Source organism: Dermacentor albipictus, chromosome 6 (assembly GCF_038994185.2).
Source record: "Dermacentor albipictus isolate Rhodes 1998 colony chromosome 6, USDA_Dalb.pri_finalv2, whole genome shotgun sequence".
Taxonomy (NCBI): domain Eukaryota; kingdom Metazoa; phylum Arthropoda; class Arachnida; order Ixodida; family Ixodidae; genus Dermacentor; species Dermacentor albipictus.
The window spans coordinates 58,302,395-58,374,483 of NC_091826.1; the positions used below are offsets into that span (position 1 = coordinate 58,302,395).

General features: G+C 45.8%; 1 protein-coding gene and 1 pseudogene across 2 annotated transcripts; both read left to right on the plus strand.

Annotated features, from left to right (window-relative positions):
* The first annotated feature begins 12,499 nt into the window (after nt 1-12,499).
* LOC135896134 (lysosomal cobalamin transporter ABCD4-like) lies at nt 12,500-35,382 on the plus strand. Of its 2 annotated transcripts, none has more exons than XM_065424490.1 (3): nt 12,500-14,085; nt 19,272-19,593; nt 25,319-35,382. In XM_065424490.1, the coding sequence occupies exons 1-3, from the start codon at nt 12,894-12,896 to the stop codon at nt 25,701-25,703; spliced, it is 1,899 nt and encodes a 632-aa protein (XP_065280562.1). In that variant the 5' UTR covers nt 12,500-12,893; the 3' UTR covers nt 25,704-35,382. The 2 variants fall into 2 exon arrangements, with proteins under 2 accessions (XP_065280562.1, XP_065280563.1); XM_065424491.1 differs by having other exon boundaries at nt 12,502-14,079.
* Nucleotides 35,383-66,227: 30,845 nt separating this feature from the next.
* Nucleotides 66,228-66,407, plus strand: LOC135896139 (U2 spliceosomal RNA; annotated as a pseudogene).
* Nucleotides 66,408-72,089: the final 5,682 nt, after the last annotated feature.

Sequence of the window (72,089 nt, forward strand, 5' to 3'; positions counted from 1 at the left end):
AAATGGAGCAATGGTGTGCTTTCAACGTTTACAGAAAGAGTACGCACACTGGTCGGTACCTGAACTTCATGTCTGCTCATCCTGACACTTACAAGGGGTCAGTAGCTTCCTCTCTGTTGGGCCGTGCGAGCCGCATCAGCACGAAGCCTGAAGATCTGAATTCCGGAGTTCAGACAATCCGGAAGGATCTTTCGAAAAACGGTTGACCCCCCCCCCCCCCACCTGCTTTCATGAATGCTTTGGAACACCGTTTGTCCCAACCTTTCCAGCCTGCCAGTGCCCGTCGGAAGAAACGTGCTCCTATTCCTTACGTGCCCGGGATAAGCGATATCTTATCATGAATGCTGCGCAAGTATGGCATTGAGGAGGCTCACGTTCATGTGCGCAAACTGAGACGCGCAGGGCCAGCGTAGCAGCAGTAACCAGTGGGCTACCGGAATAGGCGGCGCACCCACTAGTTCTACGAATGTTCCGCAAATAAAGATGTTTTCAATCAATCGTCAAAACTGAGCTATCGAAGCAGTTTTCTTCATCCTGGCCATTTAATTAAACGTCACGTCAGGACCGCCAGTAAAAGAGGCACGAACGCGGCGACTTTGATGAGCCTAACCAATGCTGAAAGTGCTCGACATCGGCTCGAACTGTGTGCGGCTGGCAAGGGCTGACGTTCACGCAGCCAATGACGCAACAACACTCGCCCGTCCGCACAGAACGTGACTTCTCGCAACAGCTACTTTTCACGCCAAACACAGCTCACGATCGCAGACTCCTCGACGATGTCATCTGCCATTAATTCCCGGCGTGCTTTGCGTATGCCATCCTTTACGTCACAACACAATGTTGCCAGTAACCGAATAGGATGCAGGTGGCGAGGCAAGTGTTTCAAGGCAGGTGGTTCGAAGCAATTATTGAGATTTTTTGTCAAAGTATCTCCGCAACTCTCAAGCCTGCTATTTTGAAGGAATGACGGAATTTTCCAGAGAAATGCACTAAGCGAATTGCATTGAGAATAGTTGACCTCAAAAAATCCCTGGAGTTGTATTTTAAACATGTCGCCGTTAATGAGCGAAATGATAGCTGTATATGGCGTCCTGTCTGCCTGCTTTCGCTGCAGCCATCCGGGTGCACTGATCTATGGCAACTATGTTAACATCTGTTGACCTCGAAAAATCTCCGGAGTTGCCCTTCAACATGTTGCGGTTCGTGAGTGAAACGACAAATGTATATGGCATCCTGTTTTCCTTCTTTAGCTGCTGTCATCCTGCTTTGACTTACGGAAATTTTATTGATATCCGCTGACCTCAAAAAATTGCCAGAACTGGCCTTCAAACATGACATATTTCATGAGCGAAATTATAGCTGTATATACAGCGTCCTGTATTCCTCCTTCCTTTCTTTTCCGCCATATAAATCTTGGCACATGAAATGATAGGTGCTGCATCCTTTCTTGCTGCTTTTGCTGCTGCCATCCTGGAGCACTGTTCTACGGCAACAACGAAGTCATGCCTTCGACGCACTGTATCACGCTTGTTTCTAACTTCGGAAAAATCCAGGCGCGCAACCTCGAAAGGCACCTTCGGGTAAACTGGAATTGTCATTTGCGTTCCACGCAGTTGATATTTGGCTTTTGCTAGCACACATTCATGACACGTTTTTACGTATTCGCGGACGTAATTTTTCATGTTTTTCGCATTCAAAACGCTGTTGCGATTTGAATTGATTGAATTGAATTTAATTGATTGATTGATTGATTTGAATTGTTGTTATTTGATTTGGAAGGCACCTTCCAGAAGCCATCATGGCCTCCCGACTCTGGGCTGTTATGATAGAGTTGCAAGATCTTTCAGCGACACGTTTCCGGAAAGTAAAAACTTGCCTGCACCTAACTTGATACCTTCCGTGCCTTTCCAGACATTTACAGCATGCACTTTCTCGCTCGGTAACATTATTATGTGCAGTCTAGACAAGACCTCTGCATCAGGCAGCTTGTCGGCATGGAGGTCAGTGAGAAAGCACAAAGTCGTATTTCGCTCACTCATCTTCTTATTCGTCATTTCAAGTTGCGCATGACTAAGTAGATGAGGGCCTGGTTATATGTGAATAAATTAAAGTGCCTAGCTCCCTCCAAAGTACATACCTTAAATCCTTGACTGCTTCGAGTGATTCTTTCACAGTTGTTGCATACTTTTCCTTACGTTTGCCGAAAGTATGCGAATAACATCCTAAAACATTTTACTGCTGCCCAGAGAGCCATGAATTTTCTTGTTGGTAGGTATCCATGCCTGCTAAAGAGAGAGAAGCTCGAACAGTTTCTCAAAATATAGCAATAATAAAACCGTATGCGACGATTTCGCCTTGACGAATTCATGGTAAGCCTGCTCACAGATTTCTCTCCATAGAAACGGAATACGTTTCGGTGTTAGTTAGGTTAGGCATCTAGTTTTCGCGGAGAAATGCTTGATGAAGGCCCTGAAATGTCGAACCAAGCCGAGACACACTCTAAGTGAATGCAAATCATGGGGTTCTTCCAAAGTTGACATTCTTTTCACTGACTCTTACTTAGTGCTCTTTGTTTGCCTATCTGTCTAGCGAGGCAGAAAGTTGGGCCAGCTGGTTTAGATTCATGGTGGAAAAAGCGAAATTTTAACCCATACGAAAAGAAGAAAAGATAAGGACGAGCGTCTTTTCTTTTCTTCGTATGTGTTAAACTTGCGTTTTTTTCACCATGAATTTGTCCAGGAAGACGACCGATCTTTTGAAGACGTAACTTTTGTTGGGGTTTATTTTGGGTCCAATACTCCTGATAGGTGTCCTTCGTGATTTTCTCTGGTGCGCGACTAAAGGATCATGTCATCAATATATGCATTGCCGCGATAGCCAACCAAATGATCCAGGATATCAGTCATAATGTTCTGGAACCACATGGTAGTGGTGGAGTTGTTAGCAGCAGGCGGATTATCCTGCCATGCTTAGCCGGCAATTGTTCCGCCTGGGCATCTCATAAATATTCAGCAAGAATGTGCCACCAGACTCTGCCCAACTCCATGTCTCGAAGAAAAGCAAGCAGCAGTCGTACCATTCTTTTCCTGACTATTAGAGGCCCTTCAGGAAATACTACATCTTCATAGTTCGCGTATGAAAAAAACCTTTTTCTTTGCAGACGGTGAAGCATGCAACGTCTTTCTTTCCTCGTCAAAGTGCGGATATAATTAAAGTGTTCCACGTTACCGATCGTACCACATAAAGCACAAATCGGGGTAACAGATCGCACAGTCTTAAACAACCAAGCGCGTGGGTAGGCGGAGTTGGTTCTAATGCGATACAGCAGGGTAGCGTCCTCGGGAATAAACCATTGGACCACACATACTTGATCTGGAGTTTTGTGGAAGGCCCTACAATGATTGCGGATTGCGTCAAAAGTGTTTTCCCAATTATTTGGAGCTCCCAATCTTGGGGATAATAGCGCTTCAGGCGTAAGAGCGTCAGCTTTCTCATTACCTTCAATTCCAACATTTGATGAGATCCACTGAAATTTCACTTTGAATCCTCTGCTCCTAAGGTCTCTAAGGAGCGCCAGAGATTGCCTGGTAAATCTTTCCCGAGGCTTGCCGCGATATTATTGTTGTAGCACTGACTTTGAGTTCGTGAGAAACACGACGTCTTGTGCAGAATAAACGCTTAGTTTTCGCAGAGTGGTGGTTATTGCAGCACTTTCCACGGTTCTTGACGAAACTAAGCAGTCGAGTCGACCAGGCCATGACGTGTCAAGAGAAGGTATACAGAATGCCGCTGCGGAGCTCTGTGTATATGTACTCACGCCGACCCGTATGAGTACACTTGCAATTGGCTTCTGTACGCTGTGCTTGTGTGGTCCGGCAACAGATTTCGCTTTGGCACTTGAAATGGTGCGTTTCGCTGGTAGTTGGGTACTCGGTCTGACGCTGCAGATAACGTCTTCAAAATACCATGGCAGGTCCAGGCGACTCCGTTTAGGTCATTCAAAACCAAGTAGTCGGAAGGTGTTCGGGAGCGCCACGTGAAAGTGGGAGCACGTTCTTACTCGCAGTCACCCGAGCGAGAGACTCAGCTTTGTTTGTGACCTTGTTTGAAGCCGCCTAGGGAACACTGTTCTCCAAACGAAAGCCCTTTCTATGTACCGCCTCCAATTTCTCGAATTGGCTCTTTAATGGCGATATCAACGGAAGCTAATAGAATATGTGGCTTGTTATCACTGCAGCTTTCAGCTTCCGCGTGCACGTGGGATGGTTACTCAACGTGCACAAGCCATGCAGTGAAGTGCGTTGAGCCTTTCAACGGATATAGCTGCAACACATTCAACCACACGTCGCCAGTATCGTTTGTTGTCATAGCGGTGCCTAGAAATGATGACCTGTTGTTTCAGTAAAGAACAAATGGTATCACGAACGCTGTGCGTCGTTTACGGTGTTATTTCACGGTACCTGCCAGTAGCCTTTGCCCAACTCGATTCTGAAAAACCATTGGCGGCCAACTGTTTCATCAATTATTACGTCAGTGCTAGGCACCGGAAATGAAAACAAAAACGTACATCTGCTTTGTTTATCAGTCGACGACCGGTGCTACAGTGGCTAGAATAGGGGAAGTGTGCGCAAGGCGCCGCCTCTCGCGTGGGCTTCTCGGATGTTCCGCTCAGGTGGCGCTCGCATTCGCTTACACGTCGCTCGGAGGCAGCGGTCTGCTGCAGGCACTGTGGCATTCCAGCCGCGGCACTGAGGCAGCTTGGTGTTCTACATTCCTTTTTTTAGATTAGCGAAGCCATATCTGAGGCAGCTACGATCGCATGGCCTCCGCACTTCGCTTTGCGCTGTTGCAAAAGCCGGTCCAAAATGCATTTACAGCTGCCTATTCCATACATGCGTCTGGTGGCGTTGGTTCTACAGCGGAGGCCACGCGATCGCAGTTTCACATGTTTACTAGACTAAACACAGAGCGTATTAGTGCCGAGATCTGCGTTTATCCATTCGACAAGCGACGCTGATCTGTTGAACGGCGCCATGTTTGACCTATATCCGAAACTAATTTATCACGACCGCGGCATTAGCTTCTAAATAATACTGCGAAAATGACCTTATAGCAACTGCCTCCGTGCCCTCCTGCCGATCTTGCTCCTCATTAACCCGTGAGGTCTGAGTTAGTTAATCGGTTCACCTTGTGAGATCACCTGCATTACTGGAGATTCAAAATTGCTGGCATGCTGGTGTTGACTACTGATTCCTAACAAACAGGCACCATATAGCACTGTGTATGAAAATAAAGAATAACTGAGATCCACACAAGCTTCTTAATTTTTATCAGTTTTATTCAGCAAGTTAAGATTAGGCAAAGTGAGCATCCGCATTGTTATGTCGGTTATGTAGTGCGGCGCATCTTCAGATGTTTCTTTTTTTCTCGCGTTGATATTCTTTCTTTGTTCAAAGACTTGATGTAAAAGTGAAGTCGTGTCAAGATAAAAAATTTCACTATATTGCTTGACAGTGCTTCTTTGTGGGCATCACAACCAATGGAAGGCACGTGTTGCATACAATGCAAAATATCGCTGACGCTATCTCTTTGTACTTTCTTCCAACTGAACCACATTGTGAAGCTATCCTCCAAAGCTTCCGCGAATGAAAAAAGTTGTCTTGAGAGATATAGAAGCCCTCCTTTATCACAAAACTGGGTGAAAGATGAGAGAGCTTCATCTGAATTCTCAACCGATGTCAGCAGCTGCTCAAAGCAGTCCCGACATTTCGTTGTTAGTATTTTCCGTCGGGCCACATAGCCAGCCAAATAAAATACCAGCCTTGCATCACTATGCTTCCCCGGATAAGGATGATCAGTGCACAAGGATGATGTTTCAAGCACGCTGGAGGTTCGTAAATTCTTCCTGCACCAATCAAGTTGTCCACTTGGTCGGCTGCCTCAGCTGGTCCGACAAATGACACGATTGCGCCACCTGAGCAGTTGCCTGTGTCTAGAGCTTTTACTAAATTATTGAAGCTCAGACAGTTAACGGCAGTAAGGAACTGTGCTGAGTTTGGATGATCATTACATCCCGAAAACTGGCGAATTATGCCAAACAACTTCTCCATGGGATCCTGCTCAGGCGGGAAGTCAGCAAATATAACGGTGAGCTACCTTTAACGGTCCTTCGCTGAGAATGTGCTTTCCCCACCGGCTGGACGGAAGACGGACATTCTTATAGTGATGTGCGTCTTCATTGTCGGAAGGCACAGGTAGATCAAGGTGATCAACATCGTTTTGCGAAGGTGGTTGCAGCGGCCCATCCTTTCGACGCCTTTTTGATGGCACTGGGGAATGCAAGCTTGACCTCTCTTTAGGCTTTCTTTTCTTCGGAACTGCCTTGGAGAGGTACTTTGGTACATTTGGAAATATCGTCGGTACGGCGCCCGGCAGAAGAAGTGGCCTGCTTCGGTCCAAGAGCACTGTTTGGCCGTCAATTGAGTGTTCAAAGTGTCGTGAGATGAACTGCTGATCGAAAGGCAGCTCCCATACGGCTGCGTTGCATTCAAGCGGCTTGTCTGCTCTCGGTATGTTCCTTTGCCACTTCTGAAACACGGCGTCTTCCTTCGGGACTCCGAACAATGAAAACTTGTTCTTGCATGACTTATAACCAATCGTGCATCCGGGCACAAAACAATGGCTTTGACGGCGGCTCATTGTGCGTCATTCGAACAAACTTCTACGAAAATCTTAGCAAGCAGACTGAAAAAACTCCGACAACACGTGTAGGAAACTCGCAGTCACCCGCTGTAAAAGCGGTCAACTCGACGACGACGTGTAAACGGGATCGAGCGCCATCTGGCGGTGGCATCGCTAGGCAGTGTCAGCGACTCCCATAGTGGCCGCTCGGGGATAATCACACTTCCCCTTTCTAGCCACTGTACCGGTGCACAGCGTACGTTTCCATCTTCCTTAGGTACAATCGTAATCGAGGATGCGAATGACGATGTTGATGGCGTGTTGTTTCCGGCTGTGAGCATCTGCTGAAGTTACCGTTGTAACCGGTTCTTTTTGTCGTGCAAAAAACTATCTGGCTTAATTCTTGCAGATCACCGTAGTGTCACGCAGCTTAAGTGGTACTCCTGTAACGGACATTACTGGTTGGTGTAAGCATCAAGGCACATGAGGTCCGCACATACATTTTAAATCTCACCTGCACTCTTGATGACTCATATGTTTTGAGTATATATACACACTGCGAACTCAATCATGTTGGGGATTAAGTGTAATATATGCCATCTTTCTAGGACACGTTGATCCTTAATTGTTTGATATCAGGTCTTGAGAGCATGAAAGAGAATTCCACATCACTCATCACAAGGGTGTGAATTGAGTGTGTTGTGTGAATTACGTGCTTTGAAGTTCTATAGTAACCGCTGTCCAACCTTGCCAAATTGTTTGTTTTACCATCGTTGCTGTGGACCTCAACAATTTTGTCTCGGTGTGCCTTTTCCTTCTCTACCAACCCATGAATTAATGCGGCTAACCAATTAATGCATCCGTAACAACTGGAACATTGATATCACTACCAGGCATTCCCCTTTACTTTTGCGTGAAGTACGCAGGTCTTCAGCAGGTAAAGCTGGATTCACACGGCGCAATAAATATCGCGGATGAGCTTATTTTCTTTGTTCCTGCGTGTGACGCAATTGAGTGTGCGCCAGATTGGTAGGTGGCGCCATGTTGTGGAGTAACTTACAAGCTCAAAACTCTTGGCATGGCCCCCGAGATAAAAAGTCATGCGCTCGGAGGCAACGCTATCGACTTGCGCGTGCTCAACGACAGGCGGCGCTAGTAGTCCGTTAGCTCGATCGGAAACGTTCGGGCAAATTGCAGCAAGATATTACCATCGCCAAATATACTGATGCCAGCGTTTTAGTTCGCTCAGAGACATTCAACGAATTTCGTATGCTGCCTGCGAAACACTGTCTTCAGGCCCTTGCGGCATTTTCAAAAAAATTGGAAGGACGTAGTGTGCGTTGTCACGTGGTCAACTGCTGTGTCCCAAAGCAATGTTCACGGGCTGTGAGAGACGCCGAGGTGGGTTCTAAACGAATGCTTTGTCATACTGAACAGATTCAGTGTAAACAGGATCGGGAAAACGGCCGGATGAGCACTCAGTCCAGCACGTCGTCCTAACTCATTATTAAAACGGTTGCAGCCTTTGGGGTGTATATCTGCCACACAGCAATATTTGACAACTGCCTTGCTTGCGTTTCCTTTCTTGAAAACACCGCGCCGGCTACTTTCCTGTCGGGAATGTTATGCCATGCTGATAACGCGCATGTCGTTCATTATTGGGAAGTACCGGGCTCGCCGCGTTAAGGAAAGGAAATGCGGACAAGACAGAAGACGATTATCGTTGTGTGGAAAAAGGTGTAATTTTGCTTAAGGGCACATTCACACCGGCGACTGACAGTGGTCGCGCGACCAAGTTGGTCGCAAAGCGACCAGTCGCAAATGGTCGAAAACGGTCGCCTTTCTTGAAAAGCGACCATTTTGGGCCAGTCGCTCTTTGCGCGATTTTTCAGTCGCGCGACCGTGGTCGCAAAACTGATAAACCAATCAGCGGCGCACCGGAAGTGATCTTTCGTGTGTCTACATCCGACCTCCTCCGGCGCCGCATTCAAATTCCGCGTAGATTCCGAGAGTTCTCGCTGAGAACGATAATCTCCGGGATTGCGACTTGCGGGTCGCGCTCAGCCGGGCTCGCCGGTGTGAACAACAGTCGCCTTCGGTCGCTTTTTGATTGCGAGTCGCAAATGGTCGCGCGACCTCCTCAAGTCGCCGGTGTGAATGTGCCCTAAGAGAGATGACGCGTCACCTATCCATTTCGGAGCCAGAGAGAAACTGCTGCGCGCGCGCTCGGCTGCGACAGAGAGCAATGACATCCCTACTGACGCAGCCAATCACGCGCATCTCTTTCTCTTTTCTTTTTCGCGCATGCGCATGGGATTGCGCCGGAGGAGTTTTCAGCGTACAGGCGACAGACGGACGGACGAATCAGCTATAGCCACCTACACCTTCGCTGTAAAAAAGTTAGTCCCGATTCTAAAGTTATTTACTCAGGCTCTTTAGCGTCAATTTAAGTGAGTGCCAACGGGACGTAATTGTCGACATTATTTTGAGACAAATGAATCGATCCCGAACCGCAAGAAGACAAACTGCAGATCCCACGTGGAGCTTCATTTAATACGAAAAATTAAAAAAATGATTACATGCAATCTTAGTACTACAAGTTTCATCACGCCCTCGCCATCTTGCTGATATAATCTCATACCACGCCACATATACAACAATCTAATTGAGTACGTATGTTCCATACAAGGCGTCCTTTTCTTTTCTTTATTTTTTACCCCTATACGACATTTTTAATAATCACCTGTGGAAGATGTCGCAATCGTAGCCATCAAGCTAGATTACATGAAGCTGTGGACATTGCCCGCACGAAAAATTGAAATGCATATTCGACTACCTAAGAATAGTTCCCTAATTAACTTTTTAATTACTTTTAGGGGCATATTGCAATTTACTAATTGTAGCCGCGATGGGCTTGGAAAACAGATCGATTTGGAACGACTTATTCTAAGGATCTCGCTGGTTTCGAATTCAGCGTGAAACTTGCAGTAAAAATTCACTATTAATTGTTCCACTTAGTTTTTTATCAAGCCACCGTTTAATGCATTGGAGCCCAAAAGTAACTGGAACACCCATCAATCGCATGCACACTTCGGTTTGAATGTCTTGAAGCTTCATGGTGTCATCCTCCAAATTTGTTCCAAGTGGATACGCCTTGCCAAGCCTCCGGCTACAATGCGCATATTGCAATATGCGCGATAAAATAAGTATTGAAAAAGGTAATTGGTGTGTTTTATTTGATAATAAGTTAATTATGCATTCTATTTCCCGCGCAATTATTTCCTGCTTCTTTGAGTAATCCAACACAATTGAGGACTACAATTACGCTATCTACGGCAGGCGATTGTTAAAATTATGCATGGTCTAAAAAAAATGTGAGAACACTGGCAGGTATGTGTTCGTATGTGATGTCGTACGACATCATATGGTACGATATGAGGCGTATGTGCGATGTGAGATTTCTTAATAGGACAATATGCAATTGCCCAATTGATAGTGCAGTTTGCCGTGGTAGGGTACTTGCAGTCGCAATCTCTAGGTGCGCGCCTGACGTCATGGTCTTGTGATTCAGTTGAAAAACTCGTTGCAATTAAGTACCATCTTCGGAATGCTTCGAAATCGGTCAATTCAAGCTGTGCGTCCAGAAAACCCGTCAGTGGAAATCTACACCCTAAATCAAGGCTTCCAGCGCAGTTGAAAGTGCTATGGAACTTTTTGACATATACTATGCTCTAGGAATAGTAAATATGCGCAGCACGAAAAATAACTAGACTGTTCCTACCTGAGCTGAGTATGAAGTGAGGGAACAAGCTATATGAGCTGGATTATTTATTGTCGCCAATACCCCTGCAGTGAATGCAGATACCAGCAAGAACCGCAATTAGGCATTCTTCATGCGAAAGAACGAGGCGGAATCACGAATCGAATTCCGTTGCAACGAAATTGGCTTTATTTATTTGTTTGGAATATCGCTGGCCGAAGAGGTGTACTTCAGATTCACTCTGTACAAAAACACAAGTAATACACCACCCAAATAAAAGACGGGGAATGTGGGAGATGGAAATTCAAGACGATGAGCAAAACGTGAACAAGGTGAATGCGGGAGCCAACGTTTCGACAAGTGGACTTGTCTTCTTCAAGGCTTCAAGGCTTCAAGGCCTTGAAGAAGACAAGTCCACTTGTCGAAACGCTGGCTCCAGCATTCACCTTGTTCACGTTTTGCTTACCACCCAAATAAGTATCATAATTAATACACCGTCTCTATCTTGCAGATAAAAATAATACGCTTGATATGTAATAAGCCTTACGATTCCCCTACTCAGCCACTGTTCACAACACTTAATCCACTTAGAATTCAGAATCTCTTTCAGCACCGTTTGGCGCTGACGTATCGCGAGGAGCTCAAGCACGCAGAAATATAGCTCGCCTACAGAAACACGTTGCAGCCTATGACGCAAGGGCACCTGAAAAATGGAACATTCCGCACTCAAGAACGAATGACGGTCAGCAAATGCTCTGACATGCACTTGCGACTTTGCTAAACAACCTAGCCTAACAAAACATTGATGTTCTGTCCCTATTGAGCTTGCAAAACAACTTCCAGTCATACTAACTTCGTTATTGTTTATTGCTTTTGTTCATATGCTATGCTGTATATGACCTATTTCTTTTATTTTTCTGAGTACTGAACATAGCACTAGGTTCAGCACTGTACATATACTATGTACAGTACTGAACCTACACTCTAAGAACAGTTTACACCCTTTGGCTTGCCCCTTCTGCCACACAAAAATAATCGTCATCTGCCTTGATGCGTTTCCTTTCTTTATCGCTGCAAGCCCGGAACTTTCCAGTGACGAACGGCACGCGCGTTATCAGAAGAGGCACTCCAAAGGGTGTAAACTGTTCTATGCTGATAACGCGCGTGCCGTTCGTTACTGGAAAGTTCCGGGCTCGCAGCGATAAAGAAAGGAAACGCATCAAGGTAGATGACGATTATTTTTGTGTGGCAGAAGGGGCAAGCCAAAGGGTGTAAACTGTTCTTAGAGTGTAGGGCTATGTTCAGTTTTCGGGCTTTTTTTCCCCAAAACGTTGTTTGAAACTAATCGATCATGCTCATGTTTAAATTTAATATTATCTTTGTGCACACAGACTACCTGTTTTGTAATTATTAAAATGAATTCACTATTGTATATACATACGTACATTTTTCTAAGTTGACGCCTACCCTACTGTGTAATCATATGTGAGCATCCGCTGCCTCCTGTTGCCTTTCATGGGTTTTTGGGCTAGTCAAGTTGCCTGCGCGCAACTTTTCACCCAGAACCCCACCACAGAATTCGTTTTATGGGAAATAATATCATTCAATTACACCGCAGCGCGATGTTCATGCAAGAGTGAACAATCCATATACCTGGCGTTGTTATTTCACGTTCTTGCTGCGAGCTAGGATATGTGGATGATTCAGCGTATTTGCACTTCCCCTGTACCTAACAGTAACGAAAAGAAAATGTGTAAATCGGCCTGTTTTACTGGCCTGTTCTGTAGACCCAAGCAAGCCTTTTGCCACTTTCAAAACAACGCGCCTCCACTGTCGAAGCTACCATCATGCATTACTGCCGGCAGAACTTCTCTGATTATCTGCTCACTTTTGCCCGCGAAGTCGCTCTTTATTGTCATACAATATGAAGCAGTAAAAACAAAGTACATTCAAAGTAAATAATGAAGTCATTAAAACAATTTTTCTAACTTAGTTACAATTATGTTCGATAGATGACGCCACCTGTCTAGCATTTGGGCGGCTTTTGTCGTTTTGTTACTCCACCGATGTCGACATTCCTTCCGTCGTCATTTATCCATTGGTTTGTTTGTTATGTCAACCCATGTGCCTACCACAGTTGAAATGAGTCGCTCGACGATCTCCTATCAGCAGTCGTCTACGTTACTTTCTCTCTTTGCTTTGCTTTACGTATCACGTGCCTCCGCACCGCCCTGTTGCGGGCAGCTGAGTGTCGACGCTACGCGAGTTTCGCGGTCTTCGAGACGGTTCCTTTGATCCCCGTTATCACCGCGATAGACCGCTTCTCCTCATCGCGGAGTCGGTTTCGGATGGGCGCCAAGCTCGAGCGAAGGACTTGTCGACTTCGTTAACTGGAAAGGAGGGGCACACTTGAAGAAACTCGAACCCGCCGCCGAGGGGCAAAAGCAGGAAAATGTCCTCCGGTACCTATCAGCGCATCACGTCCATCAACGTGGGACCACCGCGGCACGTGGAACCGAGCGAGAGCTCTAGCTCGGACATGGAGCGTCTCGCCTTGGACTGCCTGTTCTTCCGGCGCTTCCGGAGACTCGCTGGCATCGTGCTTTCGAATGTCGCCGCCGTGCTTGTGATGGTCGTGCTACTCGTCTTGTCCGTCGCGTACGAAGTGATCGTCTATCAGGTGGGGCTCACGACAAGCCAGTTCTACGTCGTCCTCGGCAAGAAACACTGGTGGGGTTTCCTAAACCAAACGGCCTTCTGTCTCGGCCTCATCGCGCTTGTTGCGTGCATCAAGAGCGCCAAGCAGTACGTGTCGAGCACGGTCACCGTGCAGTGGCGGCAGCTTCTCACCAAGCGTCTCCAGGAGCTGTACTTCTCGCGCAAGGTCCACTACCGCGTCAACGTGGTCGAGACGGCAATCGACAACCCGGACCAGCGCATCACGCAAGATGTGGACCGACTCTGTCAAGTGCTCAGCGACATCGTTCCCACCCTGCTCATATCACCCTTCACGATAGCCTACTACAGTTACCAGTCTTTCAGCGTCGCGGGGTACATCGGCCCGCTGGCAGTTTTTGTCTACTTTATCATCAGCACGGTTGTGAGCAAGCTTCTCATCACTCGCGTTGTGCCCAGAGTGTACGAGCTGGAAAAGCAGGAAGGTCGCTTCCGGTACAAGCACACTCAAATAAGGGCAAACTCGGAGTCGGTTGCCTTCTTAGATGGCGAATTCGCGGAGCTGGACTCGACGGAGGAGCACCTGCTTGAACTTGTCAAGGCGCAGCAGTCAGTCTATAACCGCCAGTTCCCTCTCAACCTCGGTGTATACTTCACGGACTATGCAGGCAGCATCCTGAGTTTCCTCATCATAGCAGTGCCCCTCTTCAGTGGCGCGTACGATGACATCTCGACGGCCGACCTCAGTGGGATCATCAGCAAAAACACCTTCGTGTCCATGTACCTGATCAGTTGCTTCAGTAAGTTGGTAGACTTGTCCAGCGGGATTTCAACGGTGGCTGGCAACACGCACAGGATCTCTGTTCTGCTGGAGAGGATGGAAGCCATCAACGAGGAGGATGACCTTATGGAAAAGATTAAGCAGGCAAAGAAGCCGCACGGTGATGATGACACCGACACAGGTGATGGTATATATATATATCCTAATTGCCCTTTCTTCGTTTTCTATAAGTGTATCTTTTTCAGGATCACGAGTGCTTTGAAATGTGCCAATTTATGCGGCTTAGTATGTTCAGCCGTGTTATTATCCATGCCGCATTGCCGGGTCCATAAAACTGCACCGAAGCTTTAACGTTCCTTTGATCTAGTTGGCAACTACTATTCAGCAACACTTCCTAAAGACAATACATTGGGTTCAACACATGCATGCCATTTATTGCCATTCATAACACATTCTTAGTCGTTTTTCATCAAGAAAAGAAAAGACAGGAAAATATGCAAAGTGATCATTATACACACATACACAACCTTTATACGTCAGCATTTTGTAAAGATGCGATCCCTTTTATAATAGCTGCCAGTTGGGTGTGTTCGTCAACTTTCATGATCGAAAAGTGCTGTGAAAATGGAGACTTAGAAAGAACATAGGACAAAGAGCTACTAGCAACTGGATCCAGTTTCTAGTAGCTCTTTGTCCTATGTTCTTTCTAAGTCTCCATCTTCGCAGTGCTCTTCCATCGTGAACCATCATGAAATCCCCCTTGTGTAAATGATTGCAGGCTCCCGAGCACGTGGAAGCAGAGGAAATTACAACTCAAGATTGAAAACATGCAAAAGGACAATTGTTGCACAATTTATCGCTATACAAAGTGCAAGCTAGCCAAAACACGAGTAGTTCATCGAAGAGATTGCAATGAGGGATCAAAGGTGTTCGACTTGCCAACAAGGATATGGAGTATATGTTGAAGCTTGCCGCACTCTGAATCCTGAACTGTGAGAGTCAAGTCTCTCCACAACATATAGGGGTGATATATGTCTTTTCTTTTTTCATTACTGTTTTTTTTTCTTTTTTTTTCAGTCTGTTATTCTGCCAGTGGCCTAAAAACAGCACAGTTTTGTAATAGCATACTAAACGGCTAATGCCCTGTACCTCTCTATGCAACTTTCATCCCATCTGTATTGTGATTGTCAGGAACTGCCTAATTTGTCAAGAGAAGCCAACAAACACGACTCATGATATGACTATTAAAAATCGGGCCCCTCGGTTAACCACCTTTCTTCTCGTTTACTTATTTGTCAAGTGACTGCTAGTTGGAAATGCTTTTATGTGTCGGTTTACATAATGCCTACGCTGTCAAGTGCAGATATGCTTACATTTCAACATTGAAAACATGTACATTTACTTGCGCCAGTGGATAAGTGGCTATAATGTTCAGCTGCTGAGCACGGGGTCACAGTTTTAATACCCATCCACAATGGCAACGTGCTGAGCAGGATGAAATAATCAAATTCTTGTGTACTTAGATTTAAGCACACAATAAAAGGGCTATGAACCAACCTTCGGGCTTCGTGAAGAAACAGTCAGTGGGTTGCACACGCTACAGTGAACATCCCAGCCAAGTTTTGCAGTCGTACGCAGCATGTGGACCTCACAAGAGGAGCGCTAAGTCACCTTTCTCTCAAATCCTCTCTTTTCAACAAAAGCCCGCTCCTCACTTTTTTCTGGACACTTTGTTTTGTAATGTAGCGGATTCCTATACGTGGCTGCTGACACCAGGGCGTCTGGATCAATGCACTTCTTGCGCATTGATCCACACAGTACTGTTACTGTGTATATTTATTGACTTAGTTTAATAAACAGGCTGAAGTAAGCGAAAATCTGCTTGCAAATTTCAATAATAATTCCGCACTTCCAGAAAAAGCCGACTATCGTCAGCTCGCTCAGCCACGGCCGCCATCGTAGGAATTAAACTTTGGTCACCCTGCTTATCGGTGTCATAGCCATTGGCTTTCACTAATTTCGACTCATTTTGAACACTCAACTAGCCTCGAACCATGCAAAACTTAAGATCAGACCACATGCGTGCTTGCCAGCCTGCGCTCACTCCTGGCTGCTCCCAATTAGATGCCTCGGCAGACTTTGCTTCTCAATGAACTCTTAATTATGCTTTAAAAGTGCAAGTTGGGTGTAGCTACTGTACACATCGGCCAAGCTGGTGCAAGACAAAGCCGGTCCGCACCACGTAGCACAGCCAACCAGGAGCATATGAGCACGAGCAAGCATGCAGTCTACCCCTGTCGTGCACAAAGCAAACGCTGCAGCTGCATGTAGCTGCAGTCTTCTACATAGTCTAGATACCGCGGGTGTCACGTGCTGCCGTGACGAGTCCACTGGCTGAGTGCGCTGTGGCTTGCTGAGAACAACCGCGTATGATGTGTTATAGGTGCCAAAATTGGAAATAGTGGAATCTTCGTGAATATCCAAAATTTGAACTGTGGATGGTGACGTTCAGTAGGCAGAGCATTGTGGGTACACCCCGCTCTGCAATAGTCTTCGCAGCGCAGATCATTGAAGAAAGAGTGGAAGCACCGCGAACGGTATGTTTCATTGTCAACATTAACTCTGCTTCTGCTGAATGCTCTGAGGACTTTTTGAGGCAGAGTATGTCTGAAATCGTCTAATTTAACTTCAAGTGCATATCTCGACTTCGATAAAAAGTGGTTCAGGGCACTTTTAAAGAACACCAGGTCAAAATTCATCTAGAGCCCTCCACAACACCGGCTCTTGTAGCCCTATTGTTTCACTGTCAGGATGGTGACCCGTTCCGTGCTATGCTCTTATCCAGAATTTCATTAAAAAATGATGAGATTATTTTGAAGGACCCCAGTTGCCAATGTGTTTTACTTTCTCCGCAATAATAAACTTTCTGTTGCTCGTGCTTCCCTACAGATTGCTTGCTGCCATCTATTGGAAGCACAGGAAGAGCACTAAGACAAAACTAGCCCATTCAAGGCATTGCTAGAAAATTGAAAGCCCCTTTGACAAGCTGAGCTCATTCTAGGCCATATTTACCAGAAGCCTGTGGACAAATCGAGGTTCTCCAAGGCACAGAAGGGCTTAAACGTCATCAATTAACATCTGCATTAACTGCATGAAAAACAAAGAAAAAAGCATTTAAGGGCTATCTGGCTTTCAAACTAGCAGAAGACACCAGGAAATGTTCCACTTCCTGTGTGACCAGGAATTTGAACCTGCAGGTGCCTGTGCCTCAGTAATCATTGTCATACCACAGTTATTATTGTATTGTGCCACTGTTACTGTCACCGTGTTGTCATCATTATGCTGTTAGCTGTGTTAATGTCTGCCTTTTATGGTTCATGCCATGCCTGAACCAAAGTATCTCAAACTTGATGTTGCTGTTACCTAGCCATCAGTCAACATAATTGCTCATGAGTACACTGTTTCATATTCCTTCCACACTGACTTCACAGGCGTGAAATAGAGAGTTAGTTTACAAAGGGTGTGAGTGGACATAACAGAAGTGAGTGGCAGTTAATGTGGGTATGAACAAAAGTCAGTGACAGTGATTTTGAGTGGACGTGACTGTTAGTGAGTGTGAGGGATGTGGGTATTTGATTGAGTAATTGCCGGTGAGTGAGAGCGGATGCAAGTATGGGCATGTGTGGGGTCCAGTAAGTACAAATTGCAAGTGGCTATGAATGTGAATGAGGGTTGGTGAATTTGAGTGGGCGTGAGGAGGAACGTGAGTGAGTGCTGTCGAGTGTGAGTCGGTACCCAGCGTGCAAAAATGTGGGTGAGTCAGTGTGAGAGAGTATCAACCCGTTCTTCAGATCTACGTACCTAGTTTATAACTGCTGCTCTCAGTAAAACCATTGACACAGACACAATTTAGGCTAACACATAAAGGTAACCGCTGAGTTATTGATACCTGCAATGTATTGCGAGGTAGCGGGGGACAAGGTCATCCTTGGGGCACCTTCATACCCGGGATTGACAGACGTCGCACGACCAACTGGTATTGGCAACCAGAGATTGACTCACGGCAACTGATTTTCACGCTGCCAAGTGCAGCTTGCCTGCCAGCACACCGAAATGTCTACTTATCAGCTGCCTTTAGTCGGTATGCACATCTGCTCGCAAACCACTGTGACTTCAAATAATTGTCAGTGTATTCTGGTGTCCTGCTTGTGCACCGCTAATCGGTTCAGCAGATTTACAACTCCAGTCACGGGACTGGCAAATTGAACAGCCAGTGACCAAGCTAAAACGATCATCGACCAAGGGGACAATTTTTATTGAAGCAACCATTTGTGACCAACTTGGGTGGCCGATCGCCACAAGTCGGCAACACCTGATGGAAGCGTTGTTCCTTTTTAACCCATTAGACGAGATGCTAAACTGCACAAGACCACACAGTGGGAACAATGTCAGTGAAGCAAAGAGATGGACAGTTGGGCGAGTTCCTACAGTGACATATTGTTGGCTTGTAGCGCAAAGGGATACAGACGAAGACTATAAAAATACAGGATTTGTGCTCAACCTCTCTTCTTCTAGTCTTCGTCTGTGTCCCTACGTGCTACAAACCAAGAGTGCCAGTGAAATTGCAGTGCTGGCACTCGAAGTGTGTTTGGCGTTAAAAGCAGGGCATGTTCCTACATATGCTATTCTATCATTCTCACTGTCATTGCATGAACCCCAGCGTGGAATTTTCTTTGAGTGCAAAGTCCATCATCTCTGCGGTGATGCCTAAATAATGTGGGGAAGCCTGCTCACCAAATTTTGCATATTGCTTATTCAGTATGAGCTGTGTCACATTGAGCCTGCTCAAGAAAAGAAGCTCTAAGCAGGTTGGTCTTGCTTTCAGCAAGGCCAACCCATGTCATGCTGGAAGGTGCGTGTTACTGGCTCACATGCTGAATTCATTTTACAGTGTACTGGTTGCTGCTGTCTGTTATTTGGCTCTAAGGTCAGTGACAACCTAAGAATTCAGTACAGGTACCAGCTACAAATGTGCACTGCAGGTGTGCGAATGTAGAAAGAAGTTGATCTCCTCTGTGCCGTCACAGCAGTAAACAAACATTATTGTCCAGTTCATCTATTTAAATTCTCTTTGAATTGGACAGTGTATTTATAAATGTGTACCTAACAGTGTCACTGACTATAGTTGAATTTAGTCTGTTGATGCCACAAAAAGCATTTGTTGTTAGAAGATAATTGTGAACTTATACTGAAGCTCCTCCACTGTCTGTCTGCCATTAGAATTACAAGAACGAAAAGTCTAAAGGGCTGGAAGTGTAAAGGAACATTGCGTGCTTATTACTTCACATCGATCGTTTTTGTTGAATTTTTCAGAAGTGGTGCCACAGTTCATTCTCAAGAACATGTCCTATGGAAGTCCATACGACGACAACATCTTTGTCGAAGGGCTCACGCTTGAGCTGAGCCCCCCAAAAAGCGTCTTTGTCACCGGACCGAGCAACAGCGGCAAGACGTCCCTGCTGAGGATACTTAAGGGCCTGTGGTCACCATCATCTGGATCTGTCATCAGAGAGTTTGGCGGCTCTCTGTTCCTGCCCCAAGTGACATGGTTTGGGAGCGGCAGCCTCAGGTCCCAGCTCTACTACCCATACACCCCGCCAAGGACCACACCACAGGAAGAGGGAGAGATATGGAGGTGAGCAAAAGCACCCATTACCTGATATTTCAGAAAAAAATTGTAAAGAAACGGATGCAGTTAGAAAGGCCCAGTTTAGTTCTTTGGATATTCCAAAAAAATGTGCAAGTACTTGGTTGCTTTTCCACAGAACACCATGCAAGAAGTATCCACTTAACACAAACTGTGCGCTCGGTTACGCCTGTGCTTTCTCGTGCTCATTGATGCAGCAAAGTCAAATGTGCTAGCAAAAGCCACCAATCTTTGTGAAAAATAGCACAATTTGTTGCAGTAAATGGACTTCTAGCATGGGTTGAGGGGCATGTTTTATCGCGCGTACAATATTTTTCCACACACAGCAAACATGTATCCAAAACATGTTAGATGCAAGTTTCACTATATCAAACGATCCCATATAGTCTCAGAATAATGGCAACGCCCATCATTCATTACAACCAGGTTTTGCTGTATTGATGTGCCACGGTGTGTTTGCATGCTTCCCATGCTTTTGATGAAAAAATTGCAGTCACTGACCAAGTAAAGGTGAAAAACACGCAGAGACGTTTCGGGACCTATACAGGTTCCTTGGTCATACTAAAGACTAAAGTTTTTAGTGTGATCAAGGTACCTGAATGGGTTCAGAAATGTCTCTGCATGTTTTTCACCTTGATTTGGTTAGTGATTGCAACTTCTTCATCATCATGTTACCTGGCTAGATGAACTTTCGTCGAACTCTTACCTACATTCCCGTGCTCTCCTCATCACCTGAGTAACACCACACCTGGCGTGCACAGTATGCATCCCATTGTTGAATAAAGCAATACACACTAAATTGTAAGATACTAAGTACCTTACATCTTTATCTGGATCAAGCATCAAATTAGCAAAGTTTCATAGAATGTTTCAAAGCTGTAATTAGTGTATGGGGGTTGCTGTTGTAGAGAGCATTGGATTGCCTTTGACCTTCATGCATTTCTTTTTGTTGTATTTGTTGTTGTTATTGTTATTGCGTAGGTTGAGAACAGGAGCAGGCACATGCGCAAACCAGTGCAGGTTGTTATCTGACTACATTAACTAAGGACTGGCCACATTGAGACGAATGGGCGGAACAAAAGCAGACTGAAGATTTGTAATGCATGGTGAAAGGTCAGACAGCATGTGAGGCTAGATAGTGTGCTGGCTTTGAAATATGTGTGAAAAAGGTTCAGAGAAAGGCAGACCCTATGCTAAATTCCAACTTGACTTCATGTGACACATACTGAAGGTAAAATTTCTGTGCATATCTGCAAACCTTGAGTAAGTCCACAAACAAAATGGCAACCATCACTAGGTTTAATGTTAGTTTTGTATCAATGAAAACTTCCTAGGCAGCATTTTAAACCATGTTGTCTAATTAATATTCATTCTACAAATAAAGGGATTTGTCTTTCGAAACGTAAGCATGTCAGGTATCTAAACACTGACAAGTCAAGGACCAGAAGTTCCTGTACCGAAAGTTTACTTTCAAAATGCCACTTGTGACTTGTCTACTGTGACCTCATATACAATTTTTCACAGTCATTTCTGTCTTGAAATTATTGCTGCTGACGCGGGCGTTGTTTGAGACACTGTAATAGAAAGCCGTTTCCCCCTCCACATTAGTAATACCTTATCACATTCTAAAAAACATGATGTAAGCATCGTTCTCGACTTGTCTATTCAGGTAATCTTGTAGAACAGGGATGCAGGTGACAGGTAACAAATGTCTAATGACCACTGCTATGCTAAATACAGTCACACCGCTTGATAATGAAGTCGCACTCAACATGAAAGTACTGATGACTACTGCTATGCTGAATGCAGTCACACCGCTTGATAATGAAGTCGCACTCAACATGAAAGTACCTTTGGTTCATCCGAGATAGCATATATTCATTGCACATGGTTATGGCAAGGGCAACTTTAGACTGACATTTAGTGTGGCTCATGAAAGGGTGGGCCAATCTTTGTCATACAACTTCCAGTAAACTAAAGGCCCAGATCTTTCTTCAACAACATACATCTGATATCGAAGAGCTTCCTTGCCAGCAGGGTACTGTCATGGTAGAATCACTGGTAAAAGTCTGAAAGCCATTGCGCTCATACATGTCGAATACTACCAGCAATTCCACCTTCCCTCTTTGGTTTCACAATCAGAGTGTGACACCAGAATGACTCGCTGGTGTATTGCGAGTCATGAGGAAGGTTTCATTGGTCGACATGGCCGCACTTACCTGAAACAATTGTGCTGTACTTTTTGAAGACGAATTTGCAGCACTTCTCCTCACCTTCATTTCAATCATGCAGTCAGCGTCCATGCCAAAGGTTGTCGCAGATGTGCCATTTCATCGACTTAGCAGCACTTGCCGGTGTGTGACAAGGAGACTGTACATGTCATGTAAAAGAGTAAACCCAGCTTATAGTTTCTTTACTATTGAGAGTAATATGTTCTCATTTCATTGGGAAGCCCAGCTTGATGAGCAGGTTGTGCAAAGAATTTGGTGTTCTGAAGAACACTTTCAGCTTCTCGCAGCACTTCTCGCAGCTTCTCGCACTGGAGTTTTTTTTTAACAAATTCACATAGTTAATTTTCTTTCTTCTGATTGTATCACATCAATCCAAAAATGCAGGACCCATTCACAGTGTTGCTGGTTAGCCTAAGCAGCATTTTCTTAGTTTTGGGACAGTGAGCTCTTGGGCCAGATCACTGAGGCAGCAAGCTTCCTATGCTTTATGTACTGTCTGCTCCGCAAGACGCGAACTTGCAAGATGCACACTTCTTCCATTAAAGAGGTGGATTGAAGCTAAAGAGTACTCTTCGCATGTTCATTCAGTAGGAATTCTGGGCACACCACGAATTTGGCTGTAGTACTTGTTTTCAGACGTCCATGTGGAAATATGCACTGTAATTATTGTTTTATCATAGGGCATTATTCCCATGCTGTGGAATATAATTGTATTGAGTACCAGTGCATTTAGTGGCAGATTTTTAGGATCAGAAAGGATAAATGAATCTAGTGCCAGTCTCAGAATTTCTGCCAAGTAGACATACCTCGAGCATTGGGCAACTTCGATTGCACAGCCTCAACATAATATTTAAAATTTTATTACTAAGTTTGCAATAAGAAATAGCCAATATATGTTTATCACGCCTTCCAATGGCCACTGCCTCATGTGTTTTCTTCCAGAAAAATGAAAAAGATCCTCTCTATCTATAATGCATTGTTGTGAAGAATTACTTGGTACATCTAGCAGTAGTCTTCGAGTTGTTCTTGGATTTGGGCTACAGCGAAGGCAGGGATGTAGGCAAGGACAACGATTAGAATGATTCAAGCGCTTTATTGGAAAAACTTGAGCTTGAAAAGGAAAACAACACCCAAGTCCAAACGATAGCGGCAAGTGTGGTTGGTTGGCAGTAATGGAATCGAATCACACTGTTGAAGCCAATCCACGATTTGAACATGCATCGTTATATATATTCCAAAGTGAACAATATTTCAGTAGATTTTAGTATTTATTATGCTGTTCACATTGGACATGTAATCTGATTAGACAGATTTCGATTGCCGTCAAAGAAGTGACACTGTCCACAAAGTTTTTGACATAGCAAAGTTTTCTTATGAAAGTGTGATAGCATGAAATCAGTGACGAATCATTGATGTCAGTGGTGACAGTGTGAACCCATAGCTCTCGACAGGTCTCCAAAGAGAACAGACAGAACACCTGAGTGATGTCGCAGACTTGTTTTTATTCTGCTGAATGCTAGCCGGCGCTGCGAGCGTCTGCTATTTTATTCATGCGACACCAATGCTGCTGTGCCGCTACACAATAATCAAGAACTAAAGCAACACATCCATGTTTAGTATCACAAGCAACTCCCTTCATAAATTTACACATATGTGCAAACTCTCCATCAGCTGCCTTCACTCGTCATCTTTTTAAAGCAAAGCTCTCTTTCCCAACCTTCATGGGGATCAGCGTGTTACATCAGTTTTCAGTCTCTTGACTGAGAGGCTCGTGAGTGGCATTCGAGGACCGATAATGTAGTGCCACCGAGTGAACCTCTGTTCTTAATGAAACAATACATGACAGTGTAAAACCTGCACATGGACGGTCGCCGACTGATTTTTCTGACTCCGGAAATTCGGACATGCTCGATTATTTGGTCTGCTTCGCGGCACCGCCATTCTCTCCGTAGACCATAATGTATAACAACTGCCGAAAGTTTGGACACCTTGCAACCTCTCGTCGGATTTTTCGGACACTCCTTGAGCCAACTCGATCGAGAGCACCATGCACCGACTCTGACCGGTGCATGGTCCGATTTGCTGAACGACATTTTTGTTTTGAACGGAGCCTCCTTGCTGCCCCACGAAGTAGCGCTACTACAAATCCCCGCTCATCATCATCGTTTCTGCCTGGTTCGATAGAGTGGCTACAGCAGTTCCGGTCTCAGCTTAGTAAGCCATGTCATGACAATCCAGTAGCTGATTTGTTTCTTTCTTCGTGCACGATGCTGTGAGTAGGCCACGTTTTTCGTTTGTGTGACTGGTGTCGGCGTGACGCCGTGGTGGTGTTTGCTTTGTGCGCTGTCTCGAGGTAGCGGTGATCCGACGCGCCATACGGAAACATAGTGTCAAGTGCCTAATCGTGCAAGCTGCGCTGGGGAATGCCGGCAAGTGGGTGCCAGGAGGCCTAGGACTTGTCACCTTCCGATGCGCTCCCTACTGACGCCGAAAATGTTCTGCCGAGACCTGCGCAGTGGTTGCATTGCGATTCTGGACACTGTCACTGCTGACACTGCTGTACTGACATGCGCAGAACTCGACGATGGCGAGGTCATTTGTCAGGTTTCTGCTGCACCGCCGGACGATGACTCCGAGTCGGAAGATGACGCACCATGTGCTACGCTGCCGTCGCATGCGGAGCATGTACGAGCAGGGACTGTGCCTTCAGCCGCCCATAGTGACCGTGCAACCCTCCAAGATTCAGGCTTATCTGATTGCATGTAAACGGAACAGCGTGCAACGGTGCATTCAGGATTTCTTCAAGCTTACTGCCGAGCCTGAAGAAGTGCATAGAAATAAAGGATTTCTTTTTTTTTTCTTAATCTGCTTTTTCGGACACCTGTTTATTCGGACATTTCCACAGTCCCCGTGAGATCCGAATAAACTGTCGGCAACTGTATCTCTAAAGCACACAGATGTCTCAATGGAATAGAGTGTGTACACCCATCATTTTCATTATGTTTTTATATTTGTGGGACCTTTTTCTGAAGCCATTGGGTATGTACTGTTGTATATGTGTTCATTCTCGGCTTATCCTCCATCATTCTCGGCATATCCTCCAGGGTGATCATGTGCCATTGTGATTGATGGGGTATAGAAGCCCTCAATGTATTTGGATGCAGCCTAGTTATCTGTGCGTGTACCTCTTATCACCATTCTTTTCTCAGCAAGCATCACACGCCGCTTTTGTCCTGATGACGTCACCATGTCAATGTCTTGCACTGTACATCCACCTGACTTTGTGCTTGCAATTCAGCACAAGTGGTGAACGGTCTAGTGTGTAAACATAAAACATTGTGTGGCATTACACGTTGCATAGGACAAAAATGAAGACAGTTGTATGTATCGCATTACCCATTAATTGTTTCAATAAAGCCTCACTTTATGTGGATTCCAACATCTGCATTGAATCTTCGTAATTTCTTTCATTTTTTTTCTAGACTCATCGAGCTGGCTGATCTGGGACACCTTCTCAAGCGATCTGGTGGACTTGATTCTTCCCTGCTGCCCATGTGGTACGAATCGCTGTCCCCAGGCGAACGACAGCGGCTAAGCTTCCTGCGCGTCTTGTGCCAGAGGCCCAAGATGGCACTCCTTGACGAAGCCACCAGTGCGCTCGACGAGGACACTCAGGTGAAGCTCTACCGCGAGTGTCGCAAGCTGGGCATCGCTACTGTGACAATCGGTCACCACGCCTGCCTCGAGCCTCTGCATGACACCACCTTGGAACTTCACGGGGCTGCAAAGGGCGGAACTTGGACGTTGAAAGAATCAGACCAAGCCAATCGTGGCGACTCTGCTGCTGTTGATAACTCACACTCTTGATGGAATGTCTTGAGGACTTGTATAATTGCGCAGGTGTTGCTCAAGCTGTAACTGCTGCAGTGATTTGTATAAGGATTCCAATGGGTGTCTTGCTATGAGCAGTCTCACTCGCCATTCAAGTGACTCTACTGGAAACTATCAAGTCAGTCTGGAATAGTAAGATGTGCGTCTGAAACACCGAGCAGGTGACCTTTATTGAGAGCAGAGGATTAGTGCAAGGATGGATGCCGTGTAGTGGATGGACAAGTACTATACACACTGTCACATTGGAGCCCTCATAAAACATTCCTTTTACAAGAGAGACAGGACCTTGGCTTAGTGTGGCCATCTGTTAGTCGTTAGAAAGATAGAGATTTCCAAAACAAATTTTGATTTTATCAGAAAGCACGATAAGAATATGAGGTTAAGAAACTTGTGTGCGTAGTGCAGGTTTAGGCTGGCACAGCACGAATGTAAATGAAGAAATCTGAAAGTGCCCCATTTCCTGTACTGGAATTACTTGGCCTAATAACAGCAGAACGACAAAGTTCACTCTGTTTCAGCCTAGCATCTATTCGGGGCTTCTTTCACAGAACTGCCTGAACTTGTGAAAGGACCTTCAAATCTCCCATTTCCGAGAAATTGAATCACCACCATCACAGTTTTTGTGAAAGGAAAATGATGAGATATATTCCACTTACTCTATTTTTTTTTCTGATAAGCCGTCCTTTTCACTTAAATGCTTCAAAAGCTCCAAAAGGTTAATGTGCTGGCACAACCTGATATAGTTCATTTCTCTAGTGCCCCTTGAAGTGAAAAACTAGTGAAGATGGGTAGAGGTTTCTGGCTTCTTTGAGTGTTCCACTCAAATCAAATATGAGCAAGCAAATTAAAAACACCTGTGCTGGAATATGGGGCCTTTAACAAAATTTTCGAAGCTGCTTCCCAAGTGATGACATCTCGGGCCATGTTTCAGTACTCCTATGGGCACACCAGGCACTCCAAAGCTCCAGATGCTCAAGTACTCTCATTTTTTCATTATTGGAAGCTTTGGGTTAATGAAAATTCCACAGAGGCACCAGTATATTATGGCCCGTAGACAAGGTCTAATCACATGCGCAGTGGCTTCAAAACTTCTGATGAAGACTGTATAGATGTCACTACTGTGGCAAGCTTTTGTTCTAAGGTGTTCGGGGAACTGCTTTCTAACCCTTTAACCCACAAATTATTTTAATTAAAAAGTATACAAAATTTACCACTAATTTTTATTTCTCAGTTTATTGTGGATTACATTTGGATTTTAAAAAATATATGTGCAGTTTGCCTCTTTAATGACCTGAAATATTAGTGAAAGGCATCTGACCTGAAACAAAGACTTCTCTCAGCATACGTGTAATGTTTGAATGCCACTATCTGAACAGACGGTAATAAAAGAAATCGAAACCTTTGAAGAATATATAAGTGCTGAAACTCGAAGTGCATGATGTGAACTGAGTAGGTGAGCAAGGATTGCATCCGGCGAGCAAAATAGAAGAAGCTGCAGCCTGGACAAGTACAGCTTGGGCTTCGTAGTTAAAGGTTTATTTGGCAAGAAACTTAACACTCTGATAGACAGCCTAGCCTAACAGCCACAAGAACATCACCAAAAGCTCCTGCTCTATTCAAGAGGAGATGTGGCAATGAAAACATTTTCTTTAATTGTGGGAATAAATCGATGAAATTTGGCATGCAGGTGTAATTTGTTATGCTTGTATCATAACTGAAATCAGTTTTGTGCTATCTGTTATAGTTTTCGAGTTACAACACTTGACAGCCTCTAATGATCGTCCCCAAATTAGTTGCTTAACTACACATATGTTCGCCAAGATTTTCATATCAGCACGTTCACAAAAGTCCATTCTGTGCAATAAGGCTATTGGTTTATTATTTAAATGCCAAAATAAGCATAAATAATTTTTTGAACTTCCCTATGCATATTGTCTTAGTAATGACTTTTGCACAAAAAACACTATAATTTTTTTTTCTGAGGTGCAGATAAAAATGGACAGCTTTATTGCACTCATCAATGTTTCAGGATCTAAGTGCAAAAAACAGAATGAATTTTAAATGACACTGGGATGGCTGAAAACAACTGCATAAAAAATGAAAGCTGAGAAAACAGGGCGCAAAGTTTCATTTGTTGTAAACATTTAAGTATTTACTTTGAGCACCTCAAACCCGCCTGGGTCCTTTGCCTCCGAGGACACATTTTCTTTACATTTTGATGTAGTTTTTCGCTTCATTGCAGCAGTTTCGTGCACCTTAGTTGTCTTTTTGATGTGTCCTGCAGAGGTAGATGACAGCGCATTCAGAACGTCTGCTTTTGTATCCTCTCGTTACGCAGTCTGTTCATTAGTGAAAGTTGGAGCTGAAATCTGCAGCGGAATGTACGACTCGAAAACTTGTGCTCTCGCCGACGTCACGTTGCTGTCATGACCACACGCGGACACGCCGTCACCACAGCCCACGGTCACGTTGTCACTATAGCCCATGGGTGCATCGTCAGCACTGCATGCAGACGCGTTTTCCTGGTCACCCATTTGTGCTGGTCGTGCCTCGTCGACAAGATCGGCAGCATCCGCTTCTACGATTAGTTTTTTTTCCCTCCGTTCCACGCCTTTCGTGGTCTTCCGTATGCGTGGGCCATTCAGAACTTGCTTCCTTTGGGACTCACGTGAATTCAGCTGCCATGATCGTGAATCACATTGATTGGGACGCGTAGCTCGCTGCTGCGCAAATGCGCGTGAGAGAGGTTCATCAGCAATTCAAATCTACAACAGCCAATAGGAGCATGTACGGTGACTACAGTGACTAACAGTGTCCAAGTGACTACAGTGCCCAATCGCAATGCCGAATTTGCCTTTCTTTTGCTTGTGTTTGCTGGTTTATTTTTCGGTGGAGGAATAAGTTGCTGTGGCAATCTTGAGCTCTGGTCTCTCCTCTTTATGATGATGCCAAGGGGGGGGCACTGTGTCAACGGATAGCCGAGTGATCCGTGGTGCGACGGCGCCTTCTGAAGCTTTATTTTATTCGCAATATTTGATAACAGCACTCTAGAAAAGTGCTGTTCTCTCAATTTCTAAGGTGTATTTTGTTATAATATTTCACCACAAGGTAAATGAAGGTCCGAGGATTGCGAAAAAATAAATTGGAAAAATGAAAATTTTGACAATTTGACCACTTCAATTGCCACATCGCCCTGTTCACCAGGAAGGGTTGCTCTGTTCTCCAAGCCATTGTTCTCTTTCCCATACGTGCACTGCTGATTAAGGCAAGCAATCAGCAGATCAAGCTCAGATCCTTGCACTCCTGACTATGGGCTACTATTGAATGCAGCTTACTTCAATGCAGGGTTTTGTGATAGGTAGCACTTCGTTGGCTTGTTTCTGCAAATTGTGCTCTTGTGATTTTTTGACATGGATTCTACTTGTTGTACTTGAGGTGTAGCCCAGTTAGTGAATTGTACCAATCTCTTTGTAATCCTTTTTTTTTGTTTAACATCCAGCAGTTGCCGCGGGAACTTGATCTCTTGAAACTTGTGCATACCACATAGTCACCATTTCTCTCTCCGATCATTTCGTATGCTGCCGACTATAATTTGTACTCGTCTCATAGGTGTGCGTCAGACTGTTTGCACCATACATCATTAAAGGTGTCAAGTTTTCCTGTTGGGAGTGTTACCAATGCCAAAGAAGTCTCGTGGCCTGTGATAAAGTGGAGGCTCGATTAATGCACGGCCTGCTCGCAGTTAAATTTGGCAGTCAAGAACAATGAGTTCATTTCGCATTACTGGGTTGTTTTTAAACAGACAATGAGAGAAACGTTAAGCTAGATTAGCAGATTTCTGGACTACAAAACAGGGCAGTCTTGCCACAAGTAAGTCAGATGCTTGGTAAGCAAAGAAACATGTAGAAATGCAACATGGTTGGTGACACCGCCTTGAAGTCCTCACGACAGCTGTGTCGTTGCTGATTTGGACAGCATCTAGGCAGGGCTATAAGAGCCCATGGGTTAGAAAATATCCCAAGACAAGGTGACAACGTATGTGAAAGTTAATATCATAATGTGATCAAATCAGATGAAAAAGTGAAACCTGGGACGTTTTGCAGACGTTGACGCTGTGGTTAGAGTTCGGAATTAATTGTCACCTTTATTTTCTCTTCCAGTAATCATTATTTTTGTGTTAGAAACGGGAACAGAAGTTTAAAAAGCTGTTGCCACTCTGAATTGTTGTAGTCTTTCTCTCAGTGGCCCATTAGAGTGGCGCAGCTTAGGCAAAAGGAAATGCATATTAGAAATCTTGAATTCATTGCTACGTTTACTTAATTCTAAGCAAATATCTGAAAATCAGGAGGTCCGAATATACGAATGAAGGTATCTCCAATGTAAGCCAATTGGAATATGAACTAAGCTGAAGCATTGTAGCTCCTTGCCTAAACCACGCTAGTCCATCTTTTAAGTGATTGTGTATGACGCTCAAAAGGTTACTCTTGTGATGTGAGGTCGCTTGCCATCATTATTACCATTAAGTCATTGTCATTCTGTTGCTTGTTGTGCTTTCCTCCGTTTTGTCTGTGCCTTTTGAAGCTCATAACTTTTTATAAGTTTGTGAGGTCAGCTTAAGGCATGTTGGTATGTGCCTGCCGTACAGTTCATTGCCATTTTTCAGCCAATGCCTGGTTATTATGATGGCATCAAACAAGTTTAGCAGGTGCATACATTTAGTCAGTGTTTTAGTGTGGTTAGGTAGCTGTGACCCTTGAACAGATTCTGAAAGGCAGCTTGAGTGCTTACACCTTACTTTGTAGAACTTTCAAACCTCATCATCAATTCTAAGCCAACCTGCCAAGCTTGTGGGCTTAACATTTCTCAGAAAAGTTTAGTAGCTTAGGTTTGAGTAAGCACGGTATTGTTTACAGTATTGATTAATGTAACATATAAAGCAGTCCACTTTACTTTGGCGGCTACCATTGGTAACATTTTAATATCCGAGCCGCAAGAATGCTTACCAAAGTCACGTGAAGCATTTTTAGCATTCACCAGGTATCTGCATAACACATGCATGGTACGGCAGCATTATTCATACTTAGTTTTCTCATATTTCATTTGCATAGCACATTGACCTCTATGTTCCCATTTACATTTAGTCAAGGTATGCTTGCCCACTTTGAAGTTTTTCGAGAGAGTATATATGTACTGCAAGCAGAAATCTTTCTTTTGTTTGACGTGAATATTTCAGCACTTTTTGCATTCCGTACTATTGTGTGTAACATGTTCACTTGTATGTGTTAGCAACTGCCTTTTCTGTTTTGTGTACAAAGCCAAGTGTACATTCACTAACTATTCACTAACTATGGCCAATGAGTATCGTTTCTGTTTAATCTAAAATAGTGCACTTCTAGCCACAGAAATATCCCTCCCCAGTCAGAAAAGTTCAGCAGTCCATTTTGTTTAATTCTAAAGAAAATGTAACTGATCCTATTTGGTCAGAATTGTTTCCAATCTGTTGGAATTGTGTTTTGAGATGGATTATTTGGGCCCATCAAACTCGTGAGACTGTATTTAGCGTTCTTTCTCTGTGCACTTAATCTTGTATTAATAACAACCATATAAAGCCGACAACGATGATCCCAGGATTAGCACTAACAATGTCATAAGTTTATGTGATAGAAAAACTTTCACGTTTCAAATTGAGCTATTTCAATAAGTGAAGATTTTTGGGTAATGTCACTGCCTACATTCAATTTCTTAGAACTTATATGTAAGCACTTCAAAACTGCAGAGGACCAAGTATGCAGTATGATGCTTTATGCATGCTCCAAGCATTTTTGCACTGTTGTGCGACTCTGCACCTACTGATTTCTTGAAAAGCACTCGTAGAATGTTAACCTTTTAGCCAGCCCATTATACTTGGCAATGTATTGCCGAAACCTCCTTAAAATTATTGATCTTTGAGCCAGGACAAGCTTACCTTGTTCATCTGATGAATTGGTGAGCGCAAACAAGCTAGCCGTGTCCAGTTATCAAAGTGTTAATTCAAGGACATCCTGCATTTACTATTGAAGCTCTCTCTTTCTATAAGGTATGCCACTTGATTGTATAAACTTCTTAGTCTTTTACTCGTGCACATGGTCTACAGGTTGTTCTCCGGTCTGACCAGTAGGCCAGCTTAGCACAGTTCTGTAAACCTATGTTTATTGTTCCCTAAACATCATTTAAAAGATAGTAATAGAGATCTTTACAAGGCATACTTGTTGTACAGACATTCTGTTCTTTATTGCATTCCACTTACTAGATTTATTTCAGCACCTGCCTGATGATTTTATTCTGTATGTGTTATTGTCAGTTTTAAAAGACATCAATGAACATGGCTGTGGTGCATGGTAACCCTTAGATATACAGGACTTCCCATAAGGCAAACATAAACAGGCCTTGGAAATTTGTTCGTCTTGTCAGAAATTCCACTTTAAAAAGCACATTTGATTTATCAGAAACTAAATGAAGCTCCTTAAACTGTAAGGCTTTAGCAGAACGTTTTTTTAAAGAACAGCAAAAGTAATATTTAGCTGTGTGTATCTGCAGATTAGACTTCTATAATATAAAGACAGCCACTATTGCATGCAAGCAGGCTTGGTGAGGCAGAAAAGGCACAAAAATAAAAAACCAGGTGGGCGTCATTTCCCTGAAGTTCATGCATCTCTTCGCTGTGGTGTCATGGATTTTGACATTGTCCACACGAATACCGTATGCACTCGTGTAATGGTCACACCCATGTAAAAACCGCGCCCAGAACATCATAAAAAAAATTTCTCAAAATGTATATTTAAAAATTACCCTTGCATAAGCCATACCTTTGGTTTTTGAGAATGTCGGCAGGGTTATCTGTTGTGTGGCACGAGAATTACGATGCTTTTTTTTTTCAATCGGTGGCAAAGCGAGGCAGCTATGCTGAGTTTTCAGCGCCTCCAGATAGCAACAGCACAGCCTTCGAGATTAGTAGTTGCGTCTGAGACACTGCCATTGCTGGTCTGTGGGGCATCACCAATTTATTCCATCCGGCAGGTGACGTGCTATGGGAATAGCCAAGAATAGCCAAAGCCAGTACAATCAAGTTACTGTAGTTCAGTAAAGACAGGTACCTCTGAAAATATTAGCAAAAAGAATGTTGTGTATTTTTCTCAGTGTAATAGCCGCACCCCTAACTTCACCCCAAATCTTGGGGGAGAAAGACCTACGGCCATTACACAAGTATACATGGTACAACTGGTTGTCAGCAAAGGGCTACATTGTATTCTAAATTAATGAAAACTCAGACTAGCAAGTTTCGATAACTTGTGTCACAACAGTCCAAATATGAAAAACAACGCGCCTTGAAATTCATGACATCACACTGCCTTCCCAGTGCCGAGTTTTGAAATAATGTTTTACCAATGTAAATTGATTAAGCATTGGTCTTTGTGCAATAAAGTGAGTCTTCTGCATTACTGTTCCACGTAGCACTCCTAGACAGGGACAGGAATATAAAATATTAAAATTAACTTTTAAATGTAGGAAGTCCCAGCAGGTGAGGGAGTGTGTGCTATGTAAGAAATCAACCATAGCCATGTCATGATTCACCTTTGCATTTCTCTTGGGGGAAAATGAACTTAAGTTCTGTCATCTCAAATAACAGTTTGCTTGAATGCACACATACGCTTTGTAAAACTGTGAATTCTATGGGCAGTGACTTCATGGACAACCTATCCTAGCACTTGAAGCTGAACCATAGAATGTCCCTGGTTGGTGCTACCCAATCTGTCAGCAACGTGGGATTCCATCGTCTTTACAACGAACACAGTTTTATGAATGTGTGCATTCGCTGGTGTCCCTTGCAATTTAAGGATGCGGAGAACAGTCTTTCTAGTCAACAAAATTGTTGTGTTAGTCTTATTGGTGCTTCAGCTTTCATTTTGCGTGAAACAAGTACGAAAGACAGGACCAATACAATTAGCTTTGGTGTGCATTGTCCTGGGGCTCTATTCGGGGTTGATCACTTTCAGTGAGTGCTGGTTGGCTAAGCCAATGAAAGGAAAAATGACCATCACTCCAGTGAGGTGCTGTGCGAAATGCCACGTATCACCACAAATGATTGATCTTGAATACAGCCCTGGCCTTGTCTCCAATGTGTACATCATGCCAAATCAAGAACAGTTCCTCAAGATCAAATGCTATCACAAAGTACCAAATTCTAGTATAGAGAGGCATTGTACTTTGTTTTTTGTACATTGTATTTAAAACCACACACGCTTCAGAACAAATGTTTGGGCTAGACCAGGTGGCTGTCTGCAAAGCAAAAATCCAATGCAGTCATTCATTCTATGATATCAATAGAATGCTGCAATGTTAGTGGTTGTGAAAGACAACACTGTAGCGAACAGTTGCTTTTTGTTGTTTCTATGCTTTAAAAGCTAATGCAAGTCACCTTGTAATTCTGTCTTACCAGTGTTTTACATTCCATTTACGTGTCACGGATTTCGGTCTAAATTTTTTCTGTGCCAGATTCCAAGAACAAAACTGTCTGGCATAAACTGCTGCGAAAACCTTCATACAGCCCATGTGATGCACTGTCTGTCGTTTCTGATTTAGTTGGCAGGAACCTGCTTTAATTGTTTGGCATTGCCTTTTGTTTGAGATAGGTTTACTGTAGCCTGCCACCAGCAGAAAAACATAACACAACCTGAAAGAAAGGGAACACCTCTTATGCATCATTATTACGGTGTGTAATTTGTATTGCTATATAGGTGGTCGGTGAACATGATATTGTCTCAAAATTCAGCAGCAAAATCATGGTTGTATGTCACAAACAGAGAAACTTGAGATGCAAATATTTAAATTAGCCTTGACTTGTGCATGTATAGCTTGTGTTTCAATTTGTGCAGATGGTGCAAGTCAATAATGAACAGAGTAAAACGTTATTGTACCCTGTATATCGAATGTACCAGGCTGAAAGAACTTAATGTAAACCTAAAATTACAGAGTTTCTTTAGATTGTTTTAATGGTGGACATTCCTGCTGCTTGAAGTAGACGGCCACTCTACTGTCTAATGTATTGTGGCCCTTGTCATTGTAGCGCACTGACTTGCTTCACAGTCTATTAGCTATGTAGAAAGTATATTTTACAAGGTGCCACGAGTGCTGTACTATAAACATGTGCTATTTTATGTATGGCATGCACTGTACTTTATTTGCTGCTTGTTTTTTATCGCATGGACATTGTGGTGATGTTCTACGTCTAGTCTGTGCATTGCATGACATTCAGTCATTTCTTTAACTCTCCGGTACTAGTTATTACCAGAGTTTCTTTAACTCTCCAGTACTAGTTATTACCGGTACTCTCCGGTACTAGTACATATGTTATTGTGTCATTTAGCTACTGGTTTGTCAGGGTTTTACCTATGCTGCTGTTGTTTAGTATCTGCCATCTGCTGTGAAAATGCCTGTTCATTTGCATGTAACAATATTTGCGAATGGCAGTCCTAAGTCACCTGGGAAACACCTGGTGTGCCCACGAGACATGTTAAGTGAGATGCAGCAAACTGTATACAAAATAGAGGGAACAATCATATATTTGCACTGCCTTCGTCTTTGGAATTTTGAAATATAGGTGTTTTTCATTTCTTGCCTTGAGCTGTTTGTTACAACACAAGCTCTCAGGTGGGCATTAAGTTGCTTTATTACAGGATATACATGTATTTAGTAAACACAACTGCAGGCATCTGCTAGCAAAAAATAGAGTAATAAGAATAAATAAATATCATGCATGAACCATTGCCAATGATAGTAAATGTAAGGAAATAGCTGAAAATTTTAAACAGCTATATTGCTTTGTTGAAGGAATGCCGCTCTCGAAGGCATATACTTATTGGAGTGAGGATACTTAGGTAGCATTTGTTGTTTCATTGCCTGATTTATTATAGAAAAGAGCCAATCACTAGCACATCTTTGGCAGTAATGTATATGTGACTACATAGCAGTGTGTTTGACATAACTATCTTTGGTACACCCAAATGTAACTAAAACCAAAATTTAAAAATATAATGGTACACCTTTGGTAAACTAGATCGACGATATGTTGTTTGCAGTCGGTCTAAGTTGCTGAGACTAATTTTTTGAAGTGTGATTTGAAGTAATGGGCGACTTCAATGCAAATGTGGGGAAAAACCAGGCTGGTGAACAAGCAATTGGCAACTAAAGCATTGATTCTAGGAACACTAGAGGAGAGATGTTGGTAGGATCCGTAGAAAGGAATAAGCTGTGAATAATGGAACACCCTCTTCTGGAAGTGTAGGAACAAAAAGTGACCTGGAAAAGCCTTAATGGTGAAACAAGAAATAGAATTTGATTTCACACTTTGTGCCAATCCCAGCATAGGGCACGATGTAGAATTGTTAAGTAGGGTAAAGTGCAGTGATTATAGGTTAGTGAGGTCTAGGATTCACCTCAATTTGAAGAAAGAAAGAGTAAAATTGGTCAAAATGAAACAGGCCAACCTAGACGCAGTAAGGGTAAAAGCAGACCAATTCAGGCTGGTACTTGCAAACAAAAATGCAGCCTTAAAACAGAGATGAAGATGTCATAGAGCTAACGAATGAAACTGTAACTAGGCTGGCTCCAGAAGCAGCAACTGAAGTGAGAGGTGAGGCACCAAGGCAACCAGTAGGTAGGCTCTCCCAGGTAACAAAAGCCCTAATAAAGAAATGACAAAGACGACATTGTCCAACTCCTGAAGTCAGATAGAATTCGCAGAACTCTCAAAACTAATCAACAAGGAGAGAATAAGGGAGATCGAAATTATGATGTGAAAAAGACTCTGGAAACAAAAAATGGCCACAGCATCAAATCAGTGAGAACAAACTTGGCATAGGACAAACCAAGATGTAAGCATTGAAAGATAAACAGGGTAATATCATCAGAAATCTTGAACATATAGTAAAAGCAGCAGAATAATTCTATAGTACTGACCCAGGGCAGACATGATACCTCCATTCGAAGTAGTAATGAACAGGTTACAGAGGCTGCTTGTATAGCTAGCGATGAAGTTACATATGCCTTACAAGACGGAGCGGGGAAAAGCAGCAGGAGAAGATGGAATAACAGTTGATTTAATCAAAGAAGAAGGAGGCATAATGCTTGAAAAACTGACGGCCCTTTATACGAACTGTCTATCGACTTCAAGGGTCCCAGAGAACTGGAAGAACGCCATCACTATACTAATCGACAAAAAGGGAGACGTTAAAGAATTGAAAAATTATAGGCGCATTAGCTTACTTCCAGTATTATATAAAATATTCACCAAGACAATCTCCAATAGAATAAGGGCAACACTGGACTTCACTCAACCATACAGGCTGGTTTAAGGAAGGGATACTCTACAATGGATCACATCCATGTCATCAATCAGGTAATTAAGAAATGCAGAGAGTACAATCGGCCTCTCTGTGTGGCTTTCATAGATTATGAAAAGGCATTTGATTGGGTAGAAATACCAGCAGTCATAGAGGCATTACGTAAACAAGGAGTACAGGACCCTTATGTAAATATCTTGGAAGATATCTACAGAGATTACACAGTTACCCTAATTCTACTCAAGAAAGGTAGGAAGATACCTATAAGGAAATGGGTCAGACAAGGAGACACAATCTCTTCAATGCTATTCACTGCATGCTTGGAAGAAGTATTCAAGCTATTATACTGGGATGGCTTGGGAGTGAGGATCAATGGCGAATATCTCGGCAACCTTCGATTAGCAGATGACATTGTCCTGTTCAGCAACACTGGGGACCAGTTACAACAAATGATTGAGGATCCTAACAGAGAGAGTGTAACAGTGGGGCTGAATATTAATACACAGAAGACAAAGATAATGATCAATAGCTGGGCAAGGGGATTGCCAGCCAGCCTTTAGAGCCTGTAAAGCATTATACCTAAGGCAATTACTCACACAGGACCCTGATCATGAGCGGGAAATTTACAAGACAAAAATGGGTTGGAGTGCATACAGCAGACATTGTCAGATCCTGACAGGAAGCTTGCCATTATCATTATCAGAAAGGTGTACAATCAGTGCATTCTACCGGTGCTAACATATGGGGCAGAGACTTATAGACTGACAGGGAAGCTTGAGAACAAGTTAAGGACTGTGCAAAAAGTGATGGAATGAAAAATACTAGGCATAACGTTAAGAGACAGAAAGAGAGCTGTTTGGATCAACGAGCAAACAGGGGTATTCTAATTGACATTGAGAGGGAAAAAATGGAGCTAGGTAGGTCATATAATGCATAGGTTAGATAACCAGTGGACAATTGAGGTTAAAAATTGGTGTCAAGAGAAGGAAAGTGCAGTCGAGGACGGCAGAAAAGTAGGTGGGATGACGGAATTAATAAATCTGCACGCACTAGTTGGAATCGGTTGTCGCAGGACAGGGGTAATTGGAGATCACAGGGAGAGGCCTTTGTCATGCAGCGGACATAAAAATAGGCTAATGATGATGATGATATTCTTGCTAATTAGTTAAAGGGGCAGTAAAGGGAAACAATAAATCAGTTTAGACTAATGGAGCATTGTTTGAGAACCCTGCACGCAGTCATTTCAAATAAATAGTTTGATTATTAGATCGGAAAATGAAGGTCCAAGTATCAGTATTTGAATTTCGCGCCGCAACCCCAGCGCTGGTACGTCATCGTGACGTCAGGGATTCCAAAATATGTTTTCGCATTTGGGCCGCGTTGGCTGAATAACGGTTCCCGAAACTTGCCATATTTAATATTTGGTTCCTTTAGAACACAATGTAGTCAATCTGTACCGCTATATATAATTGGTAGGCCCTTCAAGATGGCATCAAACTCCATGACGTCGCAGCCTCCAGGTGCGGGAACTCAAGTAGGTGTCGCCACCCGTATTTCGTTCTTGCGCTTTTTCTGGCTTGCCAAACGTCTTAGCGTTGTAAGAGTGGTGTTTTTGGTGTTGTAGAACGGTAATTTACTGATGCAGAAGAAATCATTTTTTCACTTTAGTGTCCCTTTAAGTGTTATTATGAAAAATTGTAAATATTGACTTTAGGGCAGATGTTATGGGGAAACTTGTAGAAAGTGTGCTCAGAAAACCCAGATGAAGTTGTTTTCCTGATATTGCCGTTTGGTAGCTTTCTGTTATGACCCCATCCCACGCCGACTATGCCAACCTTGGCGCTCGAACATCTGCGAGTTTTTTCTAAATATTTTAGCTGTTTGCATACGACATGGGTGAACAAAAAAAGTTTTCACCGCAGTAAACGAGCAGCATCAGTCACGCACAAATACGACTTCACGTCGCTGTCTGTTGTCGACCTGGCTTGGCGTTTTAACCGTTAAGAAGCCCCTGTCGCAAACAATCCGGCGTCCGGCGTCGGACGTCGCTTCGCCAAAAAGATTTTCGAACCACTCATACTCAAGCTCTCCACGTGGCGCAAGGAAATTACTTAACAAATTGAGTTTCTCAAGCTAAAATACGTGAAAAAAATTGTAAACTATGACTTACACACTACCTACAGACACGATAGCTCTCGTATTGCAATTTGGTTATACGAGAAAACATCATTGTGTTACGCGAAAACTCAAAGAAACCCCTTTTCCAGCGTTTCTACCGTTCACAGACCAGCCGCAGCGTCCGCTATTTGCGCGCGGCTGTCTCGGAGGCCACGGAGCGGCGCGCCCGGTTCCTCACAATACCACCAGATGGCGCTCGCCTCCGTCGCATCGCTGCCCAACACGGAAGAGGCCGCGTTTAGCCACAAAGCCCGCCTTCGTGCATAGCGTTTGCGGCTAGCGTTTCCGGGTAAACATTACGCTTACGTACGCTCCAGTTGTCGGGAAGCGTGAGAAGCAGTCGGGGATATTTGCGTGTTATCGCGTTCCGCTATTAAAGGCGAAGCTTAAGCGTCCTCCAAATTTTTCACACGGCACCAGAAAGTGCATCGACACCTCTTCTTGCTGTACGACTACCCGTGGCTAAGAAGTACAGGCTCTAAAATGTGTACTAATTGACAGAATTATAGATAACGTTACGCTAACTTTATAAGTCGACACAATCGTTTTTGAACGTTCCTGCTGCGAGTGACATTAAGCATTCATGGCGTTGCGTCCTGTCATGTTTAAGTGCGCTTAGCCCTAGGGTAGTCATTCAAAGAAAGAAAGCTAAGGAAAGTAGTGACATTTTGTTGTTCTGTCATTGTACCTACAAATAAATGAGACATAATTAAGTGCTGTTGCGGTATTCCTTCGTTTTGAGAATCGCATACAACATCTGTAGGTGACATCGCGTATGGGCGCGGCGCTCGAAAATTCGGGCGTAGCTGTGTTATCGGACGTGTACTCGCCGACTATACGTCCGTCCGTCTCGCCATTGTGCTGGTGTGCTGAAGGAACCAGGTTTGTAAGCAACCGTTGGACCAACTTGGATATGCGCCACTGTCTATGTGCGGCTCTTCAATGGCTAACAGCAATTTAAAATTTATTTGGTGCTGCGCGGAATGACTGGTAACTGTCAATCGCCAGCGCCATAGGCAGACAAAGTGGGCAGACAAGGCACTCTACAAACCTGTCCGATTAGAGCTCCGCGGATGTCTCGAGAATGCCCTCTGAAACGCCAACCCGCATGTGTCTCAAGGGCGCAAGCCTAGGATACACCACACTCGAGTGTACTACACAAGCGGCAACACCGCTGCTTTGTGTTCACACGCAAATTTCAGATAGTAGGTGCCCCCCTATCTCCACTATCTAATTGAAGACTCTGCAAACGTCAATTTTAACAAGAACTGCGCAATGAAGCAACGCTTGGAGCAGTTCTGCGCATGTCATCTTACTTTATAGCTTGGTCCTGAGTTGACCCCCATAAAAGGAGTTCTTGGATGTATTGAGAAAAACGAGCGCTTGAGGCGTTTCCACGCGTGCCTTACTGGGGAAAAAAAGAGAAAGTTAAGAGTACTGAAGAAAACTAGGGTGGAAATCAATTCCCAACGTGAGGCAACTGTAGAAAGAAAGGAAGAATTAGAACCTGGAGCCCGGATTAACTTGCAGCTTCGGTAGCTGGAGGCACTTTAATAAGGGAACGTGCTCGACCCCGTCGCTGCAGGCTCCCTAATGCTACGGTCACTTTATAATGACGAACAAACAATAATGGAACCCCTAGAAGGCGACGTAAAGCCCCCGTCGTTCCGCGCGCGGGATTGCGCGAACAGGAGCGCATGGGAGACAGTTTGGCGGCAACTGTATCCCTCCGTTTGCCCTGTTCTTCTCGAAAGCCGTGCAGACACCGGCGGATATGCGCTTAATCCGCGCGCTAAAAAAAAGAGCGCATACGTAATCAGGATGCGCGGCCGGATTAATCGGCTCCAATTATCGTTTAGTTCGCCCGGGCAAGGCAGGCCGTCCCGATCCCCGTATCGTCCAGACGGTGCTGGGATGTACCGTACTCACCCTGCTACAGATTGCGCTCGCTGACTCGAAGCCTGATAGGGGTCTGTTCACAACCTATCTTCAGCCACAATTAGTTATATGTGCTGTACGTAAACGTAGTTATCTCAGTATTTGTTTTTTAATATTTACGCAACGCTATATTTTTTGTCAGGTGCCAGAAACACTTGCACATGTGCTTTGCGTTCCTCCGGCGTAGGCGCGACAACTGCATGCAGATGGCCTCATCGATTGCGCACGTTGATCGCAGACTACTGTCTGGAAACTTTGCTTTGGGCTCTTAGACTGCAAGACCCAAACAAGACATCCGCATTTATAACGGTCGCTCTAGCATTCTTATACTAGCGACTAGACTAGACGTATGGTTTTAGAGATTCTGCAAGGTGTATATAGTACGTATACGCATATTCTTCTTCACCATTATCGCCACTCATCATCCCCCCCACTTCTTTTTCCGTCACCCTTTCCCAGTGCTTACTAGCAGGCCAGATCAAAGTATAGATCAGGCCTATAGCTATTTGCATTTCTGTAAATAAGTATGTATTCTCAGAATTCCTTTTTGTTGCTGTTGTTTTAGCCTTACTGGGAAAAAGTCAGCACCAAAGCGAACAAAATAAAATTACGAATTTCTTGATTTCCTGGCACCGTCTCGGAATGCGTAGTGAGCGATGTCGTCCCCGTCCCGTGTGTGCAAGGGGAATCGTGTTTAGCACTATTCTTTGAAAGCGAATAGGTTCGTTGGCTCTTCTTTCCCGTTTCCCCTGTGGTGGTCAGACGTTTTTCACCGGCGCTACGATGGCGCCGGTGCAAATGGCGCATGCTCTCGCGCAACCAACTATCAAAGCTCTCCGAGGCGCACGTGCTCTCGCTCATGCGCCTCCGAGAGCTTTAATAGTTGGTTGCGCGAGAGCACGAACTAGGGCACGTGCTCTTGAGCGAGAGCACGTGCGTCTCCGAGAGCTTTAATAGTTGGTTGCGCGAAAGCACGAACGAGGGCACGTGCTTTTGAAAGAGAGAACGTGCGTCTCCGAGAGCTTTAATGGTTGGTTGCGCGAGAGCACGAACTAGGGCACGTGCTCTTGAGCCAGAGCACGTGCGTCTCCGAGAGCTTTAATAGTTGGTTGCGCGAGAGCACGAACGAGGGCACGTGCTCTTGAGCGAGAGCACGTGCGTCTCCGAGAGCTTTAATAGTTAATTGCGCGAGAGCACGAACTAGGGCACGTGCTCTTGAGCGAGAGCACGTGCGTCTCCGAGAGCTTTTATAGTTGGTTGCGCGAGAGCATGAACTAGGGCACGTGCTCTTGAGCGAGAGCACGTGCGTCTCCGAGAGCTTTTATAGTTGGTTGCGCGAGAGCATGAACTAGGGCACGTGCTCTTGAGCGAGAGCACGTGCGTCTCCGAGAGCTTTTATAGTTGGTTGCGCGAAAGCACGAACGAGGGCACGTGCTTTTGAAAGAGAGCACGTGCGTCTCCGAGAGCTTTTATGGTTGGTTGCGCGAAAGCACGAACGAGGGCACGTGCTCTTGAGAGAGAGCACGTGCGTCTCCGAGAGCTTTAATGGTTGGTTGCGCGAGAGCACGAACTAGGGCACGTGCTCTTGAGCGAGAGCACGTGCGTCTCCGAGAGCTTTAATGGTTGGTTGCGCGAAAGCACGAACGAGGGCACGTGCTCTTGAGAGAGAGCACGTGCGTCTCCGAGAGCTTTTATAGTTGGTTGCGCGAGAGCATGAACTAGGGCACGTGCTCTTGAGCGAGAGCACGTGCGTCTCCGAGAGCTTTTATAGTTGGTTGCGCGAGAGCATGAACTAGGGCACGTGCTCTTGAGCGAGAGCACGTGCGTCTCCGAGAGCTTTTATAGTTGGTTGCGCGAAAGCACGAACGAGGGCACGTGCTTTTGAAAGAGAGCACGTGCGTCTCCGAGAGCTTTAATGGTTGGTTGCGCGAGAGCATGAACTAGGGCACGTGCTCTTGAGCGAGAGCACGTGCGTCTCCGAGAGCTTTAATAGTTGGTTGCGCGAAAGCACGAACGAGGGCACGTGCTTTTGAAAGAGAGAACGTGCGTCTCCGAGAGCTTTAATGGTTGGTTGCACGAGAGCACGAACTAGGGCACGTGCTCTTGAGCCAGAGCACGTGCGTCTCCGAGAGCTTTAATGGTTGGTTGCACGAGAGCACGAACTAGGGCACGTGCTCTTGAGCCAGAGCACGTGCGTCTCCGAGAGCTTTAATAGTTGGTTGCGCGAGAGCACGAACGAGGGCACGTGCTCTTGAGCGAGAGCACGTGCGTCTCCGAGAGCTTTAATAGTTAATTGCGCGAGAGCACGAACTAGGGCACGTGCTCTTGAGCGAGAGCACGTGCGTCTCCGAGAGCTTTTATAGTTGGTTGCGCGAGAGCATGAACTAGGGCACGTGCTCTTGAGCGAGAGCACGTGCGTCTCCGAGAGCTTTTATAGTTGGTTGCGCGAGAGCATGAACTAGGGCACGTGCTCTTGAGCGAGAGCACGTGCGTCTCCGAGAGCTTTTATAGTTGGTTGCGCGAAAGCACGAACGAGGGCACGTGCTTTTGAAAGAGAGCACGTGCGTCTCCGAGAGCTTTTATGGTTGGTTGCGCGAAAGCACGAACGAGGGCACGTGCTCTTGAGAGAGAGCACGTGCGTCTCCGAGAGCTTTAATGGTTGGTTGCGCGAGAGCACGAACTAGGGCACGTGCTCTTGAGCGAGAGCACGTGCGTCTCCGAGAGCTTTAATAGTTGGTTGCGCGAAAGCACGAACGAGGGCACGTGCTCTTGAGAGAGAGCACGTGCGTCTCCGAGAGCTTTTATAGTTGGTTGCGCGAGAGCATGAACTAGGGCACGTGCTCGTGCGTCTCCGAGAGCTTTTATAGTTGGTTGCGCGAGAGCATGAACTAGGGCACGTGCTCTTGAGCGAGAGCACGTGCGTCTCCGAGAGCTTTTATAGTTGGTTGCGCGAAAGCACGAACGAGGGCACGTGCTTTTGAAAGAGAGCACGTGCGTCTCCGAGAGCTTTTATGGTTGGTTGCGCGAAAGCACGAACGAGGGCACGTGCTCTTGAGAGAGAGCACGTGCGTCTCCGAGAGCTTTAATGGTTGGTTGCGCGAGAGCACGAACTAGGGCACGTGCTCTTGAGCGAGAGCACGTGCGTCTCCGAGAGCTTTAATAGTTGGTTGCGCGAAAGCACGAACGAGGGCACGTGCTCTTGAGAGAGAGCACGTGCGTCTCCGAGAGCTTTTATAGTTGGTTGCGCGAAAGAACGAACGAGGGCACGTGCTTTTGAAAGAGAGCACGTGCGTCTCCGAGAGCTTTTATGGTTGGTTGCGCGAGAGCATGAACTAGGGCACGTGCTCTTGAGCGAGAGCACGTGCGTCTCCGAGAGCTTTAATAGTTGGTTGCGCGAGAGCACGAACGAGGGCACGTGCTCTTGAGCGAGAGCACGTGCGTCTCCGAGAGCTTTAATAGTTAATTGCGCGAGAGCACGAACTAGGGCACGTGCTCTTGAGCGAGAGCACGTGCGTCTCCGAGAGCTTTTATAGTTGGTTGCGCGAGAGCATGAACTAGGGCACGTGCTCTTGAGCGAGAGCACGTGCGTCTCCGAGAGCTTTTATAGTTGGTTGCGCGAGAGCATGAACTAGGGCACGTGCTCTTGAGCGAGAGCACGTGCGTCTCCGAGAGCTTTAATGGTTGGTTGCGCGAGAGCACGAACTAGGGCACGTGCTCTTGAGCGAGAGCACGTGCGTCTCCGAGAGCTTTAATAGTTGGTTGCGCGAAAGCACGAACGAGGGCACGTGCTCTTGAGAGAGAGCACGTGCGTCTCCGAGAGCTTTTATAGTTGGTTGCGCGAAAGAACGAACGAGGGCACGTGCTTTTGAAAGAGAGCACGTGCGTCTCCGAGAGCTTTTATGGTTGGTTGCGCGAAAGCACGAACGAGGGCACGTGCTCTTGAGAGAGAGCACGTGCGTCTCCGAGAGCTTTAATGGTTGGTTGCGCGAGAGCACGAACTAGGGCACGTGCTCTTGAGCGAGAGCACGTGCGTCTCCGAGAGCTTTTATAGTTGGTTGCGCGAAAGCACGAACGAGGGCACGTGCTTTTGAAAGAGAGCACGTGCGTCTCCGAGAGCTTTTATGGTTGGTTGCGCGAAAGCACGAACGAGGGCACGTGCTCTTGAGAGAGAGCACGTGCGTCTCCGAGAGCTTTAATGGTTGGTTGCGCGAGAGCACGAACTAGGGCACGTGCTCTTGAGCGAGAGCACGTGCGTCTCCGAGAGCTTTAATAGTTGGTTGCGCGAAAGCACGAACGAGGGCACGTGCTCTTGAGAGAGAGCACGTGCGTCTCCGAGAGCTTTTATAGTTGGTTGCGCGAAAGAACGAACGAGGGCACGTGCTTTTGAAAGAGAGCACGTGCGTCTCCGAGAGCTTTTATGGTTGGTTGCGCGAGAGCATGAACTAGGGCACGTGCTCTTGAGCGAGAGCACGTGCGTCTCCGAGAGCTTTAATAGTTGGTTGCGCGAAAGCACGAACGAGGGCACGTGCTCTTGAGAGAGAGCACGTGCGTCTCCGAGAGCTTTAATGGTTGGTTGCGCGAGAGCACGAACTAGGGCACGTGCTCTTGAGCCAGAGCACGTGCGTCTCCGAGAGCTTTAATAGTTGGTTGCGCGAGAGCACGAACGAGGGCACGTGCTCTTGAGCGAGAGCACGTGCGTCTCCGAGAGCTTTAATAGTTAATTGCGCGAGAGCACGAACTAGGGCACGTGCTCTTGAGCGAGAGCACGTGCGTCTCCGAGAGCTTTTATAGTTGGTTGCGCGAGAGCATGAACTAGGGCACGTGCTCTTGAGCCAGAGCACGTGCGTCTCCGAGAGCTTTAATAGTTCGTTGCGCGAGAGTATGCGGTTGCTCGAGAGCACGCGGTCGCGCGAGAGTACGCGCCATTTGCACCGGCGCCATTGTAGCGGCGGTGAAACGTCCGACCACCACCGACCGTCACGAAGATGGGCGGTAGAGCCAAATAAAGCACTGCAACAAAACCGCACGTAAGTCGGCGAATCCAATTTTTATCCAATGAGGAACTAAATGTTCGCGGTCCTTCTTTCTCCTTTTTATTTCTTTCTTTTTGTCCATCGCTTGTATATTACGCAAAAACCGAAAGTTGTCCGACAGCCCGCGCAGTGTGTGAATGGCAGGGTACAAGCGAAGGTGCAGTGTCGCTTAATTGAATGCGCGCGGAACTCGGCGTGATCGATAGTCTTTCCAACGCCGCCCGTATACTGTTGGCGTTGAGCGATCGCCCACGACAGGGTCTTGTATAGGCAGGCGTCTGTAAGGAGCCCAGGACGGCATAGAAATCGTGCTGGTCTTGCGTACGGCTTTCTCTTGCTCTTCACTGACGACGGAGGCAGACTGCCAAAGGAAGCCAACAGAGTGCTTTCGGCGTTTGCGTTGGTTATCAGTGACATAATTGCAGTTGTAGCTAGCGATGGAATTTTCTGACTGCGACGAATTGCAGCAGCTCGCAGATTTCGGAACTGATATTTTTGGAAATATGTGCCTTACAACGAGCTTGCCTGGAAGCAGTTCAACGTATTATGAAGCTGCCACAAAAATCCAATCCGATATGCACTACTTGTTTGTTTGGTATGTAACAAACAAAATCTGCACAGATACGTCAAAACCGAGTCTTCCCATAGCTCTCATAAGACCCATTATACCTTCCAATTTAATATACCTACATACGGGCACTTCTCATAGCTTTCTCTGTTCTTCGATAGCTCTAGCTGTCTCACATCTTTAGATACTAAATACTTTAATTTTTCATGATATGCTGTCTGAGAACGCTCATTTACAATATGCAGCAAATTGTTTAAGGGCAGTGTTTATTTCTCTTCAGACTTGTTCATAGGTACACTGGTGTACAAAAGATTAGGATAGTCAGTTGTTAAATATCCCGTGACCATTTGTGGTATAGTGTATCTGCATAACCAAAAAACACAAAACAATATGACTGACTTCTAAAAAGATTGTCGCTGAAATAGCATGGAACCGCATGTCCCAATGATGATAAAATGTTCCACATCGCATGAGATATCCCGAGATGCTTCATGTAGCTGAACAGTTCACATTAGATGTATTGATAAGCGGGCCGGTTGGAACCTATCCATTCTTGGGCAGTGTGCACACAAACGAAACACGATAAAGACAGGACAAGCGCTGGTCTAATAACCGAAAGATTTTATTTGAACAACAAGATTATATACCCAGTAATCACGAGTCATGTGGATTACACGTAGAAATCAATCAATCAATCAATCAATCAATCAATCAATCAATCAATCTTTATATATCGCGAAAATCTGGATGGTTTAGGGCTAAAAGCCGCTCTAGGCAGCTTGACTGCATTGGTTCCTGAAAACCGTTACATTGGCAGCATGCGACGTTCCTTATGCAATTTTACAAACGCGGCAAATGAAGCAAACATGTCGCAATTGCAGTGCATGTTGGTACTTATGAACATAACATATTTACAATATGAAGCACACCAAATATTAACATAGTATAAGTAAACTGATCATGTTAATGTACGTATTTTAAATGCACAGAAAGTCTTTGTAGTTCAAAATGAGCAAATAAAGTTAACTATAAAGAATACAAGACTAGAAATTCAAGAGACATGTGGCGAAATAGTTTATGAAAGAGGCTAATACCTACTAAGGCAAACCAGATAAGAACAGTATATAACATAAGGCATAAATGTGCATCACACACTCACGAGACATCACACACTCACGATCAATCAATGAACGAGATTTCTTCGTTTGCCAGGGAAACTGACGGCTGACTTACGCAAAATGTGCTTATTCTTTAGCCATGTTGCATGCCTCAGTATAATCTCACGTGTGCGCTAGACCGTGATGTTTCCTAATAACTCTGGTATCCTCAAATGAAGGCGCGCAGCTGCAATCACGACTATGGCTGACCAGATGTGACGACACCACTCCCTCTGAGGAATCGTCGTGTTCGCGTAGCCTGATATCTACACACCGGCCATTGAGTCCGATGCAGACTTTGTCACACGTGCAGTTTACTTTATACACCACTCCTGAAGAACAACGAGTGTACTTAGATTACGCTTAACAGTGCAAGCGTAATCGCTTGCTCCTGCACCAATCCTTGCAGGCGTACCTATCGCAGCGCGTTGACTGCCAACGTCCTCGCCACTGGAAAAAGCATGATTTAGTGTATGATCATTTCTTGAATACAGGGTATATATAATCTTGGTTTTTTCAAATAAAAACGTTCAGTTATCATTTCTCGTGTATCATTTGTGTGGTCATCTATATATATATATATATATATACACATTTCTCCCGTCTTTCAAATTGTACATTTAATACAATGACCCTTTCTTCAAGCTGTAATTTTTATTCCTATATAGATATACTTAAAAGGGAAAAATAACTCGGTCTTTTTGAATACTATTTACCCTGTATAAAGTGACTGTGCACTCTGCACTAGTTATCTGCCATGAAAGGAATTAAAAAGTACTTAACCTCATGGGTTACAGAAAACGTTCGCCACAATTTTATAAATTTTGCCTTCAACGCTGTGTCGCTCTCCATTACGTCATCTGTTCTTTGCGTCTCTTACTGACAAATTCGAAAAACATATTAGCCTAGGGCTTACGTGTGTATGACAGTTTGTTCTGCCCATCCGCGCACACGAGCGCTTGTTCTTACGCGGTCTGATTATTACTTTGCACGACTGTGAAAAATAAGTTAAATAAAAGCACAGGAAGGACAGAATTGCAGAGGCGATTATTTACATACACGTATACGCGACAGAACGACTAGGTAAAATGCGCGAACTATCGAAGGGAGCCGTCTCGCGATGAAGATCGAGAAAAGAGCCGATCGCTATCGAAAGTGGCCCGTGTGACCCGGATATGAGAGGATGCGGCCTACGAATGAGGAATCACGGTACACGACGCATCCTGTGTAGGAGCGCGCCGGGCTATGAGACTCGGGCCGATTAGTGACGGCCCCGCACGAGGCCAAATCCCAAACAGCGTGCCTTTAAAATCTCGTCTGCGTAGGTGGGAAGGAGAGAGAGAGAGAGAGAGAGAGAAAGAGAGAGAGAGAAAGAGTTGCATCTCGCTACGCTGTTTTCTATGACGCCAATTCTGCAGCCTCAGTTGGTCGCTTTCCGTGCATTTCCGACTTCTCTCTAAACGAAACATCTCTCTCACTCTCGCCTTCAGCGCACTTTGCCATTGCCTTCTTTGCTGCGTGAAATCGAGTTTTTTATATAGTTCACATCTGAAAGCGTATTAGACTCTCATTTCTCTTCATGAAAAAGGAAGAAAGAGGGAAACAAAGAAGCCGCCTGTACAGCCAATTTTGCCATGTTTCGGGAAAAGAAACAACAACAGTTTAATCTTTAGAAGCCAAATGTGTAGGCGTGTTTTTTCGGTGTCCGGCTCGACGTTGAAAACACGTTTACGCTATAGTGAGGCTGTTTCCGTGCCGCCCTGCAGCTCATTTATCCCTGGCCTTTAGAAAACTGCAAAGTAAAGGCTTCCTGGCATCATCATCAAAGTACAGCTAAAATGGACATCAAATAGCAAAAATATGTCATTTTTGGCCAGTGAAGTGCTGTTTCAACACTATGTACCAGCTTTTTTTTCCTTTCTTTTTGCGTGTTACACATACACAAACACAATTGTATTGTTTCTAATGCAGAACTTTTTAAAGAATGCCTTTGGCAGGCAGCACAATTGTAATCCTTTAGCTGCATTACTCTAAGACGCGGACATTACTTGTGCAACAAATTAAAATGCGTAATTGACTAATGAAAAATAACCAAGTTTTTAACCGTTTACTTTACGGCACAAATTGCAATTTGGGAATTGTAGCCGATGAGTTTGCTAGGCATGGTGAGTTTTGCAGTGAACCACGTTTAAGGATGGCATCACTTTCGAGATATCCGTCGCCCAACTTGCGGTAAAATTACATTGATGTTTCACCCACTTTTTTGAAGGAAACGCCTTTTTGCGCATTGAAGTACAGAAATAGCTCGACCGTCAATCTATCTTGTCGCACGCTTTAGGAATGAGTATCTTAAAACTGGTGTCGCCATCAGAATTCGTTTCAAACGGCTACGCCTTGCGAAGTGAGCGGCTATAACTCGTAAAATTATGATATGCGCCGCAAATTGATTAGTTACAACTTATCTAGAGAAAATTCGGTAATTATTCGAATATGCGTTTTGATTTCTCTGGCAAGCAATTTCCGCCTTTCGATTAATCCAGTTAAAGACCAAAACTGTGCTGCCTACCACAGGCGATTTTCATTTAATTCTGTATAGACGAAAACACCCGGTACTTCTTAATTGAAGTTTATTACTGGTGAAAATGGAGGCCAGACTACCGTGTCTTGAATTTCGCGTCGAAGCCTCACTGCAGATACGTCAGTGTGACGACACGAATTTTTAGTACTTTTGTCTTCTATTTGTCATGGCAAGACAGAAGTGAAGTAGCCGAAGTGGTGAACAGTGGTAGAACAATAAGGAATGTCGCTGGAGCCAATCAGTGGTCTGACGAGGAAACTTGTCTTCTTGGTGGGGGTGATAAACTTTATAGAAAAAGGGGAGGGGGAAGTGGCTGAGGGATAGGGCTCAAGTAAGAACCTGCGCCTGCTTGGCCTTCTCCGCCCAGTCCACCAGTACAAATTGTCGGTCGGCGTCCCCGGCCCTGAGCCAGGCAAGCGGTCGCATTTAGGTGACTCCAAACAAACACATACCCACACCCATAGTAGTGTCTTATTCAGAGCAGCAACTGCTTGCTCTACGTCACTTAGACCGCAGTTGATCATTTCGTGTATTTTAGTCATTTTGGAGCGTGTGAACTTCGAAACTTGTTTTATTTTCGATGCAGTGTAGTTATTCTTCACCATTAAGCCATTAACTATAGAGTCTAATATACGCTTTCGTAATCTATGACATCACGGAGAGCTGTGCCGACTTCAGCGTGGTGTTGCCATCCGTCTTTCATTTCCTCCTTATTTATTTCTAAGAAATCATCCTCAAAGATTCACTGCCCACTCTAGGCCTGGTCAGAAAGTTACATTCAATCTTAAGGCGAACTCCTCAGATCTCTGTGTTTCAAGGTCGCGTTGTGAGGTACAGAAAATCGGAGCGTGCGCGCCAGTTTTCGCGCGTTCGTCGTCGTATTGTGCCACATCGCTGCCACATCGATGCCGCTAATCATGCCAAAAAACAGAGTTAATCGAAGCGCTCGTGCGTTCGTCGTCGTCGTCTTCCGCATAGCTGCCACATCGATGCTGCTAAACATACCTAAAAAGGCACAGTTAATTAATATATAGGTAATTAAAGGCACTCATACCCATGACCCTTGGCGTTAATTAGGGCGAAGTTGATTAAGGCACGACTAATTAATATATAGTTAATTAAGCCACTGAAACCCCCAACCTTTGGGGGGAGTAAAACAAGTAATAAGATGTAAAAAAAGCAATCGAATGAGAATGTCAAGTAATTTAAGGGATGTTTCTTGAGCGCCCAGGCTTTCGCCTTCACCCTCTTTGGCGTGTGCTAAAGTAACTCAATTTTTCTTTTATCGTTTACAAAGGTCATGCTCAATAGCGAAATTCAATAGAATTTTCTCCCCCTGTGTCACCGTCATGTTCTGCAGATATTTATGCAAAATGCATGCAAGTGGGATGACATTGCTGTCGTCGACAAGACGTCAACGTCCCGAAACATGGGCGCCAAACATGCGCACCGCCGGGCAGCATTGGCTGCAAGTCACGCGCAGAGGTTTGCAGACGCACCACAAAGCCAAGAACAAGCGTACACTGACGCAGCTTTCGACCCACGCACCAGTGAGGGAGCAGTCGCCTGTCATGTAGTGGGTTCTTCTGCGTCACATTCTACCTTTACAACTGCTTATGCCGACGACCCAACGTAACTTGAACTCCGCGCAATAAATATTCCGGGCATTAGACAGAGTCTCAAGCACCACGCAAGCAAAACACATAGATACACGGACTCTAAATATGCGCTGCATGCCATACAGCCCCACCATACAGCCTCATCAGAAGTACTCCTAGTCAAGCAGGCCTTCAGGCCTGTGGAGGCCCATGGGATCACTGCAGCACTTCGTTGGATCCCTGGTGACGAGGACATCGAGGGAAATGAGAGAGCCCACGAAGCGGCGCGCGCCCTTCTTTCCAAACGCGTCGTCTCCTGGTATGCTTCAGAAACCCTCACCAGCAGCACAAGCAGCACGAAAAAAAGGAGCACCGTATGACCCAGGCAGAGCTCTGAGAGCAGCAGCCAACAGATGCAAGAAGGAAATCCCTGCGGGTGTCCCCTCAGACCCAGACCCACTTCCCGCAGGTCTTCCCAGATCGGGACAAGTGCTGCTACAGAGGCTCCGTTCCGACTTCGTCCTCGCACCGGATGTGCTGGAGCGGTGGCGGCAGTGCCGGCCACGCAGGGAAAGGCACCCTCCATCTCCGTCCCCCGACTCCCTTCCGTCGCAGGAATCCGGCCCCTCCATAGCCTCCGCGGACCAAGAAGCACCACAGGAGGCGCACAGTTGCCCTGACTGTGGCATGGCCAAGCGGCGATTCGCAGCCCATATGTTTTGGGAGTGCCAGCGACACGCTCAGCAGTGGGACCACCACCTGAGAGTGGTGCGAGTGTCATCCTGCGAGGAGTGGATTAGACTGGCAACTGGCTCAATGGATTCCGACAGGGTCGTTCTGGACTCGCTCTTCTTTCTCCATGGACACGCAGCTCTTAGGACGGCTCTGAATACGCCTCCCCCCTCCCCTTCCTATTCCACATTATAGGCCTTCGAACCATCCCACAATAAACACATCTTGCCATCATCATCGTTATGTAGAATGCATAGAACATAGAATCATAGAACCACTTGGTAAAATCTGGCACCTAAGTTGGTCAAACCAGATTTTATATTCTTGATTGAATTATTCCTCAGAATTTTTAAGAATTACAGAGAGCAAACAAAAAAGTAACAAACGTATTATTGACAGTTCTGCCTTTTATTCTAAATTCATTGACAGTGCATGTCTTTCATGCTAACTATTCTCAGAATATCAAAAAGTTGAAAACAATATTGCTGCTCACAATTTGAAAGTTGCGCAATTTCGTTGGCGCCGCTCTTTACGGGCCGCACAGCGGCGTCTGTGTGATGTCGCTACAGGCCCTACACGGTTAGAGTGCCAGAAATGTTGCCGCCCCCGCGTATGTCGCATCCGCATATGGTTAAAACACCGTCCGAGGAGTCTAAGGGCAACTCTATATCTTTCTGTCGCTGTCGGTGCTTCGCCCATCTGGTGAAAGTGCCATTGATTTTACGCGCATGAGTACATGATGGCCCTGTGTGTGAAATCGACGAGACGGTTGGCCACTTAACGATTCTGACAGCATTGTCAGAGTGACTGCTTCTCGGATAATCGAAGAAGACAACTGCAGAGGCAGTTAAATTGCGATATTTTTGGCGAGCCCACGACTGCTTCCACTGGTGAAAACAGACACATTTTGCTTTTAACGCCGAAGCTTTCTCGACGTTGCCTTTTCGCATTCTGATCGTTGACTCGTCGCTACAACATCTAATGTGCACAAAATGATAAGCAAGGCGTCTAGGAACAACCAAAACAAATAAAATATTTAGAAACGACAAAACCCTCGAGCAACTCGTCAGCGATTAGCGATTCTTGTTCCTAAAAACAGTGCTCAGGGCGAGACCTGGCGACCTTGTCCGAGAAAACGTTACCAACACCGCACGCACACAACGAAACACAACAGTCGATACGGGCTGACGCAAGCAGAACAAGCTGTATCAAGTTGAAGCACCGTGTGAGTTTTCTATTGACGGGGAGCTGCCGGTTGCCTCCACTTTGCATCACCTTCTGCGTTTCTGCGATCGGTCTTCATGTTAGGGCCAACTGCAGTATGACTACAAGTGATGTTTCCATAGTGACGCATGTGAAAATGATGCATTATGCATGCCCCACCACAGGCCGCGCTACCTGCAGCGATGTCGTCCCTAAAACTTCCAAGGTTGCGCGCTATAAATGTTACACTATGCAAGGGAAAAATAATAAACAAACTGATACAGCATATCGGCAGGTGTGCGCTGGCAGTCGTTAGGCACTCGGCGCGTGTTAACAACAGAGGCTGCCAGCAAAAACGCATCGATCGCCTCGAGTGGAGCCCACGGGACGGTGAAAGGTGTGACGGTAACATTGGTCCTGGATACGGTGTTTGTAGAGAAAACAAAGCATCTACGCAGAATCGACGATTGCAGTATCGCGTGTCCCGTTCGAAGAACGCCTTTAATACAGTGCCGCTCCGCAGAGCACACGAGGCCTAGTGCGCACAATGTCAACCCTATGATGCCCAAGCACAGTTCTAGGTGAAGGAACATTGGAACCTGTTCGCATTTTATTCGTGACCATGGAGAGTACATTGGTACCAAGCATGACAACATAATTTTATTTGAATTGGAACGTCATTAGCATCAGAATTATTAATGCGACTAGCACTCTCTGCCGATTTCAGGCGTTTCCAGCCTATCTGTCTATCTGTATTTATCCTCTTACGCCGCGTCGTCGCCATACAAACATGGTCATGGTCATGGACAAGGAAAAACCAAACCAACCAATTAACAAATTATACTACTTATATTAATTTCTACTACAATTATTCAAACATGGTCATGCTCGTGGGCGACCTTGGCAAGCGAGTGCCATAGCAAAGCGGGCCGACACAGGAGACAGTGTATGTAGCATAGCGTTTTTCTTTATTTGCTTTGACCTTTACAAAAAAAAAAATGCCCACACAGGTTACTCGATTCACATCGCTTCAGATTAATTATGTGCCCAAGCGGACACAATTTGCAAAAAAAAAAACCAAACCAATCAATTAACTAATTATACTACTTATAATAATTTCTACTACAATTATTCAAATTTGTTTTTTAGGCGCCCGAAATTTCTAAATGACTCGTTGGGAGGTTCTCCAGACCTTGTCATCCCGCTACTCACCAAAATAAAACTAAGAACAATTAACGCTTCGAATAACACGGTGAGTGCTCTCGAAACTGCCGCAAATTCTCGAAGTCCACACGTCAAGTACGCACACATCTTGCTCGACCAAGTCGCCATGAAGTGGCAGGCCGCTAGCGGAGGGAGATGGTGTTTCCACATTGTTTTATACCTGTGTCACACGGGCACACTTGGAAGGCCTTCCAGCCGACGGCCTTCGAAACGCCACAACTCTATCGACTCAAAGGAATTGTCGCGCTGCTACACGGCACTTTTCAAAGTCCGTTGAGTGGTTCAGGCGTGTCTCGCAAAATTGTGTGGTGCCGCGGATCTTTATTTTCGTTTTAGATGTCACGAAATGTTAAACAACATTAAAACCACTTAGAAGCACTATAATTTCTTTTATGTTTGTTTATACATTTAAAAAAGGCACATAGAATAACGGGAGAGTGTACTAGGCAACGTGGAGGAATGAATGAACACAAGCACGTCGTTGTTGTGGAGAGTATGCGCAGTTCGCACATATCAAGTGGCAAACATCCTTCATTGAATAATTAATAAAACTCATATATAGTATTTTTTAGAGTGTTTTGTTTTGATTTGTTCTTTCTTACCGTGAGTACGAGCGCAGTGTGAACGAGAGGACATGTTGGCGCTGTTTCCGTTTCCGTTGCTCAAAGGCTATCGAGATTTCGATAGATTTGTAGGGTGCTCCGTTGACTCGATAGACTATTGACTCTCCGGCCTTCGAAACCGCCTGTGTAGCAGCTCAAACTTGACCTTTGAGTCAACTGACTATCGGTTGGAAGGCCTTCCAAACGCCCGTGTGACACGGGTATTATTCTTTTAATGTGATTGCAATTATACGGAATTATCGCCGTTGTCGTGCCGTCCCCCTATAAGACAGCCTATGCGCAGCTCAGGCGTGGAGTTAGAGAACTTCAAATGGTTTCGCCATAAAGGCGAAGGAATTAATGCGATAGCGACATGTTAGAATAATACACGAAGTGTAAGAACCTCTTTTTCAAACCTCTTTGCTGGGCCGATCCCGGAGGTAGTGCAGAGCCACGCGAATAATGTGGCATTACATCATTTTCAGGTTTGAGCTCCGTCATTATCTAACACGTTGAATGTTTAAGTCTGAGAAGCTTTAACATAAAATGCATGCGCTATCGGTGTTTTCTTGCGTGACATATGTTCGTGGGTTGATACTCTCAAAATTATGAGCAACAATTTTGTCAAGCATGTAAGACCTGGTATGAGCAACTTTAGCGATAAAATGGTCTGGCTGTACAACTCGCATATGCAGCATGTAATAGTGCAGGGCGTGGCATATAGCATACACATGCCTAAACAACGCCTCCTCTAGAAAGATGCCTGCGGCGTCGCTCGCTTACCCATTGTAGCCGTCGCGCCTTGAGTTGCGGTCAGTTGTCAAGAGATGGCGCCACTTACGTCACTATCTCCGCCAAGGGGACTGGGGCGGTGTGGTGTCGCGGCGGTAGCGGCGGCCGCGCCGGCCGCGCTGCCATGCGGTGATGTGCGCATGCGCGCATGTGTTGCAAGCGACCACCGCAACGATCGCTAGCTACCGCCTCGAGTGGAAAGGAGGAAAAGGGGAAAGGTAAGGGCAGCAGATTTTCGGCGCACGCGGCAGGCATCTTTTTAAAGGAGGCTTTGGCCTAAATATACATACTCGGAACCTCACGGCGACGGCGACGGCAAGAATTCGCTTGGAGCGTCCGTGTAATCTCGCCATTGCAATAAAAACGCGTAGTCCACTTGGCTGCAAAAACGACTAAACGAAGTGAGGCACCGTCAACGCTCCACCCACTCGGCTCTGTGGCGGAGCTAGGGCAGCGTTCTGCCTTCTGCTGTCAATTGCCTTCAGCAATCAACTGCACGAGTCTGGCGAACGCGCTTTTTGCGGTTGAGAGAGCTGGTTAGCTCAAGCCAGATCGGATTATTATCCGAACTCATTATATTGCTTTCGTGAAAAAAATAGGGCAGATAAAGAAAGAGAACGGTGTAATTGCGATAGATTGGTTTTATGTAACAAGTGGAATTGCGACACGTATACCACATTTATTACATCTTGCCTCTTTCTTTGTAACGTCCATCGTGAAGCTGCTCCACGTGCTCGTACCTCGCGACCCGTTTTTGCTTCTTTTTCCTTTCTTTTATGAGTTGCAATGTGTTTAACGAGAAATGTTAATACTTGAAGGGTGTTTCTCTGTGTGCAAAGTGCTTCAACGGTGCACACCGTTTGCGCTTTTTGTAGTGTTTAAAGCGTGGTTGTGTTTTTGTTAATTCGCTTGGAGACGGTAGTTTTTGTATGTATGTATGTATGTATGTATGTATGTATGTATGTATGTATGTATGTATGTATGTATGTATGTATGTATGTATGTATGCATGTATGTATGTATGTATGTATGTATGTATGTATGTATGTATGTATGTATGTATGTATGTATGTATGTATGTATGTATGTATGTATGCATGTATGCATGCATGTATGTATGTATGTATGTATGTATGTATGTATGTATGTATGTATGTATGTATGTATGTATGTATGTATGTATGTATGTATGTATGCAATCAGTCGCACCATTCAATTCCACAGATAGAGTGCTGTGCCTGCGTCTGTTTTTCTACGTCTTTGTCAACGACGACGGACAAGGTTTGTCGCAGCATTTATTGCCAGAAAATGTTCTTTAGTTCGCTTCCTTGCAAACTTAGCTCTCGTCAGTTCTGATATCGTAATCAGATCCGTGCAATACGTAACCAGACGCCGATCATTTCCAAGTATAAAACGTGTTGATGATGGAGTTTGTGCACGCGCTTACAATTGGACGAAGGACGAGAAAGGTCCACACAGGAGAAGCGTCCTTCGTGCAATTGCTTGCGCTGCACAAACTTCCTCATGAACGCATGCCAACTCGCTCAGTCTTCTATCATTATTTGAATTGCCTGCATGCGGGGCTGATAGCACATCAGTAGTATGCATCATCAACTCCGTGCATCTGCATCAACTCCGTGCATCTGCAGTACACGCGGGTACAAGATCTTGCGAGATGTGCGAGCTTCGTGCCAAACTAGGGAGCATTTATAAACACACATGTGCTCAGTCGCTGCCCGAATGAGCGTGTGGATGAAGCCCCCCCTCCCCCCCCCCCCCCATAGAATAAAGAACCAACTTTATCTGCACTCTTGCTCCCTCTGACGTAGCAAGCGCATGGTATTGCCTATTGCCAGGCACGCGAGCATTTAACCACGCGCATACGCAAAGCCACGTCTCGACAGTATGCGCTTGCTTCGTCAGATGGCGCGAAAATGCATTTTGGCTCGTGCTTTTGTCCCGGCCTGTTACGCTGTGCCCTTCGTACACATTCTTTTTATAAGTGCAGGAGGAGGGAGGGAGGAGGAAATAAAGAGAGAAGGCAGGCATGTTAAACAGAAATGCGTCTGGTTGGCTATATCCTACACTGGGGGTATTCTTCTTCTATAAATAAAGACCTTTTTCATCGGCGATGTGGCAGCAGTGCGCTCATGACCCTAGATAACTTCCGGTCAGCCATTTTCGAGATTCCAGCTAGCCAAAAAAGAAAAAAAGTATTTTGCCGCATAGCATATTGTAGGCACATATTCTTGAAGTTTTCAGGTATAAAGAACGTGCCCCCTGCGGCGACCTCATGTGTGGGCTTTATTTTTCTGCACTTAACAATACCATTCATTGTCAAATACTCCAAATCCCCAACTGGTGCCAGCTGGAGGGTCCTGTAAGTTTATAGGCTATTGTAATTTGCGTTGCTCGCGAAGGTTAAACCGAAAATCTTCAGGGAACTTTGTTTGCAAGCATGAAAAGGGGCTATAAATAGAGGAAGAATACAAATATCCCTCCTGATCACTTCAGAACGCGGTTTAGGCCTAAAGTGGCACCAACGAGGCTTGCTTTGGCGTTCTGTACACATGAACGCGAAGTGGCAGTGGCGTAGCTAGGTCGTCTGGCACCCGGGGCCCATAGGTCTTCTGTCACCCCCTCCCCCCTCGGGTGGAGCCGGCGGAAAGAGGGGTGTCTTCAGACGTATATGACACCCCCCCTCCCCCCACTGGCCCCTTGCACCCGGGGCCTACGGCCCCCCAGCCCCCCCCCCCTGTTGCTACGCCACTGCGAAGTGGACAGCGCGTCTTCTTACGAACATCCGCTTTCGTCTTGAAATGTGCCTCCAATCGCCCGTCGCAATACACTGAGCCGGCAAAACTGTGTTTCTGCTGCGTGTTCTTTCTAATTCGTATATACGTCTCCGCATCCTGATATCCGCGACAACACTCGTTGATCACCTTCAATATCATCGTTTGCCTTTCTATACCACAAGGGTAACCTGCTTTGTCCCTGTCCTATCATACGGTCGCAATACTTACAGCGCTCTTTTTTATTGCCTGGCTATACCTTACGAAAACCACGCAGATCCATCGTGACGTTAGAATCCAATTGACACGTAGCTTGTTTGAGTTAGCAAAACAGCCGCAGTAACGGATGACGTGTGCACGACCTAGCATCCTGTAGCTGCTAGTTCTCTGTCGAGAACACAATGGAACAACGTCTTGGAAGGATGTTGATGGTAGTTGCGTGCACAGAGATGTATGACACATATCTAAGTACATTTTAAGGTTCATAGAGGCACAGACCAAATCTGGAGGACCGGTCAAGAACTGGCACATGACACCCCGCTTCCCTTTCCCTTCCGGCGGAGGGCGAATAGACCAGAGCGGAAGTAGCATTTGAATCCTAATAAGGACGTTTAGAAACAAAAAAAAACAGACAAAAGGCAAAGAAACAAGCCCAGTAGTTCATACCCAGTGAGTTAAGAATAAGGAATCAACGCAAACTTAAAACCCGTAGAATTTTATATGTTATTCCTTTAAGAGTTTAATGTATTTTACAGATACGTGTGAGCCAACGTTATTTGTACAGGTTTTATGTCGTGATTTATAGTTTGATTACGCAGCACACGGGGGCGCTTACTGGCACTACCTGCGGGCCAACACCGAGGGCTAGACAAGTAAGCGAGATACAATCCTTACGTACATCGAAACCCGCCGGGTTAGGTAAAGACCGCTTCACTTCAAAAGGGCCGGGTCTTTCACGTCTTCACGCCCACCAGGAGGAGAGCTGAACAGACGATGTAAATATGGGCGCAATGCTGTCACAATAGTGACTGTGAAGAAAAAAAGAAGGAAATCCCTGACCTGACCCTTTCTGTTGCACTGTCTCCCTTAAGTATGATTCATGCTTTGCCTTACTTTGCCAGGACCTTGCACTTTGCCACACTTTCCGAGGTGTACTGGCTCTCCTGTGGCTCTCTATTCTCCTTTCAACGTTCTCAGCTCCTGGAGACGCTTGCTTTGAGTGCGATTCCCCCTCCTTCCCTCCTCCTAGGAGAAAAAAAGGTTAGAAAACCCTATGCGTTCCCGCCCCTATTTGTATGGCTTGTTTATTTCACACTGACGCTTCTAAATGCATTCTTTTCTTGTGTTTTGTTTATTTCCCGCTATTTCAGAAAGAGCATTTCCCTATTCTGCGCTATTTCATTCCATAACGGTTCTTTCCTACACAGTAGCGCCAAAGAAAGCGTTTACCTCTCCCCCATCGTTTGCTGCTTTCTTTCCCTTCCAACGGCTATGCGACGCTCGCTCCTGTGTGCGCGACAGGCATAGTGAATGGACAACGGGGACAAAGAAGTCAAACGGCTCCGGATGCGTACAACACGAAGTGAAAGAATGTAGGAAAAGGGAGAAAGATGCCAGCTGTGGCCCTTTAGTTTGGTAGTTTCTACAGTGAATCCTATTTTGATTTTTAGATTTAGAACTCGAGTTTAAACTTCCATGTGTCGCGACTGAACTAAGGCGAACGGTTCAGAGAGGATCTTAGAATTCGTACAATATGTCTGCGTAGGTTCTGGGTAATGAGTAAAATTACAGAAAAAATGTTTCATTTGGTATGGTGGCGCCTCATCTGTGTGTGTTTTCTTGTGGACTGGCGTAGCTGGATCGAGGGTCGCTGCCACCGCTGACCCCGTAGACCTCCATCGTGACGATCTTGTGAACAACGTGCGGCTCAGGCAGCGTGCAAAGGAAGCAGCATTCATCGTTCAACACAGGTGGCCTGAAATCCCAATTGCAGAGTGGGCACACCCGAAAACGGTGAGGCATTCTTCAGCAGCGCGTAACAACTGAGACTTATTCTGTGAGTCTTGCAGCGTTGTTTGCCCTGCCGGAGGGAAAATGGTTCAGCAGCCGTATTATCTTTCTTTGTGACAGCGCGAACGACTTAATTCCCGAGCTTTGCGCAAAGTTCTGCATTGAAATAGCGCCACTTGGCTCGTCTGACGTCACCTGAAAACTCCCATCAACCAGCCTCGAAGTTCTCGTTCCTGCAACCATTCCTTATCACATTTTTAAATGTATTTCAGGGGAGATATTTAAAGATGCAATTCCTCTTAAACGCGTCTGCGAAAATGGCGAAGAGTGAGACTGCTAAACCTGCCGAAACTGCGAGAGCTATAGTACACAGGAGGCAGGAAAACATGGAGAAAGAAATGTGAAGCAAACTGTTTGTGGAAGAAAAAGTAATTCCCGGTAACTTCCAAAGGTGCATGTACAGGCTGCAGGTTTGCGACACCTTAAGCAAAAATTGAACTGAACAACATGTAAGATCTTGTAACGACAAAAAAGAAGGCAATATTAAATTAAAACAACCATAAAACCCGCCGCCCGCAAGATATCAACTTTTCATGCTATGCAATGCAGTAAACTCCTAAATTTAACGGGGAAGACCGCTAAATTGGCTACACCGATATATATTTCTTGTGTGTCTATTTGGGGGTATATCGTGCCTGTAGATATTCTGTATTACTGAGTAAAGCTTTCGAGTAGAACAGCCACTGCTGTGCATTTTTCGTGAAACTTGGAAGACTAAAAGAACACTTTTACACGAAGAACACGCATACTCGGTCAACCAAAGGAAGCCTTCTTGCTCTTGCTACAATTACTGAAGTGATTACATTATTTTTTCTCTTCCCTTCCAGTAGTTACGACCTGCCCGCATACTTCCGGCACTCGTCCCTACAAGGAAGACCCAGAAGTCGTTCCACTACACGCTCTCCCTATTTGCGCCGCTGCCCGCCCCGTTTCCTGTGGGCAACGATAAAAGGGGAAACGCCAGAGAAACGCCTGTCCCTGGCTCGAGTCCCTCTTTCCCCGTTTCCTCAGGCAGCTTCCTTCCTTCCGCCCTCCCATTCATCGCGAGCGACAACCCTTATCTGCCGGAGATATCATGCTTCCTCCCTAACGAAAAGAACAAAGCGGGAATAAACCTCGGGAAGAAATGTCCCCAATTCCTCGTCTCTATTAGTCCGCGGCCAGCTCCCTCCCCGTTCGTTCCCTTATGGCCGAGGGAACACTAAAAAAGGATTGGAAGAAGGCGGATGGACCCTCTGTTCCTTTCTGCGTCCCCAATTTCTTCCCCGTGTCATCTCAGACCTTCCCGTCGTTCCCCCGCATCCCACAGGCAAATTTCACTCCGCTCGCATCTCCGTCGTCCGGGACGTGTAGTCGTCCTTGCATAACGAGAGCCTGGCTATAGCGATGCCCTTGAGTGAGAGCGCGCGCGCGATCCAATTTGCACCTAGGGTATATATATAAAGGGAGGAGGGAGAGAGTGGTGTTCCGCCCTCTCCCGCTCGGGGGTCTAGCGCCGCGCGGCCAGAGTACCGTGTTGACCATCGTACAACTGTGCACCTTTAATACCGAAATCGGAAGTGGAGAAAAATTTAAGGAATACATGTGCTCGTTTTCTTTGTAGCTTTGTTACCTTGTAGCTTCAGATGGATGACAGTTTTTTCCCACTTTCATCGAACTCGCTCCGCCTTGCGGATTTCCGCAGGACTAAGTTGCCATATTCAATGTCCCTGTGCTTGCAGTTGTCGATTAGTGCACCCTTGTGCGGTGTGTTCGTCTCCTGGTTAGCTTCAGATGGTAAGCCGCACTTCCGGAGTAAGTTGCTCACGGGCTCAAAATTCCGGATGATGAAGCTTTCTCTGAAAACCGCATACGTTTCGTATGTATGCCTGTCTTAATTTTTGTGACTTGTTTTTGTTGTGGGATTATGTATGAAATCAGTGTACTTATTTCGTCCTTCATCTGCTCATTAATTTTTTCAGGTATGTATCGTTAGGTTCGCTTTATTTCTTAATTTATAATTAATTTTAAGGGGTTCAGGCTGCATTTCTTACATTGAGACCCCTTCCTGTGTACAACTGTTTCTCTAATAACTAACTGATCAATAAAAATGAAATTGTTGATTGATTCTGCTGGCGTTGAGGCGGACGGAGCACCCAGCAATTTGAGCCTACATTCAGACTCGGAGACCAGTTGCTTATTTTAAAAAGAATCTTTCACGAATGTGACCGTACTGCAACATTCTCACTGCTGTTCTAAGCCGAGGTTTAGGAGCACTGAGTAGTTAAGAAATAAAGAGTACGATCGTAACAGCGTGTGTGTCGACGGTTCTGATGCGGAATGTGTCCTGGGTCCGTATAACGTAAAACTATTCCAATATGTTTTTATTCCAATCTCCTGACGTCAAATTTGCGTAACCGCCGACGCAAGGTCGGCTGCATCGTGACTGGCGACGGGGAGGCGGCAGGGCGTTCTTTAGCTCACCGGCAGAGCTCTGCCAGAAGCATGCATTTTCACCGTCATCCGACGGGAGCCGACCTAGTTCACCGAACGCACGCTTGAGAGCAGCACGGTACCACTGCGCAAGCGCTCCGTCACATGGCTTTTTTTCATATTTCGCGGGCTTTCTTTGCAACCTGGAAAAAAGGCCGCTGTGAAACGTATCGTAAAGGAAACAACTCGACCGGTGGTTTCTGAAGGTGCTCTACAAGTCTGCGTATCATACTTGGGGTGCTCAGCCAACAAATAAAAAGTTGGGTAAATAAAATTATTCAGTGAGTTATGGGGGAAAAATGTCTGAGTTACTAGTTATGCTTGTTGTCCAGATGATGAATTCACCAGCATAGAGGGGGTGTTTTATCCTCTCTTTTCCTTTCAATATAATTGGTACTTTTAGCATGGCTATGTTAAAAAAGAGAGGCGAGATGACAGAGCCCTGCGGCGTTCCTTTGTTCATCATTTTAAACTTATCTGACTTCAGGCTGCCCAGGCTCAATGTCGCTGTTCTGCTGGCAAGGAAGTTTTTTATGTAGCGGTATGTTCTTCTGCCACCGCGCGTGTCCTGGAGGTTCTTCAAAACTGCCTCGTGAGAGACATTGTCAAATGCTCCTTTCACGTCGATGGTCAGAATTCTCCTCTTGCTGTGTTTGCCTAGATGATTGATGACGTCGTTCTTCAGTTGTAGCAAGATGTTTTGAATTGAATAGAGGGGGGGGGGGGGGTCCATACATGGTGTCGGGAATTAGCTTAATTTTCTTTCTATTCCCAGTGGCCTGTTTGGCTCCGGCATCATGAAGACTTCAGCGGGTTTCCAGATTGCTGGAATTGTTCCACTTGCCCACCATTCGTTGATGGTTTTTTTAGAAGGTATTCTGCAGCGTTCTTGCTTAGGTTGAGGAGTATCTTTTTATTTATTATCTTATGAGGTTGTGTTTCGAGTGAGCTTTGCCAGTGGCACTTCCATTCGTGCCTGTATGAATGACTGATCGAGTTCTTCATTTAGGTTCTCTCTGTAATCTAGGTGCATTTCAGAGATTGCAAGCTGTGTCTTGTGTGTCTCCTGTCAGTTTCTTCTTTACTTCTTTCAACAGTTGGTCTTATGAGCCTCCGTGATTGTGGAGGATCTTCGTGAGGCTCTTTCTTGACTTCTTCAGATTTTTTTACTCCGTTGCGTTTAGTGGTGACTTGAGGAGGTTCCATGTCTTGCGGTTGCTTGGAGTTCTCTGAAGTCTGTCGCACATATGGTTCCAGCTCTGCCTTTCTGATCGGTCCATCCACGATACAAAAGAAAGGAAAGCCACTCTTGCCGAGTGAAGGGGCTTGGTTATTCAGAAAAGATGCACGAACAAAGGATGGCTGGCGACGCCACCGTGAAGTTTCAGCAGAACCTCGCCGTGACGTCATAAATTTTGAGAGCGTCTGTTCAGATTTAGTTACTTTTTCAGCAGTCAAGATGTACTGCATGGCCACCTAAAGGGCCAAAAGCCAAACTTAGAAAGTTTCAAGAACTTGTACTGAGCTATAACCACTCAAATGTGAAAAAAAAAGATTCAGTGCCATTCTATTCTGTGAACCTGGAGGACCAGCGAAGCTAGGTATGTGGGCCCCTTAATGGAGAACTAGTCATTGCCGTGCGTCAAACGCCGTATGCATATAAATAGAAGGCGAAGCGCTACTAGTCGTTCCTCCACGATATTGAGCCTCGGAAGATGATGAGGCACTGGGGGGGGGGGGGGGGGGGTATACATACCTATGTATTGTTGCAAAACGCGGCATGACATCTTTTGCTAACGAATCCCGGCACGTAGAATAGACATGCACGTCACTGCACTCCGAGGGCACACACGGCTTCACGATAGCCAAGGCGATCGTACGTTGGTCGACCTCCCGCATTGCAGTAATGACGGTGAGGTCGCTCGAAAACCACAAGCGGTCACACACAACACAGGCCGCACGAAATTTGTACCCCACAAACTCCCTCTGAAGCATGGCCGTTGATCCGGCGAAACGTTGCAAGTTTGCGGGATCGGGGCCACATGGACGGTTCGCACTTCTTTCCGCCTCGCGGTCCTGGAGGGCAGCACGCTTACGTGACCGCCAACACACGAGAGCGGAAGGAAAGGAAAGGAGGCGCAAGCGCTTGGAACATCGCCAAAAAGAAGGCGGTGCGAACGTAGAAATGGCCAATGCGGGTCAAAGTGGAGTATCAGTTCTTATCAGCTTAATGTCTGATAGGGGTTGTGTTTGGATCTAAAATATTAACCTTATTTTTGCAAGTTGACTGAGTGCTTCAAGCCTGCTTCACGTCCGCCGCAGGTCGTCCCGGTATCACACCATTCTCAGGATCGGCCCACGTATGGGGAGAAATGCTCGATCTACACGCCTTGATAGATGCGCGCAATTTTTTCCAGAACATAGCCATAAACAACTTCACTCTAAAAAGAAGGAAAATTTGAAATCCGTTCGTAACACTGACATCACGACGCTGCGGTTACGAAGGCCGGTGACGGAAGCCGTATCAGCACTGTGGTTACGGTCTAAATAAAAAATAAAAATGCCCTTTCAACCTCATCTCCTCATCTAGTAGCCGGCCTTACTTACAAGCTGTACTTTCAGCCTCATCTTCTCATCTAGTAGCCAGCCTTTTGAAGCGAAATGAATAAAAATATAGCTTTTGAAAGAACAGCTTGTCAGTCTACAAGGATTGAGCGTTTCCTTTTAGCGTCCCTTTAAGAAGTGACCAACATGAGGGGTAGCTTGGTCCACATAATCATGGGGGCCCGGGCCTTATCGACCGAGAGTGGCAAACCGTGCGGGTAGCTGCCACGCCACTATATAGTGCTCCAATTTTCGTTTTGACTTCTTCACTGACAAGCGGTGCATTATTTGTTCTCACGGCTTCCAGTAACCCAGCACTATCGGTAGCGACCGCTATTGTTTCCCCTCATCAGGCGCGTCCATGTTAACACGCGTTGGTGCAGTAGTAGTAATAGTAGTAGTAATAGTAGTAGTATAAAATGTTTATTTAAAAAAAATCACATTCAGGTCCAGTGGGTGGGTCCCTCAGTCCAGGGCCCCACTGGCGATCGCGGCACACCGGGCTTGGTCGAGAAGGGCCAATTGGTCCTCCCGCACCGTGCTGGCTAGCCACACCTCCCACAGCCTGCTGTTGGAGTTTTGCCCATAAGGGGTGAATGGATTTCTTGTGGCCGACTCTGGCACGACCATGTGATATGGTCAAGAGATGGCCGCCCTCCGCACCAAGGGCAAGTGTTGGGATACCGGGTGGGGTGTATGTGGTGTAGTAGGAGTAGGTGTGGGTATGTACGGGCTTGTAGTCGGCGCCAGTCCCGCATTTGCGCTGAGTCCAAGGATGTGTCTGGAAAGCTATACCGTTGCCTTCCTCGTCTCTGTGCCTCCAAGATATCTTTTGCTGTGATCGGAGATTCTACGAGAGTGCGTTCCGTCGCTCGGATGCTATATTCTCCAGCAAGGCGGTCCGCCCTCTCGTTACCCCTCACTCCGGCGTGCTCCGGACACCACGTAATAGCGTGGTGTTCCGTGAGATTTCTTCCTAGGATTTTGATGGTAAGTTTGGGCAGGGTGCCTGCCATGAAAAGGCGGCATGCCGACTGCGAGTCGATTAGTATTAACGCAGAATGTGCTCTATTTTCAGCGTCACGTATAGCCAGAGCCACCGCAGTAGCCTCTGCTGTGGCCACCGACCCTGTTCTGACTGATGCGGATATAGTAGTTTGTGCGTTTGTGGCTACCACAGTGAAAGTTTTGCTATCCTGTTTGCACGCGTCCGTGTAATAAACGTAGGCAAACACAACCACCCTGCAACCGGGTAACATCTGGCTCAGAAGATCGCTGCGCAGAGAAGAAGCACAAGCCCCAGCCCACCGTAGACGCAGGGTGGAGAATTCCGGTCGTTCTCCCGAAAACGACGTGAAGAGACTTCGCCGCGACGACCTTGTAGTGCGCGTTGCCGAATATGGAGCTTTTGTGGAGCCGCTCCTCCAGCTTACGCCATGACGGTACTGCATGTGCCGCGCAGGCATGTGAGTTTTTTTAGAGCGACAGCCCTACTACTCCAGGTACAAACGCATAAAATGACTGGGTTCCGCAAATCTGACCTTCAAGCTCAGCCAAGGTCAAACTGGGACTTAGCCTGCCGCTACCGGCGGCTGCTGCGTACGCCGCGTGGGCGCCCCTATTTTGAAAGCGATCTGCGATGTGAGCAAAGTGCGTCGAGTATTGGCAGCTCCGTATGCGCTTCGCTTTAGACGCTTTGTTCGCGCTGAAGCGAGGCGCTGCATGTAGGTCAATTCGCTCGTTGCTGTTGCCACACCGAGCAACGTCTGTCTGTTGTCTTGTGGTGCAATTGTAGATGCGGTAGTTGCTGACGGTGCCGAGCAGCGTGTGTGTCCTTTCCCAAAGCAACCAAAACAGTGCTATCGCTCGATAAACTTGGTTGAACGCATTTTTTTTATCGGACAGCGGTTGTAACTGCTCACGAAAGTTGATATTTGAGCAATTTTCGACATTTGCTAGTTTAGAAAATCTCTGTTCTGGCTACAATGGACCGAATTTGTTTTTACAGAAACCTAATCTCTCAGTCAAGGCCAACATGTAGTGTACACTTAAGACGTCAAAAAATTCGCGGTGTTTCAGAAACATCTGAGAACTGCAAAGGCATAAGGCGGAACTTGGAAGGAATGCTTATAGTATATAGGGGTAATTACTAGAATTGAAGCAGACTTTGCGAACGTGCTTTCAAATCTTTGAAATAAACTTCGGTGTGTATACACATGCAAAGTCTCATGGATTTTAAGAATAATATATACTTGCAGTTTGGATGATTCTGTTCAAGAAAATTGAGAGAAAAACCTTGTGCCACTGTTGACGCTGAAATGAGGGAGTCCCACATTGAAGTGCTTTGAGATTGGCTCCAACGACACCGTGTACGTGCGTTTGTTCGGTGCACAGAATGTAGGTGTCTCTGTCACATGAATTACCATTATGTAAACTGTATGTGGAACATCATTTTATACATGTGACAATTAGTTTCTGTAACTGTGCTTTCCCGTGGGTCAATGTGGTCATAGTTACTTAGGTATCTCTCCGACACTACTCTGAAAATGTGCCGTGTATACAATGCTTCATTTCTTATACACATTATCGTCCTGGTGGAATTGTGCTGTGAATGTGACTCAGTGTTCTTATCGTCTCTTGCTGAAATAAACTTTTTCTAAACATCAAATTGCTGCGTGTGTTTCTAAACGCGAGGCTTTTCTTGGCAAAACTCTCCGGGTTTCGGGACCGGGGGAGCTGCGCGCCTTTTCTGTCGCAGAATAGGCCAACCAATCGCAGCACAGGAGACGCGAGCCACTGGCACAGTGATTGCGACCTCTAGGCAAAGATCAAATTATTGCGTGCTTTTCTAAAAGCGAAGCTTTGCGATCTTCGCAGGCTTTCGTAACCGTGTTTGGCCACAATTGTTTTCGTACCAGTTGTGGCCACCTTAAACTCGCTCTTGGAACGTAGAATGAAGAGCAGGTATGGTATACCTGAGTAACTAAAGGAGGCTGGGTGTCTATTTGTCACTCCTCCGTTTTAAAGGGGATGCCAGTAAATCATCATCATCATCTGCACGGGCCGCTTTTTCAGGCCCGGGCCCGCCTCCAGCCCGAAAGTGTCATGCGTTGGCTAGCCCGAGCCCGGCCCGTTTTAACTTAAACCTGGCCTGTACCCAGCCCGGACTCTAAATATTCAGGCCCGACTCGACCCGCCACGGCCCGGTTCGGTTCGACCCAACGGCCCTGGAGCCTATACACCGCTAGCTCGTGTTCTCGCTTATCGCGAAAAAAATGTCATACGATCAACGGGCGTCGGGCGGTCTTTGAGCTACATCGAAGTAGCTTTAAGGCACTGCGTGCCCTCTTCCTGGCTACTATAACTTTGAGAGAGGTAAAAGTTTAATTACTAGTTAAGTCCGCACAAATTATTATTTAATATGCAAACGCACATACACAATGAGCAGTGAAGCGAACAGAGAGAGATCAGGGCTAGAAAGTGCCACCGAAAGTGCCGCGACTCTTGCTTACTGTTTAAGAAGGACAATATATTAAAAGAAGTTGAAGGTCATTTGCAAGAGACAGATTTCAGTGCATCAAGTATTCCTCAAGAGTTGCCGCTAAAGAAAAAAAGTAAGTTCTTCGATACTCATGCTCGTGCTTTAAAATGTGATAGGAAGAACCGTACTAGGCTTTTTAAGTAGTTGTGTGGTGTTAGATATGGAGCTGGTTCCTGAGGCTACTTCGAGTTCCCCAAACCGCTTCGAGTGGCAGCACAGCTAATTGAGGAATGCGGAAGCAGGAAAGCGCATTCCAGAGAAGCGGCCGAGCAAACAAGTTTAAGGCAACAAGTTCGTGCGTCGCCGGGATTAGAAGGGGGCCTGGGACAATGGAGCGCAATCGACCCCCTTCGTCTTTGAAGAAGGCATTTGCCACCACTGCGGAGCCGAGTCACCGGGAGCAGGTGGGCATCCGACAATGAAGCAGGTGCACGGGCGCCCCCCCGCTCCTTCTCCAGCCTACAAGTGGATTGCCAGTCTGCGAGGCAAGACAGCAGAGAGCCCCGCCAGGTGTGACACGACGACACGGGCGCCTACCATTGGCTGCAAGTGGCGTCATCGGAGTGGACTCTCCCATTGGTCAAACATGACGTGACTTGCAGTGCTCGGAGGGCTTATAAGAAGCCTTCCAGAGAGACCTGAGGATTCTGGGACATGCCCTGATTCCCTGATTCACCTCTCTCGAACTTCTTGCCGCGGGCCGCAGCGTCCGAGTTGCTGCCGGCCCGTAATGACTGTACGTCTGATACTTGACGCTCACCTCTCCTGTAAATAATGTAGAATAAATTCCTCCCAAGTTTGGTTTTCATCCTGAAGTCCCGTCCTCCAACCCCTACATCTGGTTGGCAGCGGTAGGATCGCCTCCGAATACATCAGCTGGTGGCAGCGCTACGAATCAACCTTCGTCGAGAGAGATCATAAGGAACCGGGAAGAACGAAGAAGAGAGAGCCTTCGTCGAAAGAGGTCCGAAGAAACTGGGAGTAGCGAAGAAGGAGCGAGCCTTCGACCCAGGGAGTCCGGAGGAACCGGCAACAGCGGACGAGCGAACCGGATGGCAGGGTGCTGCAACCGTAAGTGAGCGCGTGGTTTTTTTCCTTATGATTCGCCAGACTCAAAGGTTGTGTGTTCAATTTTGATAGTTCTGGGAATCGGGAGTTTGTTGCATTGTGTCTTTGCACAAATTAATTAAGGAAAACAGTTTTAACCACCTGTCGGGGCAGCTGCCATGGATCTTAGAAGGTTGACGAGGTTAGACTTGTTGTTGGTGTGCGACGATTTGGGAGTTGAGGCGGACGAACGGATGGAAACGCCAGCTATCATAAAGGCGATTAATGATAGTGGCAACGATGAGAAAAGCATTGAGCTTGCTTGGGAAGTGATACAGGAGCCACGGGAGCGAGAGCGTCGTGTACGTTTGCGAGCGCGTCGTGAACTTAGGAGTGAGCTTAAGCGTGAAGAACGCGAGAATGAACGGAAGCAGGAGCTTCAAGAACTTACTCTTAGGTGTCAGCGTCACGAACGTGAGAAGGCACGCGAACGTGAGAATCAACGTAAGCTTGAGCGAGAGAAAAAGTATGAGAGAGAGAAGGCAGCACTGATCAAAGAGATACAGTATTGTGATCAGTTATTGGCACAGAGACAACGGCTGTCTGTGAATTCTGTAGATAGTACAGAGCGAAAGAATGAGCAAGTGTCTCGCAGATTTTCGCCAGAAGCCGACGAAAAGAGTAGTGCCTGTGAGATTGGCTGCCGATTGATAAGTGAAGGGAGAAAGCTAGCTGCTAACGATGCCTTAGTGGCAACAGAGGCCGTTAAAGGCCGTAGTGAGAGCGACGAGGTGCTGTGCCAACAGATGACTGTAGAGACAGCTAGGCCAGCTGCGAACAAATTGGCACAGTTAC

Bases quoted from the DNA above. Each gene is read 5' to 3' on its own strand.
- LOC135896134 (XM_065424490.1), top strand. From the start codon at position 12,894: ATGTCCTCCGGTACCTATCAGCGCATCACGTCCATCAACGTGGGACCA. The intron at 14,086-19,271 runs GTATATATATAT...TGAATTTTTCAG, and splicing joins TGACACCGACACAGGTGATG to AAGTGGTGCCACAGTTCATT. The intron at 19,594-25,318 runs GTGAGCAAAAGC...TTTTTTTTCTAG, and splicing joins GAAGAGGGAGAGATATGGAG to ACTCATCGAGCTGGCTGATC.